Consider the following 72,089-nt stretch of genomic DNA (forward strand, 5'->3'; position numbering starts at 1 on the left):
GCTGCAGCAGATCGCCGGGGGACCCCTACACAGAACTGGATTAACAGGTCAGCTGCAGCAGATCACCGGGGACCCCTACACAGAACTGGATTAACAGGTCAGCTGCAGCAGATCGCCGGGGACCCCTACACAGAACTGGATTAACAGGTCAGCTGCAGCAGATCGCCGGGGACCCCTACACAGAACTGGATTAACAGGTCAGCTGCAGCAGATCACCGGGGACCCCTACACAGAACTGGATTAACAGGTCAGCTGCAGCAGATCGCCGGGGGACCCCTACACAGAACTGGATTAACAGGTCAGCTGCAGCAGATCGCCGGGGGACCCCTACACAGAACTGGATTAACAGGTCAGCTGCAGCAGATCGCCGGGGACCCCTACACAGAACTGGATTAACAGGTCAGCTGCAGCAGATCGCCGGGGGACCCCTACACAGAACTGGATTAACAGGTCAGCTGCAGCAGATCGCCGGGGGACCCCTACACAGAACTGGATTAACAGGTCAGCTGCAGCAGATCGCCGGGGGACCCCTACACAGAACTGGATTAACAGGTCAGCTGCAGCAGATCGCCGGGGGACCCCTGCACAGAACTGGATCAACATCACACGTTTAGAACATTTGAGGGCAAGGTGAACTTTGGACAATATGTTGCGTACACCTCAGTTGTATGAGATTACAGAACAGGAGAGAGAAGACATATCAGGTGTTGGTGATAACAATGTACATGTTACTCCGGTTGGTGTTACTGTGAGAGGTCCACAAGGTATTGCCACTGGGGTGGGGCGGGGGGCTCAGTTGGCCAGTATGGTGGAACATAGTGCTAGAGCCAGTCCTCTTAGATACCCAGCAGTTGATACCAGAGTGCCAAGTGTTAGCAGTAGCCAACCAGAGCATGTTAGCAGTAGCCAATCAGGCAACGATAACAGTGAAGAGTCCCAGAAAGCCTAGTAGGGGGTGTAAATGAAAACCGAACCCAATTGCAAGCCCTAGCAGAGTTAGTCAAACAACTGGGCAGTGAAATAGGAAATCAATTGCCGCTAGTCTAGCAGGGGCTGGTGCAAGCACTCCCCCTCCCCAACCAATAGTAGAAATACCTGATTGGTCAAAGGTCTACCTAATTCTGAAGTCAGACGTCAGAGAACCACCCCACTTCCGGGGTGATCGCACAGACCGGTGCACAGTGACTGAATGGCAAGAACTTATGCAAGCTTTACTTGAAAAAGAAGGGATGCAGTATATCAGAACAGGGGAAAGAGATACAGGATAGACCTTTGGGGTGGGCTAAAGACATAGTCAGAATTGGACTCCGTGGAAACCCTCTCGTTAACATACGCAGAGACCCTGAAGCCATATACAATATCTTGAGGCAGCACTTTGGAGAAGCACAATTGCAGATAGGATACTTCTATGAAACCTTTCCAAGACAGTCGGAGAGCTGCTTGGATTATTGGGTTAGACTGAACTAAGCAATTGACCTTGCCAATGAATGCTTGCAAAGACAGGGAAAAAGAGTGGCTGATCATGATGTTTGTTAAGCACTGCCTTGATCCAGCACTGCATGCCGCTCTTAGGTGCATGCCTATTGAAAATTGGACCGTTGGGAGATTTGCAGGCAATGATTGACAGCCATCACAGAGACAAACAGTCAGCCAGACACAGGGCGCAAATTACTGCCAAGGTAGAAGTTGTATAGACACCCGATGCTTGGTGTATGACTCAACCAGAAGCAGTCGGTCATGATAATTCAGCCACGCCCACTAACATTGATCAGGCTCCATTGAACAAAGTGATTTCTCTCCTGGAAAAGCTCCTGTCAACCCAGGAACAGAATCAAAGGAGAACTTCGGCCAGAACGCCACAAACTAAATACAGCTGCTGGTCCCTGTAGAATTTGTAAGGCCTCAGACCATTCAACTCAGTCGCACTGCTTTAAGGAGGACTTATGCTTCAAGTGTCACAGGACAGGCCACAGAGGCTTTGAATGTCCAGCAAGAAAACAAGTTGGAGAGGCAACTGCCGAGGCTCCCCCTGGGCCCGCTAAACTAACATGCTCACACCAAGAGGGGGGCAGTGTGGGCGAACATGTTACACCCCTGCAGAACATCACAGATATAAGGACTGGAAACACAATGAAAACCGAGGCGATTTATCCGAAAATAGAGAGTATTGACAGTCTTTTCTATGATCCAGTAATGGTGCGAGAAATTGTAGAACTTCAAGCTCTGATAGATAGTGGGTCTATGACCTGCACGTTGAGTGAGTCAGCTGAAGACACACTTCTGAGATGTAATGTAATGAGTCTAGAAAGCCAACTCTAGTAGTTATTGTAGGCTGCGGGGGCAACCAGGCACAGCCTAAGTATGAATAAGACTTGAACATTGATCTTTTAGATTGCAAGATGGCAGTGTCTGTTTTAGTTGTACCTGGACAGACAGACGATATGATAGTTGGATCGAACGCCATAAAACACATAATGCAACGGGTTCAGAAAACAAAGTGGTATTGGGACAGCCTCTCCAAACCTGCCAAAGGAGATTCACATGGACTTTTACTCAGCATGCTAGCCAACATGAACCGCTGGCACGGTGACAAAATACCAGACAAAGTGGGAAGTGTAATGCTCAAGCAGAATGTGACTCTCATGCCTCAACAAGAACATTTGGTCTGGGGAAAACTGAAAGGAAAGGTGCCGCTATCAGTTGGTAGTACTGTCGTCATATAGAGGCCACTACAGCACGATCTGCACCAAGAAGTGTACTAGTAGGACGCACTGTATGTCCTTTGAGGGGTGAAAGTGGGTCCCCATGAAAGTGATCTACATGTTGGACCACCCTATTCTTCTCCAAGTTGGCTGATGTTCACCCATGCCTAGCCCTAGAAGACCTAGAGCTCTATTCCAGCCATGCTGAGAACTCCAGTAAGGTCCAGTCTGCTCTACAGAATCTCACCCCAAGCTGGGAAAGAATGTTCAGTTGGTGGAAAAAGGACAACGGTGTATCTACAAAAGTTGGAAGAGTTGGGCTTAACAGAAGATGACATGGAGTCCTGTGAAGTGTCTGATATGTGGAAAGGAAAACTAGTGGACCTTATTGCTCAGTATGAAGGCATCTTCTCCAGGGACCGACTTGACTGTAGAGAAGCGAAGACCGTCATCCACCGTATCCGACTCAAAGATGAAAAGCCTTTCAGGCTGCCGTACAGGAGGGTCTCTCCATCCGACTACCAGAAACTGAGGCAGACGTTGGAGGTAATGGAGGAGTGGGGAATCATCCGAAAGTCCAGTAGTGAGTGGGCCTCCCCCTTGTCCTGGTTTGGAAGTGATTTCAGATGGTTGAACCAGAGGACAGAGAAAGATGCATACCCATTGCCCCATCAAGCCGATGCTCTCGCTGATTTTGGAGGGAACTGCTTCTTCAGTACTATGGATTTGACTTTGGGATTCTACAACATCCCCATACATGAAGCTGACCGCAATTACACAGCGTGCACAACACCCACAGGTTCATTTGAGTACAACAGAATGGCTCAGGGGTTATGTAACAGCCCAGCAGCATTTGCCAGAATGATGACCTCGATCTTCGGCGACCAGAACTACTTGTCCCTCCTGTGCTACTTGGATGATCCCCTGGTTTTCGGGAAGAGTGAGCAGGAAGCCCTGGACCGTCTTGAAATGGTGTTTTCCCGCCTTAAGGAACGCAACCTGAAGCTAGCTCAAAAAAAAGGTTACCTCCTCAGAAAATCTGTCAAGGTTTTAGGCCATTTTCCATCAGGTCAGCTGCTGTGATGTCGTTGATTGCAGACACTTTTCCTGGGTCGGTTGCAATGCCCTCTGCCGTGACGATATGGCCTAAAAACTTGACAGATTTTTTTTTTTTGAGCTAGCTCCAGGTTCTGCCTGTTTATTGCAATCCACCCCATGAGTGCACAACAAATCAGTAGGCTAGTTATTGGTTTTGTAACACCATTGCTTAAAAACCTAAGCCCTCCAGTTTTGTTCTAGTCTTCAGAGGATTGTTATAATTGAGTTTCTCATAATTACTGAGGAGCTAATGCATCTTAAATGGCCTCTAAATCAAGGGTAAATATTATTTTGGACACCTTCCACCTATACTGATTGTGTGCTTTGGGCTTGCAGGAGCTCCCTTATTACTATGTATAAGAGATTGGTATCTGTGTGTGTGTGTGTATGTGTTGTGTATGTGTTTGTTTTACCGTGTATGTGTTTATTAGTGTTTTTGTTTCAGTGCACATGTCTACTGTTGATGTGTGTTGTTGGCAAGAGCGAAACCGACAGAGAAAACCAGACAGCTACTTGCAAGAGAATAAAGGATGAATAAAACAAGAGACAAAGAAGGAGGAGAAATGACATATCCCGTGAGATCGCTCTCCCTCTCTCTCTCCCTCCCTCCCAATTTGTCTCTCCCTCCTTCGCTTTCTACTGTACATTGAATCCCTCCCTCCCTCCCGCTTTCCCTTTCTCACTCTCCCTAGCTCCTTCTCTACTGTACTGAATCCCTCCTTCACTCCCATCCCAAGTCTGTCCAGGACTACCGCTCCAATTCGGGAGTATGCCGATGGGGTGCCCAGGGGAACAACCAGGCCTGCTGGTCTGCTTTTATTCTCCATAATACAACCGGGCCTACTGGCCTACTCTGCCTACTCAGAAGCCATGAGCGTGCTTGGAAACATAGGCTTTTCACCTGGCATACAGGTTGACACTCCTCTCCTTTTCTCCCAACACATGAATGAATTGGAGGCTGATTTGCCCCGAGAAGAAACAGTGAGGAGACAGCAAGTTTGTGTTGCAAATGGCACCCTATTCCCTATGTAGTGCACTACATTTGACCAGGGCCCATAGGACTTGGTCAAAAGTAGTGTATGCCATAGGGAATAGGGTGCCATTTGTGACAAAGTTCCGAGTATATCTCCAGTTCCCAGTATATCTCCAGGGGCGACTCCCTGTATGCTCTCCCACATGAAAGATACAAACTCTGTATGTGTACGTGCACATGAACAACTACATATACCACATTGCAGGTGTACCATAGCCACAACCCATAGCCAGTTGCAATAAGCTAACAGAGAGCTTTACCTAGATCCACAGATGCCAAACAGTCTTCCTCCCCTTGGCCAGATAAACAATATTTTTTTGTCGTTTTTATCTCTTGCTAATCCCCTACTTATTGAAAGAAGTCAGAGTAGGATTACCCCATGTAACAGGAAGTGAGTTGGACTAGAACAGCTGAGCCCATTTTAGCAGGTCCTCTTCTCCTCACTCCTCCTCCCCCTTTCCTCTCCTACTATGTGAAACGCAACTGCCCGTATCCGATGCCCAGGGTCTGGGAGTGACGAGAGCGATGAGAGTATCAAGAGCGACGAGAGCGATAACAGCCTGTGTTAACTGCGTACAATGTTGGGCGATGAAACAACGGAATCCACTAATTTTCAATTGAAGAAAAGTGATGAGAAGCGGGCAGGAGACCATTGGACAATGCGAGCATGGGCAAGGGATCGTGAAAAGGGTGTGAGCTGAACTTTATGCAAATACTCCAATACCTCAGCATGATTGACCATTCTAAGTTCACTATAGCTTCCAACCCCTACTTGGCTATTGATACCTACCTGTCGGCTTGATAGCAACAACATGATGAGCCACTCTGGACGAAGCATGGCTAGGCAATGCAAGAGCCACGAAAGCGAATAGAGCGATGAGAGCGCTAAGAGTGACGAGCGACGGGAGCATGATGCTGTCTTCGTGGCCTTCTCTCTTTGCGCGCTGTCATGTCTTCTTATTCATTTGGATTCGAAGCCCCCTCTCTCTCCTGCCTGTTGTGAAATTGCTCTCTGGAGACAAGGGTCTCCGAGATTAAATCAGGTGTTGTTCTATTTTTCCTGTCAAAGCTGCTTTAGATTGTAGAATTCGCCTGGCGGAGGGATTGCATTGACTCAAGCAGAGATCTCTGTTGATGTGCCAGGTTTGACAAATAGCCTTTGGTCAAGAAGAAACAGCCGTGTATTATACGAGTTTGTTTCAAACAGTCAAAAGTTTATTTTGTTACTTTCATTGTTTTGTTTGTCACCTATGCTCTCTGTCGCCCACACCTCTGTTTTTTGAGAATAACAATTGTATGTTCGTGTGTTTGTGTTATTATTATTGTTATTATTATTACTACTGCTACACGCTATTGGTGTATGCTGAGCCCAACTGATAGCCATGCACCACGGTCAAGCATCTTGTGTATGTGTGGGGTGAGTGAAGGGGTGTGAGTGTGTGGTGGGTTTTGTGTGTGTGTGTGTGTGTGTGTGCGCGCGGCCAAGACATGCACAGAAAACATTACACAAACACACACACATACACACCACTATTCCAGTCACAACAAGCTGTCAGAGCCCTTACGTCTCTTTTAATTAGATCTTAATTGCCTGATTAACTCTGTCCATCGATGAGAGAGGGGAGACAGAGAGGGAGAGCAAAAACAGCTGAGGCATCGAGAGAGCGAGGAGGAGCGATGGAGGATGTATAGAGACATACGTAGAGAGACGATTCAACTTCAAAGAGGGGGTCAGTTCCAAAAGGAGTGAGAAGTCTCGGGCCATAATGAAGCATAACGTGGTTAAAGATATGACCGCTGTTTCCATGATGGATACCCTGGAATTCCATCCATGTTAACCTCTGACCCCTAGCCTCAGGATGCCATTTTGGTTGTACAGTACATGATGGAACACATCATTACTCAGTTGTTTTTGCTCTGGCCTCAATTGTAGTATTCCACACACACACACGCAAACACACACACACACTAAAACCCTCCACACACACACACCCCTCCACTCACCCCACACATACACAAGATGTTTGACCCTGTTGCTTAACTGTCAGTTGGGCTCAACGTACACCAATAGTGTGTAGTAGTAGTAATACTAATACAATTGGTTGGTGGGTGCTTATATTTGTCCTGTTAGTTATTTAGCGAATTCCAACTCCCCTTGACACAGCCTCAGAGAGTGGGGTTACACCCAGGGTCAGCCATTATCAACGGCGACCCTGGAGCAATTAGGGTTAAGTGTCACGAGTGGCGCTCGGCGGTCGTCGTCACCGGCCTATTAGCTGCCACTGATTGTCTTTCCTCTCCCTCCTTGTATGTATGTTGATTGGTAGCACCTGTTTATATATGATTAGTTTGTCTTTATTAGACAGCCGGCCCGCCTGGTTGTTGTGCGGGATTATTTCAGTGTAACCTTCGGCTCTGTTGTAGAGGTACGTGTTAGTGCCTGGTCGTGACTTTTCCGTTGTACATTTTCATTCCCTGTGTTTGGGGCCGTTACTATTGTGAGCACCCTGTGGTGCGTTGGTGCTATTAAAGACGCACAGCATTGCACTCACTGTCTCCTGCGTTTGACTCCACACACCTACGACACCCGAAGCATTACATTAAGTGCCTTGCTCAAGGGTACATCAACTGATTTGTCAGCCTTGTCAGCTCTGGGATTCAAACTAGCAACCTTTGTTGTTACTGGCCCAATGCTCTAACCGCTAGCTACATTCCACCCTATTCATGCAGTTCCCTGTGTGAATGTGAATGTGAGCCAACAGATCCAGCTGTGCCATCCAGCCATGAGAGACCAAGTAATCCCCACATTTTCAATGAAAGATGTCTTCTTTTGAAGGCCTAATTGATAGATGCTACTAAGTGCAGGCCTAGAGCATAGGTCTCTGTTTTCTTAGTGTTTTGTCAGTACAGGTAAAATGTATTTTCTTATTTAAAATGTATTAAGTTCTGTCCTTGAGATGTTCTTGTCTGCTAATATTGTATATTAGGTCAGGTTTTATGTTTAATGTGGATCTGAATAAAATAACAAGTAACAAACAAATCTTATCATTTTCTTTCCATTGTATCTATGGGGTGCTATCCTAGTGTACATGCTGCATGCGCAGTGGGAGGATGGGAGTGAAGTATTCATGTGGGAACTCCCTCTTTGCTAGCAGAGATGATACAGTAATGTACCTCCCTTTACCTCCTCCACACACACACACACACACACACACACACACACACACACACACACACACACACACACACACACACACACACACACACACACACACACACACACACACACACACACACACAAACCTCTCTAACACCCAGCCCTAGATAGATACTTTCAACATCACCCACCCCACAACGTGGGTGGTACCACAGATACAACTGAAAAGGAGAGTGCTGTAAGACTACCGAACAGGTTGTTTTTATTGAATTGTGTGTGTGTGCGTGTTTGAGAGAGAGTGCGAGAGACTACAGTTTATTTGTAAGATGATGTCATGCAGACAATAAAATGCATTTAAAAAATCAAACATACATTTGCAACAATAACATAGCGATCTATGAGAGTGTCAAACTGGGATTGCCAGGATTATTTGTGAAGCATTTATACCATTATTTCAGTACTCAAAGAAAGCCGACAGATTCCATCCAAGAAATGCAGCTGGGATGAGAAGAAGATTAAGGGAGGGTTTTCTTGGCTTCTTTTGTGGTTTTGATTTGTATTGACCAATATTGGATGCTTTCTTAGCTGGAATGCCTTTCCTCACCTCTTTTCTTCCTCTCTTTCCTCCCTCCCTCGCTCCCTCTATCTGTGTATTTGTGTGTGTGTGTGTGTGCGTGTGCGAGCGAGCCAGTGGAGCGCACTATAGAGACCTCCTGTCTGTCACAATTGCACATGTTTCCCATTAATGTGACAAACACACTTGACATCCCATCTCCCCACACGCAACACCAAATGGATTATGGGAAGTTGATATCCCGCCGTCGCCGAGCAGCGCATACATGATACAGTCCCATCTGGAGTCCCAGAGGAGCGGCAGCGGCTGCCACCGCCACAAACCAAGATGGCTGAAATGCTTGACTGGCACCTGATTCCATCCCGAGTGAAGGGCAGCGTCAAAGGGGGCAGGAATGCGTTGTGACACTCTTTATTAGGCCGACCAGACGTTTCGGTGCGTGACATGTGCTGCTTGTTGACATGAGACAATGTCTTGGGAATGTGGTGGATATGTGGTGTCAGAAAGTTCTGAGCTCCACCTAGTACTGTACTGTATGTTGCTCTGAGTGTGTGTGTGTGTGCGTGCACGCTCGTGCGTGCGTTGTCACTGCTCTACTATTACTGATGTCAGTGATGGCTCTTTGTTGCCCGTGAAGGTGAGGTTCACTGCTGTAGCTGTGGACGGTAGTTAGCTGTTGATGGTAGTGGTGGGAATGTCTCAGAAGCATTCAGTTGCTGCCATCTACTGGTTGAAATGGCGACCTGCATATTTCTGCTCTAGTTGCTGCTCTTCTGAGTCAGTAATGTGTCAGTCACATCCTGTGACCACCTCACTTATTGGTACTGTGAGTAGCTTGTAGCATTGAATGGCAAAAGATGATGCAGTTTACATGTAAAGGATATTTGATTTAGTTTCTTGAACATAGATGTACTTAAACGCCAAACTGTTTCTAATCTACTGAACACAGACAGTGGGTGGTTGGAAGGTATCATTTCTTAGGGATTTAAAATTGAGCTCTATCATGTCAATACAACATAAGGCCCTAAAGCCAATCTTCTGAGTGTAGGCCTATATGGCTGCATTTACACAGGCAGCCCAATTCTGATCGTTTGCCATTATTGGTCTTATGACAAATTAGAGCATTTGGCAATAATTGGGCAAAATATCAGAATTTGGCTGTGAACAACTGCACTTGATACACTGATACAATCAGATCATAAAGCCTTCCTAATGAGCAAGGCCTGTGTGTGTATACGTAGCGCGATTCCATCACAGCGTGCCCTAAAAAAAATTACTTTTGATATCTCTGATTATTCCAGCAATTGTCACAGAGAAACTTCATTGAGAGGAAGGATGTTTGACAGTCTTTTTACATTTACATTTTTTGAAAATGGTGAAGAATGATACAGATCAGAACATAATGGTGTCATTATACTCCTTATAGTGTGCTTTAAGATATTGAGTATGTCTAGATTCTGAATAAAAATAAATAAAAAATCACATTAATTTATTCAACATAAAAATGATTCATATGAATATCTCCAAAGTACCCTTTTTGACTGGCTGATTCAAAATGGCTACTGTGGGATCCTTCCGTTTCTTGTTGTTTTCCCATGTATGAAATACCACATTCATTTAATTACAGCATCATTTCCTGCTTTCATGCTCAGTCTCTCTTCTTCTGTGCTGTCTAAATTGATGGATCAATAAGCGTGGTTACTTTGCTTCCAACAACACCTCCTGATGTTTTCACCCGTTCCATTCTGCACATTGTAGATTGGACCCCCTCTCTGGTTGGCTGTGATTGGAATCAAAAAGGCAAATTATGTCCCCTAATTAGTTTCCGTGGGAAGGGTTCTAACGTATTTAAATTGATTGCCGGTAATAGTATTTTGTGAGACCACATAGCCTTCGACTGTTAACGGAGGATTTAACCAAATCAAATCATTTGCTTCTCTCCTCCTCTCACACACTGTCCGTGTCCAAATACCCATACTTGCATCCTAAATAATGTGCTGTTTGAGTATTTGAGAAAAAAAAATGGTTTAAAATAGTATGTGACATTTCGAAAAATCAAGAATATTTTAAATGCCTAGATCTCTTCAAGTAAATAACAAAACAACTTGAAAGATGGCAAAAAGCGAATCTTCTGCGGTGGTGTTCAAATGTAAGTCGTTTTTGTTTTCCTTAAAATGATCACAACTTGTTTGTTACATCATTGAAAAGAGATCTGCTGCCTGCCATGCCTTTAGCTAGCTACAGTACGTGCTATAGTAGGACTAGAAGTAATAACTGTTCGAACAGTTACGTTAGCTACAGGGTTACTTGCTTGCTGTTGAGTGACAACTTCATCTTTAATCAAATCAAATGTTATTGGTCAAATGCACATGGTTAGCAGATGTTATTGCAATTGTAGCAAAATGCTAATGCTTCTAGATCCCACAGTGGAGCAGTATCTAACATGTAATATCTAACAATTCCACAACAAAACCTAAAATCTAACAAATTCCACAACAGAACCTAATACACACAAAAGGGATGTGATAAGAATATTTAAGTATAAAATATATGGATGAGCAGTGACAGAGCGGCGAAGATGCAATAGATAGTAAAGAATAGATATTGAAGGATACAGTATACATTATATACATACAGTTGAAGTCGGAAGTTTACAAACACCTTAGCCAAATACACTTAAACTCAGTTTTTCACAATTCCTGACATTTAATCTTTTAATCTCAGTTAGGATCACCACTTTATTTTAAGAATGTGAAATGTCAGAATAATAGTAGAGAATGATTTATTTCAGCTTTTGTTTCTTTCATCAGTGGCTCAGAAGTTTACATACAATTCAATTAGTATTTGGAAGTATTGCCTTTAAATTGTTTAACTTGGATCAAACGTTTTGTGTAGCCTTCCACAAGCGTCCCACAATAAGTTGGGTGAATTTTGGCCCATCCCTCCTGACAGAGCTGGTGTAACTAAGTCAGGTTTGTAGGCCTCCTTGCTCATACACGCTTATTCAGTTCTGCCAACATATTTTTTTATGGCGGTTTTGGAGCAGTGTCTTCTTCCTTGCTGAGAGGCCTTTCAGGTTATGTCAATACAGGACTAGTTTTACTGTGGATATAGATACTTTTGTACCCATTTCCTCCAGCATCTTCACAAGGTCCTTTGCTGTTGTTCTGGGATTGATTTTCACTTTTCACACCAAAGTACGCTCATCTCTAGGAGACAGAATGCGTCTACTTCCTGAGTGGTATGACGTCTGCGTGGTCCCATGGTGTTTATACTTGAGTACTATTGCTTGTTTGTACACTTCAGGTGTTTGAAAATTGCTCCCAATTATGAACCAGACTTGTGGAGGTCTACATTTGTTTTTGAGGTCTTGGCTAATTTCTTTTGACTTTACCATGATGTCAAGCAAAGAGGCATTGAGTTTGAAGGTAGGCCTTGAAATACATCCACAGGTACACCTTCAATTGTCTCAAATTATGTCAATTAGCCTATCAGAAGCTTCTAAAGCCATGACGTCATTTTCTGGAATTTCCCAAGCTGTTTAAAGGCACAGTCAACTTAGTGTATGTAAACTTCTGACCCACTTGAATTGTGATACAGTGAAATAATCTCTGTAAACAATTGTTGGAAAAATGACGTGTCTTGCACAAAGTAGATGTCCTAACCGACTTGCCAAAACTATAGTTTAACAAGAAACTTGTGGAGTTGTTGAAAAACTAGTTTAAATAACTCCAACCTCAGTGTATGTAAACTTCTGACTTCAACTGTATGTGATGAGTAATGCGAGATACGGTGTGTAAACATTCTTAAAGTGGCATTATTAATTTAGCTTCTTATGACTGCAGGGGCAGTATTAGCTTGGATGAAAGGTGCCCAGAGTATTGGATAGAAAACACTCTGAAGTTTCTAAAACTGTTTGAATGATGTCTGTGAGTATAACAGAACTCATATGGCAGGTAAAAACCCGAGAAGAAATCCAAACAGGATGTGGAAAATCTGAGGTTAGTCGATTTTCAACCAAGCCCCTATTGAATACACAGTGGGATATGGATAAAGTTGCACTTCCTAGGGCTCCCACTAGATGTCAATCGTCTTTAGAAACTTGAATGAGGCTTCTACTGTGTTGTGGAGCCGGATGGGAGCTCTTTGAGTCAGTGGTCTGGCAGAGAGCCAGGTCCTGGTCACGCGCATTTCACATGATTAGCGACCTGCGTTCCATGGCTTCTCTACAGACAGGAATTCTCCTGTTGGAACTTTATTGAAGATTTATGATGACAACATCCTAAAGATTGATTCTATAGTTTGACAAGTTTCTTCGACCTGTAATAACTTTTTGAAGTTTTCATCCGACGTTCGGATGGACCTGCACGAGCGTTTGGATTTGTGTACTAAACGCGCTAACAAAAGTAGCTACTTGGCCATAAATGATGGACATTATCGAACAAATCAAGCATTTATTGTGGAACTAGAATTCCTTGGAGTACATTCTGATGAAGATCGTCAAAGGTAAAGGAATATTTATAATGTGATTTCGGTTGACTCAACAGTGAACATAACGCACCAATGTATACTGAGATTAAAAATATAAATGTGAAGTCCTATGAGTGTCATCTGATGAAGATCATCAAAGGTTAGTGATTAATTTTATCTCTATTTGTGCTTTTTGTGACTCCTCTCTTTGGCTGGAAAAATGGCTGAATTATTCTGTGAGTTGGTGGTGACCTAACATAATCGTTTGTGGTGCTTTTGCTGTAAAGCCTATTTGAAATCGGACACTGTGGTGGGATTAACAGCAAGATTACCTTTAAAACGGAATGAAATACATGTATGTTTGAGGAATTTTAATTATGAGATTTCTGTTTTGAATTTGGCGCCCTGCACTTTCACTGGCTGTTGCCATATCGATCCCGTTAAAGGGACTGCGGGCCTAAGACGTTTTAAAGTGACTAGTGTTCCATTTATTAAAGTGGCCAAGGATATCAAGTCTGTAGGTAGGCAACCACCTCTCTGTGCTAGTGGTGGCTGTTCAACAATCTGTCTGCCTTGAAATAGAAGCTGCTTTTCAATCTCTCTGTTCCAGCTTTGATGCACCTGTACTGACCTCACTTTCTTGATGGAAGCAGGGTGAACAAGTAGTGGCTTGGGTGGTTATTATCCTTGATTATCTTTTTTGCCTTGTTGGTGTCCTGGAGGGTGTTGTAGGTGTCCTGGAGGGAAGGTAGTTTGCCCCCTGTGATGCGCTATGCAGACCCTCTAGAGAGCCTTGCGGTTGTGGGTGGTGCAGTTGCCGTACCAGGCGAGGAAACAGCCCAATAGGATGCTCTCAATTGTGCACATGTAAAAGTTAGTGAGGGTTTTTGGTGACAAGACACATTTTTTCAGCCTTCTTCACCACACTGTCTGTGTGCGTGGACCATGTCAGACTGGGATAGGGATTGATTGAATATGTCCGTAAATACACCAACCAGCTGGTCTGCGCATGCTCCGAGGGCGCAGCTAGGGAAGCCATCTGGGTTGGCAGCCTTGCGAGGGTTAACATGTTTAAACGTTTTACTCACGTCGGCCATGGAGAAGGAGAGCCCACGGTCTTTGGTAGCGGGCCGCGTCGGTGGCACTATTGTCCTCAAAGCGCGTAAAGAATTTGTTTAATTTGTCTGGAAGCAAGAAGGGGCTGGTTTTCTTTTTGTAATCGATGAATGTCTGTAGACCCTGCCACATACGTCTCGTGTTTGAGCCGTTGATTTGCAACTCTACTTTGTCTCTATACTGACACTTTGCTTGTTTGATTGCCTTAACTACACTGTTTGTACTCGGCCATATTTCCAGCCACCTCGGCATGTTTAAATGCAGTAGTACGTGTTAAGTTTTGCGCGGATGCTGCCATCAATCCACAGTTTCTGGTTAGGGAAGGTTTTAATAGTCACGATGGGTACAACATTTATTTAATTTTTTTATTTTACTAGGCAAGTCAGTTAAGAACAAATTCTTATTTTCAATGACAGCCTAGGAACAGTGGGTTAACTGCCTGTTCAGGGGCAGAATGACAGATTTGTACCTTGTCAGCTCGGGGATTTGAACTTGCAACCTTTCGGTTACTCGTCCAACGCTCTAACCACTAGGCTACCCTAACATCTCCTATACACTTCCTTATAAACTCGCTCACCGAATCAACGTATACGTCAATGTTATCTGTGGCTACCCGGAACATATCCCAGTCCACTTGATCGAAGCAATCTTGAAGCGTGGAATCCGATTGGTTAGAACAGTGTTGGCTAGACCATAAGCACGGGAGCTTCCTGTTATAGTTTCTGCCTATAGCAGAGGAGCAACAAGATGGTCATGGTAAGATTTGCCAAAAGTATTCATCACCCTTCATGTTTTTCCTATTTTGTTGCATTAGAACCTGTCATTTAAATAGATTTTTATTTGGATTTCATGTAATGGACCTACACAAAATAGTCCCAATTGGTTAACCTGTTGAGTGTAGAGGGCAGTATTTTGATGTTTGGATGAAAAACATGCCCAAATGAAACGGTCTATTTCTCAGGCCCAGAATCTAGAATATGCATATAATTGTCCGATTAGGACAGAAAACACAATAAAGTTTCCAAAACTGTCAAAATATTGTCTGCGAGTATAACAGAACTGATATTGCAGGCGAAAACCTGAGGAAAATCCAACCCAGAAGTGCTGTTTTTTTCTGAAAGCTCTCTGTTCCATTGCCTGCCTTCGCTCCATTTTCGCTCCATTTTCCTATGGCTTCCACATGGTGTGAACAGTCTTTAGACAGTTTCAGGCTTTTATTTTGAAAAATGAGTGAGAAAGATCACATTGCGTCATTGGATGGCTATGTGCCAGCAGTGTTTTGCATGGGCAACAGCTTGGAGCAGACATTTTCTCTCTCTATCCTATTGAAGAAGCTACAGGTCGGTTGAAATATTGTAAATATAATATTGAAAAAGTAATATATATTGTAAAAACAACCTGAGGATTGATTATAAAAAAACGTTTGACATGTTTCTACGAACTTTACGGATACTATTTGGAATTTTCGTCTGCCCGGTCATGACCACTCGAGCCTGTGGATTTCTGAACATGACGCGCCAACCAAATAGAGGTATTTTGGATATAAAATAATCTTTAATCAAAAAGGAACATTTATTGTGTAACTGGGAGTCTCGTGAGTGCAAACATCCGAAGATCTGAGAGAGATGTCCTTACATAAACGCCTGGTATGCTTTCGGCGAAAAGCTTTTTTGAAATCCGACACGCCAGGTCGATTAACAAGCTAAGATGTATTTTGCTATATTGCACTTGTGATTTCATGAAAATGTAATATTTTTAGTAATTTAATTAGAATTTGGGGCTCTGCAATTCAGCGGATGTTGACGAAAATGATCCCGCTAACTGGATGGGTGCATCAAGAAGTTTCTTGTAACTACCCATCCCGGATCCGGGAGAATTGTCATCAACTGACACTAAGTAGAATAACGCAACGGACAAAAAAATCTTACTAGAAAATATTAATATTCATGAAATCACAAGTGAAATATATTCAAACAGCCTTTTGTTAATCACCCTGTCATCTCAGATTTTGAAAATATGCTTTACAGCCAAAGCAAGACAAACATTTGTGTAAGTTTATCGATTGCCTAGCATAGCATTATGCCTAGCTAGCATCAGGCAATCTAGTCACGACAAACAGAAAAGCAATCAAATTAAATAATTTACCTTTGAGCTTCGGATGTTTTCACTCATTAGACCTCCAGTTAGAGAGCAAATGTTCCTTTTTTCCATATATATATATTTTTTGTAGACAAAAATAGCTCCGTTAGTTCACGTTTGGCTGAGAAAAACGACCGTAAATTGTGATCACGACAACGCGGAAATATATTCCAAATTATTTCCATAATATCGACAGAAACATGGCAAACGTAGTTTATAATCAATCCTCAAGGTGTTTTTCAAATATCTATTCGATAATATATCAACCGGGACAGAGCTTTTTACATTAAGACCGGGTGGAAAAATGTGCGAGAAATAGACAGAGCCATCAGGTGGACACTGACGCAATGTTGTCGCTCAGGCTAATTTTTCAAAATAAAAGCCTGAAACTATGTCTTGTGATACTAGACACATTAAGGAAGCCATAGAAAAAGTTCTCGTTGATATCCCATTCACTGCTCAATAGGGAAGCATAGGAAGGGACTCTTATTTAGAAACCGCTGCGTTCCTGATTGGAGTTCTCATTCTTTTGCCTGCAATATCAGTTCTGTTATACTCACAGACAATATCTTTACAGTTTTGGAAGCTTAATAGTGTTTTCTATCCTAAGCTGTCAATTATATGCATATTCTATTTTCTGGTCCTGAAAAATAGCCTGTTTACTTTGGGAACGTTATTTAATTTTTTTTTAAATACCCCTAGATTCAACAAGTTAAATCACTATCTGGTGTAACAATTTGTAGCCAAGAGAACTGGTGATCACCAAATGATGGGAGAGGTGCTCATGATGAAATTGCCATTCACAAAGAAACATACAGTATGTAAAGTTCAGGGAATACTTGCACAGCCTGTGGGAGGAGTGTTGTCATGATCAAACTGCCATCCACCTTGAGTCATCTTCTGCTTCAAATCCAGCATAATGTCCAATCCATCAAGAGATACAGTTCACGGGATACGGTTCTGATACAATAACACACACAGACAAATTCATTCTGTTACGTGCCATCTTAAGGAAGAATCCCAGGCACTAAACGGTATTGTACCAAACTGTACCAGCATAACATCAACATTAGCGTAGACTAATTGAACATGCATACATGTGCACAGGCACAGAGATTACATTTAGAACAATATCTAGCCTAATAGAAAGAGAACAATAACAAGTTTGCAGGCACCAGGCTAATTAGCTAGACAACTCCAGTCATGTGCTAACATTTGCTGGTAAACCTAGCTTTAGGTGACTGGTTGTAACCAGGTGTTGTAACTGGTTCAGTAAAACTGGAAAATAATGAAATTGTTTAGAGCAACAAAACTAGAACCAAGAACGAAAGTGATCTATACGGTTCCAGAACAGAATCATTTTTTTTAAAAGCATGGGAACCAGATAATAACTTTATTTTACATTCCGGGCATTTTTATTCCAGTCCCACAAAAAAAATGCAACAAAGAGCCAATGCAAAGCCCTCAGTCACTCAAACGTTTTCCAGTGTCAGTCAGTCTAGTGTTATTTGACGGGTCAAATAGGGTTATTTAACCTGTGTGTTTTTGATTCGCAACGACCCGAACAGACTTCCATAGTTTGTGTGTCTATCTGCCCCTTCCCCTCCCTCCGAAGCATGCATAGTCTACTGTAGCTAATGACATTACAGGCGTAATTCAGAAATTAGGGAGAGAGATTTTTAATCAGAGAATGGATAAACTTTTTCAATGCTAGTTAAGGATACTATTAGTTATCACGCTTCACATTGGATGTATTAACTACAAAAGGTAAGATGTGTTTTCATTTTAATTCTGGTGCCGCTCTGCACACACAAGCTTGTTAGCTAGCTAAGATAGCTCTGGTCTAGTTCTCAAGAACTCTAGGTGGCATTATGTGTAATGTAATGGAAATGTGAGTCATGATCAAGGGTTAGCTCTTGTCCAACATTAGTTAAGGCAACTCTCTAAAGTTCAAAGACATTCAGAGAAACGCTCCTCCGTAGGTATAATTCCATGGGCCTAATTCAGATAATGCATGTCATAACAAGTTGCCCAGCACTCTCCTCACACGTAAAATGTCAGTTCCATGTCGCACCCTACACTACACTTGTCTGTCCAATGCATGCACATAGCTTTCCCACTCAATTGCAAGCTGCTCTATCCATTGGTGAAGTAATGTAATGTTGATTACACAGGTTTAAAAAGGAGCAGAAAGGAAAGATATAAACCATTATTTTTGGGTGATTGAACCGATTCTGAACATTAATTTGCTGGTCGGAACAGTGGAATAAAACGATTAAAAATAATTTGTGTTCCAGCCCTTGGTTGTAACATTGTAGCTTGCTGTTCAGTAAACATACAGTGCATTCAGAAATGATTTAGTCCTCTTGGCTTTTTCCACATTCTGTTACGTTACAGCCGTATGCTAAAATGGATTACATTTTTTTCTCCCTAATCTACACACAATACCCCATAATGACAAAGCAAAAACACATTTTTTAAATCATTTTTTGCAAATGTATTTAAAACAGTTACTTAAGTATTCAGACACTTTACTCAGTACTTTGTTGAAGCACCTTTGACAGTGATTACAGCCTCGCGTTTTCTTGGGTATGACGGTACAAGCTCTACAGACCTGTATTTGGGGAGTTTCTCCAATTCTTCTCTGCAGATCCTCTCGAGCTCTATCAGGTTGAATGGAAGCATCGCTGCACAGCTATTTTCAGGTCTCTCCAGATAGAGAGTCCGGGCTCTGGCTGGGCCACTCAAGGACATTCAGATACACCTGTGCTGTCTTGGCTGTGTGTTTAGGGTTGTTGTTCTGTTGGAAGGCGAACGTTTGCCCCAGTCCTGAGCACTTTGGAGCAGTTTTTCATCAAGTATCTCTCTGTACTTTGCTCCATTCACCTTTCCCTCGATCCTGACTAGTCTCCCAATCCCTGCCACTGAAACATCCCCACAGCATGATGCTGCCACCATGTTTCACTGTCACGTCCAGACTTGGCCAAAGAGTTCGACCTTGGATTCATCAGACCAGCAAATCTCAGGGTCTAAGAGTCCTTTAGGTGCCTTTGGCAAAGTCATGTGCCTTTTACTGAGGAGTGGCTTCCGCCTGACCACTCTACTGTACTATAAAGGCCTGATTAGTGGAGTGCTGCAGAGATGGTTGTCCTTCTGGAAGGTTCTCCCATCTCCACAGAGAAACTCAAGAGCTCTGTCAGAGGGACCATCAGGTTCTTGGTCACCTCACTGAACAAGGCCCTTCTCCCCCGATTGCTCACCTTGGCCGAGCGGTCAGCTCTAGGAAGAGTCTTGGTGGTTCCAAAATTCTTCCATTTAAGAATGATAGAGGTCACTGTGTTCTTGGGGACTATCAATGCTGCAGACATTTTTTGGTACCCTTCCCCAGATCTGTGCCTCGACACAATCCTGTCTCGGAGCTCTACAGACAATTCTTTCCACCTCATGGCTTGGTTTTTGCTCTGGCATGCACTGTCAACTGTGGGACCTTTATGTAGACGGCTGTGTGCCTTTCCAAATCATGTCCAATCAATTTAATTTACCACAGGTGGACTCCAATCAAGTTGTAGAAACATCCCAAGGATGATCAATGGAAACAGGATGCACCTGAGCTCAATTTCGAGTCTCATAGCAAAGGGTCTGAATATCTATGTAAATAAGGTATTTATGTATTTTTTATACATTTGCTAAAATTTCTTAAACCTGTTTTCACTTTGTCATTCTGAGGTATTGTGTGTAGATTGATGAACAAAAAAAGGAATTGAATAAATTTTAGAATAAGGCTGTAACACAACAAAATGTGGAAAAAGTCAAAGGGTCTAAATACTTTCCGAATGCCCTGTATCTACGACTAAAAAGAGAAGAGATTTTACTAATAATAATAATTTCCCCCTACTGTAATATAGTAGTATGTTAAAACCTGTTAGGGATGATGCGAATTTTCGCAGCTTTTTGTAAAAAATCGCGCAACATTTCAAAGTCCTGCTACTCATGCCAGGATGTGTGTATGTGTGTATAGAAAACACTCTGAAGTCTCCAAAACTGGTTAAATCGTGTCTGTGGCTATAACAGAACGTGTTTAGGAGTAAAAATCCCTGGGAAAACTGTTCACCAAAAACACAAAAAAAATATGTGCTAACAACAAAATCACACAACTTATCAATGGAAATCAAATGTATCAACCCATGGAGGTCTGGATTCCTGTATGACCTCCCTACAACGCCTGGGCATGCTCCTGATGAGGTGGCGGATGGTCTCCTGAGGGATCTCCTCCCAGACCTGGACTAAAGCATCCACCAACTCCTGGACAGTCTGTGGTGCAACGTGGCGTTGGTGGATGGAGCGAGACATGATGTCCCAGATGTGCTCAATTGGATTCGGGTCTGGTGAACAGGTGGGCCAGTCCATAGCATCAATGCTTTCCTCTTGCAGGAACTACTGACACACTCCTGCCACATGAGGTCGAGCATTGTCTTGCATTAGGAGGAACCCAGGGCCAACCGCACCAGCATATGGTCTCACAAGGGGTCTGAGGATCTCATCTCGGTACCTAATGGCAGTCAGGCTACCTCTGGCGAGCACATGGAGGGATGTGCGGCCCCCCAAAGAAATGCCACCCCACACCATGACTGACCCACCGCCAAACCGGTCATGCTGGAGGATGTTGCAGGCAGCAGAACGTTCTCCACGGTGTCTCCAGACTCTGTCACATGTGCTCAGTGTGAACCTGCTTTCATCTGTGAAGAGCAGAGGGCACCAGTGGCGAATTTGCCAATCTTGGTGTTCTCTGGCAAATGCCAAACATCCTGCATGGTGTTGGGCTGTAAGCACAACCCCCACCTGTGGACGTCGGGCCCTCATACCACCCTCATGGAGTCTGTTTCTGACCGTTTGAGCAGACACATGCACATTTGTGGCCTGCTGGAGGTCATTTTGCAGGGCTCTGTCAGTGCTCCTCCTGCTCCTCCTTGCACAAAGGCGGAGGTAGCGGTCCTGCTGCTGGGTTGTTGCCCTCCTACGGCCTCCTCCACGTCTCCTGATGTACTGGCCTGTCTCCTGGTAGCGCCTCCATGCTCTGGACACTACGCTGACAGACACAGCAAACCTTCTTGCCACAGCTCGCATTGATGTGCCATCCTGGATGAGCTGCACTACCTGATTCACTTGTGTGGGTTGTTGACTCCGTCTCATGCTACCACTAGAGTGAAAGCACCGCCAGCATTCAAAAGTGACCAAAACATTAGCCAGGAAGCATAGGAACTGAGAAGTGGTCTGTGGTCCCACCTGCAGAACTAGTCCTTTATTGGGGGTGTCTTGCTAAATGCCTATAATTTCCACCTGTTGTCTATTCCATTTGCACAACAGCATTTGAAATTTATTGTCAATCAGTGTTGCTTCCTAAGTGGACAGTTTGATTTCACAGAAGTGTGATTGTCTTGGCGTTACATTGTGTTGTTTAAGTGTTCCCTTTATTTTTTTGAGCAGTGTATATTTCCATCAACCATTTTCATTTGTTTGGCTTCTTTTTGAAGGCCTAGCGGTCAACTTGAGGGTTCAACTAATGCATTCTGGGAAATTTAGTTTTTACCCCATATTTTAAGAACATTAAGTGATTAATGAAATATAACAACTTAGAATATTCACACACGGTTTGTTTTCTTTGATCATTCACATTTTATAAGTTTGTCCTGATAATCAATTGTTTCAACAATATTTTATATTGATGTATATAACAACATGTTTGTATGCATGTACAAGATGTAGGATTGTATAGACTACACCTATTACGGAATAGAATAATTAGAATTTAATTGAATTTCACTTTTCAATTCTATTTCCTTTCTTTCAAATTCTAATTGCAATTTTGTATCCTGTTCACTACTTCAATTCAAATTCAAGAATTGAATTGGAATTTGAGGCATTCTCATTTAAATTATGAATTGAGCCTAAACCTGCAACCTACTACTGCTCTTTGTGGGGCTGATGTGGGCTGGCGTGAAAGAAGGATGAATTTGATCCTATCTATACACTGATCTAAGGTCAGTTTGTCATTTCTAATGCTTAGCCATTGGCTCTCCCTAAAGCCCATCTGATGCAAATCTGTACCTAAAGACAACTTCTATCAAGATCTGGGGTGTATTCATTAGGGACCAAATGGAAGAAAATGAACTGAAATGTTTTTAAACGTGTGGTCCTAAAGAACACAACCCTGCCCACTGTTCAATGCTCACCTCAGCATGGTAGGCATAGGAGTCCTCAGTGTCCAGGCCTCCAGGGGCCAAGGACTTGATGTACTCGAAGGCCTAGTCCATGAGACCGCCCATGCAGTCCATATTGCCGATCTTGCCGGAGCTGTCAACCAGCTGCTGCTCACTGAGGGACACCAGCTTATTGGTCTTCCTGTAGTGCTGGCCTTCCAGAGAGCCAGTCTGAGGGAGGGATGGAAGGAGGGAGGTAGGGGGGAGAAAAACTGCACTTAAACGTCCACACCAGTAGATATCTACTTTTTCGAGCTGAGAGACGATGGCCAGAGCTTACCCATGATACTACACAAAGATCTAAGTCAATAAGTCATTGTTTTAGTCAAAGTATGATGTTTTGGGACTTGAAGTGACAAACTGCCCACTTTGTGCAAATCTGTGTGAATGTGGTATATTTTCCTTTGATCTGACAGCCTATGTTTCGTTTCAGGAATGGGTTTATTTGAATGTTACCACTCACCAGCATGGCATTGCTTATTAATCAGAAACGGATGCAAAGTTATTCCTATTTGTGACTGAGATGAGCCAAAGAGCCTTGTGTCCACTTGGCTGCCTGAGCCGTGGCCTAAATTAAAAAAGGAAGTGCAAACATGTTTTCGGACGTATAGTTTTCTGGGGGAAAAAGTATCATTATCCATTGGATAATTTTGTAAATTCTCACTTATTTTTGATGTAGTCTGTGTATATATACATATGTGTAAATGTGTGTGTTTGTGTGTGTGTATAAAATCGTTTTTCCCCCCTCATCCATCTACACACAATACGCCACAATGACAAAGCAAAAACAGGTTTTTAGAAATGTTTGAAAATGTGTAAAATAAAACATGTTTAAACTGTAATATATTACATTTACAAAGCAAAAAAACAGTTTTTGTAGATTTTCTTTTGCTTTACATTGTTAAAAAGTTGTTACGGCTAGACATTCCGCTAGCGGAACCCCTCGACAACATCCGGCGAAATGGCAGAGCGACAAATTCAAATTAAAGTACTATAAATATTAAACTTTCATGAAATCACACATGCAATACACCAAATTAAAGCTACACTTGTTGTTAATCCAGCCAACGTCTCAGATTTCAAAAAGGCTTTACGGCAAAAGCAAATGCGATTATCTGAGGATAGCACCCCACCAAACAAACACTTGACATTCATATTTCAACCCGCCAGGTGCGACAAAACACAGAAATAACTATATAATTCAGGCCTTACCTTTGAAGAGCTTCTTTTGTTGGCACTCCAATATGTCCCTTAAACATCAGAAACGGTCCTTTTGTTTGATAAATTCTGTTGTTATATCTCCAAAATGTACATTTATTTGGCGCGTTTGATCCAGAAAAACACCGGTTCCAACTTGCCCAACATGACTACAAAATATCTAATAAGTTACCTGTAAACTTGTTCCAAATGTTTCAAACAACTGTCCTAATACAACTTTAGGTATTTTTTTTACGTAAATAATCAATCAAATTTAAGACTGGATAAACTGTGTTCAATAAATAAATATGTGACTATAGCAGATAAAAACTAAGTGGAGCGAGGTTTCAGGTCGCACTCCCCTAACAAACACTACACTAGACTCGACTCTTGTTCTGAACAGCCCTACTTCTTCATTTCTCAAAGGAAAAACATCAACCAATTTCTAAAGACTGTTGACATCCAGTGGAAGCAATAGGAACTGCAAGCAAGTGCCACAGAAATCTAGAACCACATAGAAACCCCATTGAAAAGAGTGACCTCAATTCTTTTCCTGAATGGGTTTTTGCCTGCCATATCAGTTCTGTTTTACTCACAGATATTAATCAAACAGTTTTCGAAACTAGAGTGTTTAGACACGGTCTAAATCTACCAATTATATGCATATCCTAGCTTCTGGGCCTGAGTAGCAGGCAGTTTACTTTATGCACGCTTTTCATCCGGACATGAAAATACTGCCGCCTATCCCGATTTTAAAAGCACCTTTGGCAGCGATTACAGCCTCAAGTCTTCGTTGTTACGATGCTACACGCTTGGCACACCTGTATTTGGGGAGTTTCTCCCATTCTTCTCTGCAGTTCCTCTCAAGCTCTGTCAGGTTGGATGCACAGCTATTTTCAAACTACAAAGGGAAGCACAACCGCGAGCTGCCCAGCGACACGAGCCTACCAGACGAGCTAAATCAAACAGATCCACAGATGATGCAATCTCTATTCCACTCCACAATGCCTTTTCCCACCTGGACAAAATGAACACTTATGTTAGAATGCTATTCATTGACTACATCTCTACAGCTCAGCGTTCAACACCATAGTACCCTAAAAGCTCATCACTAAGCTAAGGATCCTGGGACTAAACACCTCCCTCTGCAACTGGATCCTGGACTTCCTGACGGGCCGCCCCCAGGTGGTGAGGGTAGGTAGCAACACATCTGCGACGCTGATCCTCAACACTGGGTCTCCCCCGGGGTGCATGCTCAGTCCCCTCCTGTACTCTATGTTCACCCACGACTGCATGGCCGGGCACGACTCCAACACCATCATTAAGTTTGCAGACGACACAACAGTGGTAGGCCTGATCACCGACAACGACGAGACAGCCTATAGGGAGGAGGTCAGAGACCTGGCCGGGTGGTGCCAGAATAACAACCTATCCCTCAACGTAACCAAGACTAAGGAGATGATTGTGGACAACAGGAAAAGGAGGACCGAGCATGCCCCCATTCTCATTGACGGGGCTGTGGTGGAGCAGGTTGAGAGCTTCAAGTTCCTTGGTGTCCACATCAACAATAAACTAGAATGGTCCAAACACAATAAGACAGTCGTGAAGAGGGCACGACAAAACCTAATCCCCCTCAGGAAACTAAAAAGATTTGGTATGGGTCCTGTATGGCAAATGCTCAGCCTCTGACCGCAAGGCACTACAAAGGGTAGTGCGTACGGCCGCTCAGCAAGGAAGAAGCCACTGCTCCAAAACTGCCATAAAAAAACAGGCTACGGTTTGCAACTGCATATGGGGAAAGAGATCGTACTTTTTGGAGAAATGTCCTCTGGTCTGATGAAACAAAAATAGAACTGTTTGGCCATAATGGAGGAAAAAGGGGAGGCTTGCAAGCCGAAGAACACCATCCCAACCGTAAAGCACGGAGGTGGCAGCATCATGTTCTGGGGGTGCTTTGCTGCATGAGGAACTGGTGCACTTCACAAAATAGAGTGCATCATGAAGCAGGAAATTTATGTGGATATATTGAAGCAACATCTCAAGACCTCAGTCAGGAAGTTAAAGCTTGGTCGCAAATGCAAATGGGTCTTCCAAATGGACAATGACCCCCAGCATACTTCCAAAGTTGTGGAAAAAAGGACAAAGTCAAGGTATTGGAGTGGCCATCACAAAGCTCTGACCTCAATCCTATAGAAAATGTGTGTGCAGAACTGAGAAAGCGTGTTTGAGCAAGGAGGCCTACTAACCTGACTCAGTTACACCAGCTCTGTCAGGAGGAATGGGCCAAAAATCACCCAACTTATTGTGGGAAGCCTGTGGAAGGCTACCTGAAACGTTTGACCCAAGTTAAACAATTGAAAGGCAATGCTACAAAATACTAATTGACTGTATGTAAACTTCCGACTTCAACTGTATGTATTGCTGATATTCATTTTTAGTTTTTGTTTCGATACATATTTGACCAAATTGGGATACTGGACTGTGGGATTTCTGCGAGGGGTTAGGGTGCTAACTTCATGATCTGGTAACTCTTCCGAGAGGTCGCCAGTAGAATAAGGGAGTATGGGCTAATTTTGAAAATGGTTTTAGCAGTAACATTGTATTGCTATGCTTTTTGACATTTTTTCGTAGAGATGAACCTTTTCTTGATAACGTTATGTAATAATTTGTCATATTGTCAATGCTTGTCTGGATTTCCTGAAACATAAATTAATTGAACTAAACTGTTGTTCTGATCTGTGCTTTTTTTTGAAGTTGTCATGGAAAGTGACGTCAGAGCGTGTCTTAATGCATGGTAGGAATAATTTGACCACAAACAGGATGTGTGAACCTCAAAACCCTCCCTAACCGGCAGAAGAAAGAGAGACAAAGGCGTGCAATGTGACAGTGACTTAACACTTCTATCTGAGTCTGAGCCATAAACTGGGGTGCGGGCAGCAGGAGTGCTGAGAACTGCTCAGGTGAGAGACTATTGTATGTGGGAGAAATGGATGTATCTATTTGGATATTGGAATCGGGACATTAGCTAGGGCCATTGGGAAGATGAACTGTAAACAATATCTGAAAAAGACACGCTAGAATGATAAGTGCCGGGAAAAGGACAGGGGGGTCTACACATTGTTAACAATTTAGACTAAGGATGCATTGAGATACTGGTCTTTCATTACCAGGCCACTCGTGACAGGAAAACAGGGACAAAGTGGGGCTGTAATGAGAATTGCCGACAATAAAAAGGTTTTGTTTATAAATGTATGTGCTAACAGGGATGATGTGTGCTGAATTTAGAAGCTGGAATTGAGGACTGTCATTCTAAATTTGGGTTGGATAATTGATAAAAATGTTGTAGATATGATTTGGATACAGCAAGAGAGAGTTACTACAGAACGTTGAGGGGTGGGGGCTGGATGATAGCTTTGGTCAACCATTAAAAAAAATGTTGTTCTCTTTTGTTTTATCATGTCATCAGAATTATAATGTTCATTGCATCAACGGGTGATGTGAAGTTAAACGTTTACTTTTTTCTCTTTTCTTTTCAAATCGATATGTTTTTAGGTTTCGTGGAACATAAGAGTGATCATTTTTTACAGAGGAGGGACTGATGTATATTGACTAATTGATTTGAGAATGTTTTAGTATGTGCAAATGTATATGTAGCAGGAGGCGAGGCGAGGGCTGTTAAGTGGGGTGGAACGTGACTGCAGTGGAGATCTGTGGGGGCTCATAAATTAAGTTGTGGTGATAGAGGAGTATCATTCCCAGAAACTAGGTATATTGTTACAGGAGATAGCTCATAGGAGACGGAGGATAGCTGACTGTGCACAATACAGGGATTAGTATTAGTTTAATTGAACATTACACATACCCAGATCATGGTGAGAATAGACGAAATAGTGGTGGAATTTCAGACACTATGGTAAACCTTCAAGAACCCGGTGACTCAGAGTATTGTTAGGTTGGATATTCTTCCAACTCATTAATCTCTCTCAATTTCTAACAGCCGGCGAACACTTGACAGATTACATACAGTAGTTATTCTCACGGCAGTCGCTGTAGGGACCGTAATTGAAATATGCTATAGTCATGGGCCATGTTAGTAGTAGCAGGGGTTACTTTAGTAGCATTGTTGTGATATCAGTTAATGAGGACTTGTGCCACATGATTGGTAACTGGGAGACTGATGGGAGTACAGGGGAGGCTTTTATTCAAATGTCACAAATGAATGATCTTGCCATAACAGGGGAGTCTAGGTTGTCAGAAAATGACTCATGTGTATATCCTCAAGCGAAAGCAGAGAACCAAGGGCACGGGCTGAATTCTGGGGATTGAGTGTACATCAAGATGCAGGGGTTTGGACAGCGTTGGTTTGGTTCACACACAGTACTCCTTACAGCACCTGCAGCGGTAAACATCGTCATGTCTCTCCTCGGTGGGTGCAAAGTTCTCACGTGAAGTGAGGTCCAGCTGCATAATGGGTGAGCTTGAAGACACGATGACAGAGGAAGTGGAGAGAAAGAGAGACTAGATTCCACTGTAAGACATGCCGATGGGTTGGGTCTGGGAGCTATTTTATACATCATAGTTGGATTGGGGTTAGCTGGTTTATTGGTTAATGAATCATATGAAAGAGGATGTTGGGGTAATTGTACTCTAAACAACATGTTGAAGGCATTGATTTGAAAGCATATACAGTGATGAGCACAGTGCTGAGTTACCTCAAGAGGATGTAGGGTTGTGGCAATGGAGGAGATGGGGAACGAAGTGAAAATGACATGACTTCGGAACACTTCTCGGAACCTGGGGCCAAAAGGGGAAGACTGGGCAAAGGCATGAGGAGGCTTTTTAGGGCTTTCATTGTAGCTGGGACCCTTTGGATTGCAAACAGAGGAAGATCTTCAAAGTTAAGTGATTTATTTTATCGCTATTTCTGACGCCTCTGCTTGGTTGGATTAACAAGTTAAGCTTTTAAACAATGTAAGACACTTGTATTTTCATGAATGTTTAATATTACGAATTTTGTATTTTGAATTTCGCGCTCTGCAATTTCACAGGATGAAAGCCCAAAGAGGTAGTACGTTAAAGTATTTTGACTTCAAATATATGTAGCTTGGCATAGTTTTAGGGCAGCCCACAATTTTTGGAAAACAGCCGAATACAACCTTTTTAACATTTACAGACTGGAGATCTAAGATACACCACCCAAACACACACTCATTGTTTCGCTCTCACCACATGATAAAGGTAAAAGAGTAGAACAGGCTGAACAATTACTCTACATCTAAGTAGAGCAGAGTCTATACTGTAGTTAACTCACTCACCCTTCCATCACTCTCCCTCCCTTACCGTGCTGAAAGCCCAGCAGGCGCCACAATCCTTCTGATCCTTGATGGAGGTGACATAGCCCTTGTCCCTCCAGTCCATGGTGGTGGGCAGATCATTATCCCCAAGCATGGGTAAGAAGGGAGAGCCGCCACGGGGCTTGGAGGCATTGAAGGAGCCCAGGCAGCGCTGGGAGATGATGCGTCTGTACTCCTCATTTTCCTGTGATGGCACAACAATAGACATGCACTGAGTGTAGAAAACAGTAGGTAATACCTACTCTTTCCATTAAATAGACTGTCCAGGTGAATCCAGGTGAATGCTGTGATCCCTTATTGATGTCACTTGTTTAATCCACTTCAGTGTAAATGAAGGGGAGGAGACAGATTGAAGAAGGATTTTTTAGCCTTAAGACAATTGAGACATGGATTGTGTATGTGTGCCATTCAGGGGGTGAATGGGCAAGACAAAAAATGTAAGTGCCTTTGAACGGGGTATGGTAGTAGGTGCCAGGCACACCGGTTTGTGTCTTGAACTACAACACTAGTGGGTTTTCCCACAGTCAACAGTTTCTCCTGTGTATCAAGAATGGTCCACCACCCAAAAGACATCCAGCCACCTTGACACAACTGTGGACAACTTGTGAGTCAATATGGGCCAGCAGGGAGTGAAGAGGCGACTCTCACAGTGAAGAGGCAACTCCGGGATGCTGGCCTTCTAGGCAGAGTTGCAAAGAAAAAGCCATATCTCAGGCTGGCCAATAAAAATAAAAGATTAAGATGGGCAGAAGAACACAGACACTGGACAGAGGAACTCTGTCAAGAAGGCTAGCATCTGGTGTTTTGCAGGTACTATTTAATGAGGCTGCCAGGACTCGTGAGGCGTCTGTTTCTCAAACTAGACACTTGTCCTCTTGCTCAGTTGTGCACCGGGGCCTCCCACTCCTCTTTAGATTCTGGTTAGGGCCAGTGTGCGCTGTTCTGTGAAGGGAGTAGTACACAGCATTGTATGAGATCTTCCGTTTCTTCATTTCTCAGAACAAGAATAGACTGAGTTTCAGAAGAAAGTTCTTTATTTCTGGTATTTTGAGCCTGTAATCAAACCCACAATGCTGATGCTCCAGATACTCAACTATTCTAAAGTTCAGTTTTATTGCTTCTCTAATCAGAACAATGGTTTTCAGCTGGTTAGCTGTGCTAACATAATTGCAAAAGGGTTTTCTAATGGTCAATTAGCTAATCCAAGTTTATAATTTTAAAAAGGCTAACACAACGTGCCATTGGAACACAGGAGTGATGTTTGCTGATAATGAGCCTCTGTATGCTTACGTAGATATTCCATTAAAAATCAACCGTTTACAGCTACAATAGTCATTTACCACATTAACAATATCTACAATGTATTTATGTTATTTTAATGGACCAAAAATTTGCTTTTCTTTCAAAAACAAGGATATTTCTAAGTGACCCCAAACTTTTGAACGCTAGTGTAATTGTGTGCTGTAGCATTAAGATTTCCCTTCTAGAAGTAAGGGGCCTAACCGGAACCATTATTCCTCCTCCACCACCAAACTTTACAGTTAGCACTATGCATTCGGACAGGTAGGGTTCTCCTGACATCCGCCAAACCCATTTTCGTCCATCGGACTGCCAAATGGGTGATGGTGAAGCGTGAATCATTACTTCTGAGAATACGTTTCCACTGCTCCAGTCCAATGGAAGTGAGCTTTACACCACTCCAGCAGACAATTGTAATTTCGCATGGTGAACTTAGGCTTGTGTGTGGCTGCATGTCCATGGAAAACAATTTCATGAAGCTCCCGAAGAACTGTTTTTGTGCTGACGTTGCTTCCAGAGGCAGTTTGGAACTTGGTAGAGTGTGTTGCAACTGAGAAAATAAGATGTTTTCGCGCTTCATCACTCGGTGGTCCCGTTCTGTGAGCTTGTGTGGCCTATCACTTTGCAGCTGAGCCGTTGTTGCTCCTAGATCTTTCTACTTCACATTAACAGCATTACAGTTGACCAGGGCAGCTCTAGCAGGACAGAAATTTGATGAACTGACTTGTTGAAAAGGTGATATCCTATGACGGTGCCACGTTGAAAGTCACTGAGCTCTACAGTAAGGCCATTCTACTGCCAATGTTTGTTTATTCGTGGATTTGGCTATTTCAGCCACACCCATTCCTGACAGGCATGTAAAATTGAGCACACAGCCATGCAATCTCCATAGACAAACATTGATGATGTGGCTGGTGACACTTTGATTCTTGAAAGTCCAATATTTCAAAAACTTGATTGCTGACATGCAAATCCTTTTAGGACTGTATCAACAGTGGACTAATGGAAGACATACCAGAATATTGTTTTTGAGTGGATTTTCCCTTTATTTTCTTTTTTTAGGATTTGGATAATGTGATGAATCATAATTAATCAAAGCAAATTCTGCAATTAACTTAATTAAAGGTTTGAATTGTTCGATAGACCTAATTGTTATTTATAATCAATGGAAATAATTATTTCAGAAAGACTAAATGTATTTCCTTTGTTTTGGGGGGAATCTATCATTCTGTTGGTCCAAAGTCATAAAGACACTAATAGAAGCACGTGAGCATTCTACCAATTTTTTACTAAATTAATACAACAGGTTAAATTGATACGATTACCGGAAAGGGGCTCTGGGTTTGTTTATTTTAGACTGTGTCGATTTCCACTTAATGAAACACGCTATTATCTGATTCGTCTTGAGTAGGATTCTTGCTTCCAGGACTGATGGAAGTTCAATAGAGTATGTACAGTTGAAGTTGGAAGTTTTCATAATTCCTGACATTTAATCAGAGTAAAATTCCCTGTCTTAGTTCAGTTAGGATCACCAATTAATTTTAAGAATGTGAAATGTCAGAATAATAGTAGAGAGAATGATTTATTTCAGCTTTTATTTCTTTCATCACATTCCCAGTGGGTCAGAAGTTTACATGCACTCAATTAGTATTTGGTAGCATTGCGTTTAACTTGGGTGAATTTTGGCCCATTCCTCCTGACAGAGCTGGTGTAACTGAGTTAGGTTTGTAGGCCTCCTTGCTCACACACGCTTTATCAGTTCTGCCCACACATTTTCTATAGGATTGAGGTCAGAGCTTTGTGATGGCCACTCCAATACCTTGACTTTGTTGTCCTTAAGCCATTATGCCACAACTTTGTAAGTACGCTTGGGGTCATTGTCCATTTGGAAGACCCATTTGCGACCAAGCTTTAACTGATGTCTTGAGATGTTGCTTCAATATATCCACATCATTTTCCCTCTTCATGATGCCATCTATTTTTCTTTTCATGATGCCATCTATATAGACAGGTCTATTTTTCTATTTCTTGAATCAAGTTATGGGTACAATTTTATTTGATTAGTTATTTAAAAATGTATACCAATTTTAACCAGTGGTGTTTTTACACATTAGTGAATTATGTCAAAATGAGTGAATCACCTGTTTTTGGGGGGTTTTGGATTGATGTATTGAGTGATGTATTAAAGAGTGTATTGTTGCATTGTTTGTTCTGTTTTATTTTGATAAATCTCACCAGATTGGGTCTGCTGGATGATCTGGATAATTTCCTGATTCTATGACTCTGCAATGAGGTTGACAGTGTGATAAGCGGATTTGAAAATGTGTTTCATCAGAGTGTGATGTCATTTTTTTATTTGACATGTGCTTCAGAAATTTGCACTAAGCATATTGGTAGTAGTAATCATTTGCCATACAGTAGATCATTTGTTTGGCTTTCTTGAATGCTTTTCTGGATTTCCTGAATCAGAGATGCATGGAACTGAATTGCTGTTCTGATCTGTCCTTTTTCAAAGTTATGGTGGAGATGGTATCTAGATGCATAGAAGGGAATTCGACCAAACAGGGTGTCGATCTCAAAACCCCCTCTAACCGGCTGAAGAAATGGCATTCACTACGGCCCTGTCCTGCACCACTTCTATCGAGAGACCTGAGTCCGAGCCAGAAACCGGTGTACAGCTTCCAGTTGAAGTCATCAACTGCCTTTTCTCTCGGGAGTGCCAAAGAAGTACATGTGGAGTGAGCATGGAGAGAGATCTGTTCCAAAACGTCTCTTATTGCTGGTATACTGGTTGGCAAATGGACAAGACATACAGTGCCTTGCAAAAGTATTCATCCCCCTTGGCATTTTTCCTATCTTGTTGCATTACAACCTGTAATTTAAATGGACTTTTATTTCGATTTCATATAATGGACATACACAATTGTCCAAATTGGTGAAGTGAAATGAAAAAATAACAAAAAACAAAGTTATAACAGAAAAGTGGTGCGTGCATATGTATTCAACCCCTTTGCTACGAAGCTCCTAAATAAGATCTGGTGCAACCAATTACCTTCAGAAGTCACATAATTAGTTAAATAAAGTCCACCTGTGTTCAATCTACGTGTCACATGATCTGTCACATGATCTCAGTACATATACACCTGTTCTGAAAGGCCCCAGAGTCTGCAACACCACTAAGCATGGGGCACCACCAAAGCAAGCGGCACCGTGAAGACCAAGGAGCTCTCCAAACAGGTCAGGGACAAAGTTGTGGATAAGTACAGATCAGGGTTGGGTTATAAAAAAAATATCTGAAACTTTGAACATCTCACGGAGCACCATTTAAATCCATTATTAAAAAATGTAAAGAATATGGCACCAAAACAAACCTGCCAAGACAGGGCCGCCCACCAAAACTCATAGACAAGGCAAGAAGGGCATTAATCAGAGAGGCAACAAAGAGACCAAAGATAACCCTGAAGGAGCTGCAAAGCTTCACAGCGGAGATTGGAGTATCTGTCCATGGGCAAAGGGGGTGAATACATATATGGAGTATCTGTTCATAGCAAAGAGGGTGAATACATATGCACGCACCACTTTTCTGTTTTTGAAAATTATTTTTTGACTATTTTGTGTATGAGATAAAAATACAAATCAATTTAAGTTACAGGTTGTAATGCAACAAAATAGGAAAAATGCCAAGGGGATGAATACTTTTGCAAAGCACTGTAGTCATTTGCATTTGTGTAAAGGTTAGGTTACTCGGTCCACCACTCAAGGGTGGGGGTCGACCAGCCTCCTTATTGCAATAATTAATCAATATTTAATAAAGACGATTATTTGAAGAAATGACCATGTCTCTCTCAGTACTGAATTTCCATGACGGTTTCCATATAGCCAGAGAGGAAGAGGCGAACGAGAGACCCAACTCGGCCAAAAATCTGCCTTCTCCAGCAGGTGGTGGTGTTAGTTTCTTTTGCTCACCAATCGAGGAGTTTCAAATTTAGCCCCTCAAAAATGGAATGGTTTATTTGCCCTTATACGGTGTATTTGATAGAATAGAAGTTCCGTCATGCTTAAGTTGTTACAAGTATACTGATTGACTCCTTTATTAATTCTCTGAATTGATTTGTCTGGGCCGTGACTGTTATGTTTGTACAACTTTGTAGGCTATGTTTTGAAACCAACAAGTGGCCTTTGCTGTGGTGACAGAGAGAGAGAGACCTGTGCTTCTAGGCATTTCCCTACCTGTGCTCTGATAGAGAGAGAGACCTGTGCTTCTAGGCATTTCCCTACCTGTGCTCTGATAGAGAGAGAGACCTGTGCTTCTAGGCATTTCCCTACCTGTGCTCTGATAGAGAGAGAGACCTGTGCTTCTAGGCATTTCCCTACCTCTGCTCTGATAGAGATACCTGTACTTCTAGGCATTTCCCTACCTGTGCTCTGATAGAGAGAGAGACCTGTACTTCTAGGCATTTCCCTACCTGTGCTCTGATAGAGGGAGAGTCCTGTACTTCTAGGCATTTCCCTACCTGTGCTCTGATAGAGAGAGAGACCTGTACTTCTAGGCATTTCCCTACCTGTGCTCTGATAGAGAGAGAGACCTGTACTTCTAGGCATTTCCCTACCTGTGCTCTGATAGAGAGAGAGACCTGTGCTTCTAGGCATTTCCCTACCTGTGCTCTGATAGAGGGAGAGTCCTGTACTTCTAGGCATTTCCCTACCTGTGCTCTGATAGAGAGAGAGACCTGTACTTCTAGGCATTTCCCTACCTGTGCTCTGATAGAGAGAGACCTGTACTTCTAGGCATTTCCCTACCTGTGCTCTGATAGAGAGAGAGACCTGTACTTCTAGGCATTTCCCTACCTGTGCTCTGATAGAGAGAGAGACCTGTACTTCTAGGCATTTCCCTACCTGTGCTCTGATAGAGAGAGAGACCTGTGCTTCCAGGCATTTCCCTACCTGTGCTCTGATAGAGAGAGAGACCTGTGCTTCCAGGCATTTCCCTACCTCTGCTCTGATAGAGAGAGAGTTGCAGGCTTATGTCTATCACTCCAGTGTTGCACTGCATCATTTACTTTTAAATTATCTAATATGCCCATTTGTTCTATTTTTTTCCCCCGTATAGAATTGTAGGTTACTGTTATGCTTAGGTCTAGATACGCTAGATAGGCTTTGTGACATTTGGGACACGTTTACCTGAATGCTGGCCTATAGCGAGCAGGCGAGGATGCATCTGCACTTTGAAGAATAGACAGACAGTAGCCCACTTAAACCACAAAATGGAAAACCAACTGAAATCTTTCCGGGAACATCAATATTGGCATGTTTAATAAACAACAAAACTATTTTCATTAAACTGATCAGAGCTCTGATTTATGCTCTTTCTATAATAATAATACAAATTAAGCGCTGGGTGCCTCTAAATATACGCCTACCATAACAAAATATGCTGGCTGTGAGTAGCTTCATGAATGTTTTATTTGTATGAAGTAGCTCTTAGGAATTTAAAGGTTGGCGACCCCTGCTCTATATCATCTTTAACAGGACAATGAGAAAGAAGAGGTTCAGATTGACAGATAATAAACATGAAGAAAAGAGGAGAGAGTCACACACTCCATCATTGTCAATGATAAGAGGCTGAAATGAACTAGGCTGACATGAAATAGGCTAGAGATGCATCTCTTACCAAACTTCAGTTCCCAGGTATGGAACTCCCGGTCCTCCAATGAAAGGCTAGCGGCGCTCACCACTGCCAGAGCAGCAGCCACAACTACCAAAAACTTAATTCTGAGGAGAAAGACAGCAGAGATTTACTGAGAATTAGGAGACAGATATCATACAGGAGGCTAGGCACCAGATGTTTCTCTTTATCTCACCACTGTATACAGTCTTTCTTTTCTCTGTTTCTCTCTCTTTCGTCCTCTCTCTGTCTTTCTCTCTCGCTCTGTCTCTCTCTCGATGTTTATCTTGCAATCAATTTTTTCATCCCATCTCAGCCACAGGAAGTGTGTGTGTGTAGGATGTCTTGAATCCACTGGCTGGTGACGGACGCCTGTCACACTGTCCTCTGCTTAACTTTGGGATCGGTGTCACTTCCAAGGGAATGTTGAGCTAACGTAGGCTAATGCGATTAGCATGAGGTTGTAAGTAACAAGAACATTTCCCAGGACATACACATCTGACATTGGTAGAGAGCTTAAATTCTTGTTAATCTAAATGCACTGACCAATTTTCAGTAGCTATTACAGTGAAAGAATACCATGCTATTGTTTGAGGAGTGCACATTTTTGAACATGGAAAGTTATTAAAGTTATTAATAAACAAATTAGGCACATTTGTGCAGTCTTGATAACAATTTTAACAGAAATGCAATGGTTCATTGGATCAGTCTAAAACTTGGACATACACTGATGCCATCTATTGGACAAAATCTAAATTGCACCTGGGCTGAAATAATACATTATGGCCTTTCTTGCATTTCAAAGATGATGGTACAAAATAAATACAAAAGAACGGTTGGATTTTTCTTTGTATTATCTTTTACCAGATCTATTGTTTTATATTATACTATATTCCTTTCACATTTCCATAAACCTCCAAATGTTTCCTTTCAAATGATACGAAGAATATGCATATCCTTGCTTCAGGGCCTGAGCTACAGGCAGTTAGATTTAGCTATGTCGTTTTGGGCGAAAATTGAAAAAAGGGGCTACCTCCCTTAATGTGCCAATCCCGTTAGCTTGATAGATTTGACCACATCCGGTGAAATTGCAGAGCGCCAAATTCAACCTACAGAAATATAAATATTCAACATTCACAGAAATAAAAGTGTAATACATCAAAATAAAGCTCAACTTCTTGTTAATCCAGCCGCTGTATCAGATTTCAAAAGGCTTTATGGCGAAAGCACACTATGCGATTATCTGAGGACAGTGCCCGCTTACAAAAACATGAAAATAATTTTTCATGTTTTTCAACCAGGCAGATGTGACACAAAAGTCAGAAATAACGATATAATAAATGCCTTACCTTTGAAGATCTTCATCTTTTTCCAATCCCAAATGTCTCAGTGACACAATGAATGGTCGTTTTGTTCGATAAATTCCTTCTTTATATCCCCAAAATGTCAATCTATTTGGCTCGTTTGATTCAGAAATACACCGGTTCCAACTCGCCCAACATGACTACAAAGTATCTAATAAGTTACCTGTAAGCTTAGTCCAAACATTTCAAACAACGTTTTTAATCCAACCTCAGGTACCCTAAAATAAATAATCAATACAATAATCAATCAAATTTAAGACGATGATAAACAGTTTCCAATACCAAAGAAAAACACGGAGCGCACTTGTTCACGTTCACCAAAAGACTAGAGACCTGAGTGACACATGAAATTAATACGACTACTTCGTCATTTCTCAAAATAATTAACATCGAACCATTTCTAAAGAGTGTTGACATCTAGTGGAAGCCATAGGAACTGCAATATGGACCCTAATAAATCAGGTTTCCCAAAGAAAAGCATTGGAAAACACAATGACCTCAAAAAATAATTCCCTGGATGGATTGTGCTCGGGGTTTTGCCTGTCAAATCAGTTCTGTTATACTCACAGACATTATTTTAACAGTTTTAGAAACTTTAGAGTGTTTACTATCCAATGCTACCATGCATATGCACATCCTAGCTTCTGGGCCTGAGTAACAGGCAGTTTACTTTTCATCTGGACGTGAACATTTTTTGTTTTTGTCTATGTTTGGTTTAAACCTACGGTCAATTAAGATAAAAACTGCATACATATTGTATGTCAATTAATTTCTAATAAATTAAAAAAAAAAAAAAAGCTATATTGATGCAACATGATCACATTGCAGTAATAACAAAGGTGGAATAACATGGAAACAATAATGACTCAACCACTTGAGTGCAGATGTAAGCCTACATCTACCGTCGTGCGGTTTTGTCTGTTTGATTTTGTGTTTGTTTGTTTCCATACTCTTAGTAGTCACACAAAATTGGGTGCTTTTCATTTTCTGCTCAGAGTTTCTGTCAACGTCTTTTTCAGCTATTTGCAAGACATGACTAACCCATTATATATAAAAAGGTTTTCGTTGCCCTGTTTCTCATCTATCAGTGGGTGGTGTGACGGGTATATGTGGTGCTCTCCACTACCACATCTTCCTGTAATGTCTACTGGATTGATTCTGTGGTGCCCAGTCCAGATGTCCTGTGGTAATAGTAATGGTAATTCATCTTACCTTCTCTTCAAGTAACCACAGGTGTTAGGGGAAGCTGGGAGGGCACAAGAGGAACACACACATGTGACGTCACAGCTGTTTGAGTGTCAACTGCATGCACATCTTGAGGTTCGGGTCATCTCACTGCAAACACATTGGAACAAAAAGCCTGTTGATTACAGAATAGACTTCTCAGAAACATTTACCAATAACAGAGCAACTTCTATATCTTTTTATTCAAGGCTCCGTACATTTTTGTATTTTTAGCCAAAACATACATTTATTACCATCAGTATCAAATAGCAACACCTTAGCTAAGATAGTTGTTGATGGGTTACTCACCAAGACAAGAGAACCCTCTCCTGCACCATCGACCTGCTATCGTTTTAATCTTGTGTGAGTTCAAGCCACAGGTAGGTCTATTGAGGGACAAACCCGACTTCTGTAGATTAACTATTTTTGCCTGCTGTAATGAAAAAGATAGCTTACTCTTTTCAACAACAGTGCAGCACATCCTGTCTACCCACAAACGTCCTGTTAGAAGTTCAGGTTGGAGAGTTTCCCTCTCAATGTTTTTCTTCTACCTCCTTTTACCTGTCTCTTAACTGTAGTGTAATTTTTCGAGTTGATCTTATTTGCTGTTGAAATACTAATTATGTTAGTGACATAAGTAATATGTTACCAAAAGTGACATATCTAATATGTCAGCTTCAGTGAAACCTAATATGTCAGCATTAGTGACATATCTACGATGATTAAATGTCACTATTTTTGACAACTTTTCCAATGGTGAATTTCTGCATGGCCATTTTAGGTCAATGGTCGTCATGAGGGGAGTGGACGTGGGTGTGCTTGCAAGTCACAAGTCTTACCTGTCAAAACAAAAGCCCCAGACAAAATATAGTAAAAATGTAAATGAAACGTAAGCCAAACACTGTGATCAGAATGGCAATGTACGTACTCATTAAAACATTTATTTATTTATTTCCAGTCTGATCTATTTTGGTAGGAAGGTAAGGTACAGTGCATTTGGAAAGTATTCAGACCCCTTAACTTTTTCCACATTTTGTTACTGTATGTCACAGCCTAATTCAAAAATGTATACAATAAATGTCAATCTACCCACATTAACCCATAATGACAAAGCGAAAACAGGTTGAGAAATTTGTGCATATTTATAACAAATAAAAAACGTATTTACATAAGCATTCAAACCCTTTGCTATGGGACTTGAAATTGAGTTCAGGTGCATCCTGTTTGCATTGATCATCCGTGAGATGTTTCTACAACTTGATTGGAGTCCACCTATGGTAAATTCAATTGATTGGACATGATTTGGAAAGGAACACACCTGTATATAAGGTCCCACAGCTGACAGTGCATGTCAGAGCGAAAACCAAGCCATTAGGTCAAACTAATTGTCTGTAGAGCTCAGAGAAAGATTGTGTCGAGGCACCGATCTGGGGAAGGGTACCAAAACATTTCTGCAGCATTGAAGGTCCCTAAGAACACTGTGGCCGCCATCATTCTTAAACGGAAGAAGTTTTGAACCACCAAGACTCTTCCTTGAGCTTGCTGCTGAGCCAAACTGAGCAATCGGGGGAGATGGACCTTGGTCAGAAGTGACCAAGAATCCGATGTTGACTCTGAAAGAGCTCTAGAGTTCCTCTGTGGAGATGGGAGAACCTTCCAGAAAGACAACCATCTCTGCAGCACTAAAACAATCAGGCTTTTATGGTAGTGGCCAGACGGAAGCCACTCCTCAGTAAAAGGCACATGACAGCCCTCTTGGAGTTTTCCAAAAGGAACCTAAAGACACTCAGACCATTATCTGGTCTGATGAAACCAAGATTGAACTTTTTGGCCTGAATGCCAAACACCATGTCTGGAGGAAACATCCCTACGGTGAAGCCAACATCATTCCGTGGGGATATTTTTATTTTCAGTGGCAGGGACTGGGAGACAAGTCAGGGTCGAGGGAAAGATGACCGTAACAAAGTACAGAGAGATCTTTGATGAAATCCTGCTCCAGAGCACTCAGGACCTCAGACTGGAGTGACAGTTGACATTCCAAAAGGACAATGACCCTAAGCACACAGCCAAGACTACGCAGGAGTGGCTTCGGAACAAGTCTCTGAATGTCCTTGAGTGGCCCAGCCAGGGACCAGACTTGAACCCGATCTAACATCTCTGGAGAGACCTGAAAATTGCTGTGCAGTGATGTTCCCCGTTGCGAACCTAACAGATCTTGAGAGGATCTGTAGAGAAGAATGGGAGAAACTCCCCAAATACTGGTGTGCCAAGATTGTACCGCCATACCCAAGAAGACGCAATGTTGTAATTGCTGCCAGAGTTGCCTCAACAAAGTACTGAGTAAAGGGTCTGACTACTTATGTAAAAGTTTTTTTTTTTTCAGGTTTTTTAAATATTTTTGATCAATTTGCAAAAAAAAAGTAAAACATGTTCTTGCTTTGTCATTATGGGGTATTGTGTGTCGATTGATGAGTGGAAAAAACTATTGAATCCATTTTAAGATAAGGCTGTAACGTAACAAAATGTGGAAAAAGTCAAGGGGTCTGAATACTTTCCGAATACACTGTATATGTATGTGTGTTTTATTGTGTTTTGTCTATATTTATTTTCAAATGTATACTGTAGTTATCAAAATAACCCCAGGGCTTGTGGTGGAGGTGTACTGTCACCTAAGCCACATAAAGTGACTTTCTGAATGAGATAGTGAGAGACAGACGGGCCACCACAGTCTTACAGTAAAGCCGCCACACACACACACACACACACACACACACACACACACACACACACACACACACACACAGTGGTGAAAAAAGTACCCAGTTGTCAAACTTAGGAAAAAGTAAAGATACCTTAATAGAAAATGACTCAAGTCAAAGTCACCCAGTAAAATACCACCTCAGTTAACGTCTAAAGAATTTATTTTTAAATATACTTAAGTATCAAAAGTAAATGCTGAATTATACTTAAGTATCCAAAGTAAAAGTTTAAATCATTGCAAATTCCTTATATTAAGCAAAGCAGACGGCACCATTTTCTTGTTTTTTAACATTTACAGATAGCCAGGGGCCTCCAACGTAGTTTACAAACCATGCATTTGTGTTTAGTGAGTCCGCCAGATCAGAGGCAGTAGGGGTGACCACGTGTTCTCTTGATAAGTGCGTGAATTGGACCTTTTCCTGTCCTGCTAAACATAAAAAATGTAGTACTTTTGGGTGTCCTGATAAATGTATGGAGTAAAAAGTACATTATTTTCTATAGGAATGTAGTGAAGTAAAAGATGTCAGAAATATAGAAGTAGTACTTAAATATTTTACACCACTGCAAACACTCACGCATGCACGCATGCACGCACAAGGCAAGCAGGCAAGCACACAAACACGTTCACAGCAGTCTGCTACTAAACCACTGAACACCTGTGCTATGTGAGTTGTGTGGGTGCATAAAGATATCAACCTATGCTGCATTTACAGCTGAAGTCAGGTGACAAGCCTGCAGGGGTACGAGGTAATTGAGGTAGCTATGTACATATAAGCAGGGATAAAGTGACCAGACAAAGGAAAGATAATAGACTGAGCTGTAGCAGCGTATGTGGAGCAGTAGCAGCAACTTGTGAGTGTGTGTGTATGAGTGTGCCTCTGACACCGCCTGGTATAGAAGTCGTGGATGGCAGGGAGCACGGCTCCAGCGCCATGTAGTCGGGTACCGTGCAGTTGCCAGTTAAGGTGATGAAGCCAGTTAAGCAGCTCTCAATAGTGCAACTGTAGAACTTTTTGAGGATCTGAGGGCCCATGCCAAATCTTTTCAGCCTCCTGAGGGGGAAGAGGTATTGTTGTGCCCTCTTTACAACTGTGGGTGTGTGTGAACCATGTTAGTTCCTGATGTGGACACTAAGGAACTTGAAGCTCTAGACCTGCTCCACTACAGCCTTATCGATATGGATAGGGCGTGCTCGTTCCTCTATTTCCTGTAGTCTACAATCAGCTCCTTTGTCTTGCTGACGTTGAGGGAGAGGTTGTCGTCCTGCCAGGTCACTGATCTCCTACCTATAGGCTACTTCATTGTCGTCGTTGATCAGTCCTACCACCGTAGTGTCATCAGCAAACTTGATGATGGTGTCGGAGTCGTGCAAACCCACGCAGACGTGGGTGAATAGGGAATATAGGAGGAAACTAAGCACACACCCCTGAGGGGCATCTGTGTTGATGGTCAGCGTGGCAGATGTGTTGTTGCCTACTGTCACCGCCTGGGGGGCGACACGTCAAGAAGTACAGGATCCACTTGCGGAGGGAGGTGTTCAGTCCCAGGGTTGTTAGCTTAGCGATGAGCTTAGAGGGCACTATGGTGTTAAACGCTGAGCTGTAGTCAATGAACAACATTCTCATACAGGTGTTCCTTTTTTTTCCCAGGTAGGACAGTGTGGAGTGCAATTGAAATTGTGTCATCTGTGGATCTGTTCAGGCGGTATGCGAATGCAGATGATGGTGTTGATGAGACATGATCAGCCTTTCAAAACAGAGCATGACAACAAATGAGTGCATGCTGCAGCACAGGAGACATTTGGATTTTAATATTTGACTAGGTAAGTCAATAAGAACAGATTCTTATTTACAACGACAGCCTACCCCAGCCAATCCTGGACAACGCTGGGTCAATTTTGTGCTGCCCTATGGGGACTCCCAATCACGGCCAAATGTGATGTAGCCTGGATTCAAACCAGGGACTGCAGTGACAACTCTTGCATTGAGATGCTGTGCCTTAGACCACAACTGAAGTATTCATAAATGAATTTGAGAAAAAAAAAACAGTTATTCATTTTTGAACACAGCAGCCGTTGATCATCAGGTAGGCCTATATGCACTTGTAAAAAAATATATATTTGGGAAACTATCATCTTCAAATGTATTCTATTTTATTCCATGATATTGTTGTTACAAGAATAGATTTGTGTTGACTGTGATTTGGGCATGGGAATATAACAGTATCTGCTAGACTAAGTTAACAAACTATGCATGTAATGCTCACCGCATGATTCCCTTAATAAGTGAATTCGAAGGCACTGTAGAATGACTATAGCCTAATATGTCATTTTTTTATACAACGTTAATGGCAGGCTACAGCTGTAACCTCATATAAACATCTTGGGATTTTAAATTGCATATTCAACAACTTACAAAAAAAGAAAGCTGAATTTGGGAATTCATTTTAGGAATAAGGCCGCTTTTTTTTTTAAGCCAGAAGGAAATTAGTATCAGCTATATTTATGGGGGGCAAGGTAGCCTAGTGGTTAGAGTGTTGGACTTGTAACCGAAAGGTTGTAAGATCAAATCCCTGAGCTTACAACAAGGCATTTTCTTTCTTAACTGACCTGCCTAGTTAAATAAAGGTAAAAGCATAAATGAATGCTTATGGTGATATTTTATATATGAATGCTTCCGCTCAGTGTTTGAGATAAATTGACACCCTTTACCAAGGGAGAATTTATTTTAAACTATTATAATCAGGTCCATTCAATTTCTTTCTCAATCTTAAACTAACAAGGGGTAGGCCTATGCTTTTAGCCATTTTTTAACAAAAGCTACAATACCCTCACATATCCCCTCAATTCGAGCCCTGGTTTTAACTTAACACACCAAGCCCTTCATGGACACTGAGATATTTAAGGCGTGCATAGTCACTGAAGGGTTTGGCTGACAAAATCTATGGATAGTAGACTTTAATTTAGTCTGTCAAACATTTACATTTACATTTAAGTCATTTAGCAGACGCTCTTATCCAGAGCGACTTACAAATTGGTGCATTCACCTTATGACATCCAGTGGAACAGCCACTTTACAATAGTGCATCTAAATCTTTTAAGGGGGGTGAAAAGGATTACTTTATCCTATCCTAGGTATTCCTTAAAGAGGTGAGGTTTCAGGTGTCTCCGGAAGGTGGTGATTGACTCCGCTGTCCTGGCGTCGTGAGGGAGTGTGTTCCACCATTGGGGAGCCAGAGCAGCGAACAGTTTTGACTGGGCTGAGCGGGAACTGTACTTCCTCAGTGGTAGGGAGGTGAGCAGGCCAGAGGTGGATGAACGCAGTGCCCTTGTTTGGGTGTAGGGCCTGATCAGAGCCTGGAGGTACTGAGGTGCGTTCCCCTCACAGCTCCGTAGGCAAGCACCATGGTCTTGTAGCGGATGCGAGCTTCAACTGGACGCCAGTGGAGAGAGCGGAGGAGCGGGGTGACGTGAGAGAACTTGGGAAGGTTGAACACCAGACGGGCTGAGGCGTTCTGGATGAGTTGTAGGGGTTTAATGGCACAGGCAGGGAGCCCAGCCAACAGCGAGTTGCAGTAATCCAGACGGGAGATGACAAGTGCCTGGATTAGGACCTGCGCCGCTTCCTGTGTGAGGCAGGGTCGTACTCTGCGGATGTTGTAGAGCATGAACCTACAGGAACGGGCCACCGCCTTGATGTTAGTTGAGAACGACAGGGTGTTGTCCAGGATCACGCCAAGGTTCTTCTGGGAGGAGGACACAATGGAGTTGTCAACCGTGATGGCGAGATCATGGAACGGGCAGTCCTTCCCCGGGAGGAAGAGCAGCTCCGTCTTGCCGAGGTTCAGCTTGAGGTGGTGATCCGTCATCCACACTGATATGTCTACCAGACATGCAGAGATGCGATTCGCCACCTGGTCATCAGAAGGGGGAAAGGAGAAGATTAATTGTGTATCGTCTGCATAGCAATGATAGGAGAGACCATGTGAGGTTATGACAGAGCCAATGACTTGGTGTATAGCGAGAATAGGAGAGGGCCTTGGGGACACCAGTGGTGAGAGCGCGTGGTGAGAGACAGATTCTCGCCACGCCACCTGGTAAGAGCGACCTGTCAGGTAGGCAATCCAGCGTGGGCCGCGCCGGAGATGCCCAACTCGGAGAGGGTGAAGAGGAGGATCTGATGGTTCAGTATCGAAGGCAGCCGATAGGTCTAGAAGGATGAGAGCAGAGGAGAGAGAGTTAGCTTTAGCGGTGCGGAGCGCCTCCGTGATACAGAGAAGAGCAGTCTCAGTTGAATGACTAGTCTTGAAACCTGACTGATTTGGATCAAGAAGGTCATTCTGAGAGATAGCGGGAGAGCTGGCCAAGGACGGCACGTTCAAGAGTTTTGGAGAGAAAAGAAAGAAGGGATACTGGTCTGTAGTTGTTGACATCGGAGGGATCGAGTGTAGGTTTTTTCAGAAGGGGTGCAACTCTCGCTCTCTGAAGACGGAAGGGACGTAGCCAGCGGTCAGGGATGAGTTGATGAGCGAGGTGAGGTAAGGGAGAAGGTCTCCGGAAATGGTCTGGAGAAGAGAGGAGGGGATAGGGTCGAGCGGGCAGGTTGTTGGGTGGCCGGCCGTCACAAGACGCGAGATTTCATCTGGAGAGAGGGGAGAAAGAGGTCAGCACAGGGTAGGGCAGTGTGAGCAAGGGTGTCGTTTGACTTAGCAAACGAGGATCGGATACGTCGACCTTCTTTTCAAAATGGTTGACGAAGTCATCTGCAGAGAGGGAGGAGGGGGAGGGGGAGGAGGATTCAGGAGGGAGGAGAAGGTGGCAAAGAGCTTCCTAGGGTTAGAGGCAGATGCTTGGAATTTAGAGTGGTAGAAAGTGGCTTTAGCAGCAGAGACAGAGGAGGAAAATGTAGAGAGGAGGGAGCGAAAGGATGCCAGGTCCGCAGGGAGGCGAGTTTTCCTCCATTTCCGCTCGGCTGCCCGGAGCCCTGTTCTGTGAGCTCGCAATGAGTCGTCGAGGTAGACCTACCTTTTATTTCTTGAATAGGAAGAAATAGTCTCCAACACAAAGCCCTCTTGTTGTTAGTAGCCTAAAGACAAATTAAAATGAACACTGTTTAAGCACCCATACACTGTCCATCTCCGCGGCTGCCTCTTCATAGTAATGTAGTGATAATAATACTCTTACATGGCTTATTGTGAGGTCAAAAACTCTGATAAATAGCTCCATTATGGACAAAGAAACATATTGTTTTCATTCAAATCAATTACAGCAGTAGCTTACCTCCGGTCCTCATCTTCATGCTCTCCCTCTCAAACTGAACAGGGCATCAGTAGGCCTAGTTTGGAAGAAGCCTTTGACTCGCCTCCTGTGCCGCCGTACAAACATGGCCATTTGTTAGGCAGCACAAAGGGGTTTACATCAGCAAGAGTAGGGCAGGCCACGGCTCATGATTGGTGTAGCCTATCTATTGCAATGTGTAATGCAGTGTAGCATAGTTTTACATGCACCATCCCAGCATGGCAAAAGCTTGGGAAGGAAGTACATTTTCTAAGAAATATAATTTTGCCCTGTGCTTCTCCGAGCATGCTCTTCGTATAGCCGTGACCAATACCCTATACCTATAGTATAAACTGGGTGTTTCAAGCCCTGAATACTGATTGGCTGACAGCCATGGAATATCAGACTCTTTAACACGGGTATGACAAAATATTTATTTTTACTGCTCTAATTGCATTGGCAATCAGTTAATGATGGCAATAAGGCACTTTTTTTTATTTTTTATGTTGGTACATGGCCAATAGCTAAGATTGAGGAGAGGCCACTGGATTTTAGCAATCTGACGTTAGCATTGCTAGCTATTTTTGACTAACTTGGTGAGCTAATGACAACATTGCCATTTATCTAAAGTAAATTTGACGACATGATAATGCTGGCAGAGTTGTTTCCTACTAAATATTTGACTACTTTCGCAATGTCATCGTATTTCCAGGCACTATAGTGTAATTTAGACTAAACAGAAGTTAGCCTTCGTCCGGGATGACTGGGTTTTTCACCACTATAGCGCCGCCGGTAGAGGGCGGCTTGAGAGCGTTCATAACAATTTCACGACGCGACCGAGTGACAGAGGTGCAACCTATGAATAGATTGTTTGATTGAGACCACACTAGGCACACTTGATTTTGAGCGCCCAGCAGAGAATCAGGGATGAGGATGCATCATTGGATACATATTGATATATAATAGCCAACTAATTCTCAAACCCTGAGAAAAATGACATTTAATCAGTTACAAATTACATGACCCTCCCCTAGACAAGAAAAATATATATACTAAACTCTCCCGCCGGCTGAAATGTAAAAAGCATTACCCTCCCCCATTTTCCTACAGGTAACAATTGTGTACATTTTGACCGCTCCCTTACTTTCACCTTCATCACGATTATTTATAATTTACTTCCCATTCTGCTTTTAAATTGAGACCGGTTTGATAATATTTTATTATTATTAAGTTGTGATATTGGTTATAATATTGTTCAATGTGATTTTATGGCAAAGTCATTTTCCTTCACAGGAAGTCAGGTGATTTTACTTTATTGGTTAAATTAATTTCAACATTTCTAGAATGTTATAGTGGCCAACTTTCCTTCTTGTCCTTGTCATAGTATACCAGGTTATTTTTATCTTGAATTGCATCCAGGTGACATTTCTTGAACAGCAACAAATTGCTGTGCATTTGCTGGCCCAAAGTATGTCAGTCACATTATATCACAGTACTTTAGACTTAGGGTTGGGGCGTAACTGATTGCATGTAATCAGTCTCTTTGTTAAAATCCGCTGGTGCGCGATCTCTAATGTTAAAGAAGTCGAGCTGCCAGAAATGAAGCCCTTTTGTGTGGAAAACTCATTCTGATTGGCTGGGCCTGTTTTCCCAGTGGGTCGGCCTTGCTCCCAAGTGGGTGGGTGGGCCTATGCCCGCCCAGGCCCAACCATGGCTGCGCCCTTGCCCAGTCATATGAAATCCACAGATTAGGGCCTAATGAATTTATTTTAATTGATTGATTTCCTTATATGAACTGTAACTCAGCAAAATCTTTGAAATTGTTGCATGTTACGTTTATATTTTTGTTCAGTAAGTATACACTGGCGTTCAAAAGTTTGGGGTCACTTAGAAATGTTGTTTTTTGAAAGAAAAGCACATTTTTTTGTCCATTTTAAATAACGTCAAATTGATCAGAAAATACCAGTCTCAACAGTGAAGTGGCGGCTCCGGGATTCTGGCCTTCTAGGCAGAGTTCCTCTGTCCAGTGTCTGTTTTCTTTTGCCCATCTCAATATTTTATTTTTATTGGCCAGTCTGAGATATGGCTTTTTCTTTGCAACTCTGCCTACAAGGCCAGCATCCCGGAGTTGCCTCTTCAACTGTTGACGTTGAGACTGGTGTTTTGCGGGTACTATTTAATGGAGCTGCCAGTTGAGGACTTGTAAGGCGTCTGTTTCTCAAACTAGACACTTTAATGTACTTGTCCTCTTGCTCAGTTGTGCACCGGGGCCTCCCACTCCTATTTATATTCTGGTTAGAGACAGTTTGCTCTGTTCTGTGAAAGGAGTAGTACACAGCCTCGTACGAGATCTTCAGTTTCTTGGCAGTTTCTCGCATGGAATAGCCTTCATTTCTCAGAACAAGAATAGACTGAAGCGTTTCAGAAGAAAGTTCTTTGTTTCTGGCCATTTTGAGCCTGTAATTAAACCTACAAATACTGATGCTCCAGATACTCAACTAATCTAAAGAAGGCCAGTTGTATTGCTTCTTTAATCAGGACAACAGTTTTCAGCTGTGCTAACATAATTGCAAAAGAGTTTTCTAATGATCAATTAGCCTTTTAAAATGATAAACTTGGATTAGCTAACACAACGTGCCATTGGAACACAGGAGTGATGGTTGCTGATAATGAGCCTCTGTACGCCTACGTAGATATTCCAGAAAAACAGTTTCCAGCTACAATAGTCATTTACAAAATTAACAATGTCTACACTGTATTTCTGATCAATTTGATGTTATTTAATCGACAAAAACAAGTAAATGTCTAAGTGGCCCCAAACTTTTGAACGGTAGTGTATGTTGATAAAGGAATATACGTGGTGGCCATTCTAAACTCAAATTCCTCTCCATTTATTTAATATAATATATGCCATTTAGCAAAAGCTTTTATTCGAAGCGACTTACACTCATGGGTGCATACATGTTTTACGAATTGGTGGTCCAGGGATTTAAGCAACAATTTTTCTTGTCTCGCTTAGGGCAGCATATAGGCCTGGACCGGGCCATTCTCTACCAACTGAGCTGCAGAGAACCAGTTCCTGTATTGACATAAAAGTACATGACCTATTGTCATGCACAAGTACACTGAACAAAAAACAAACACAACATGTGAAGTGTTGATCCTTTGAAATAAAAGATTCTGTAAATGTTACATACGCACACCAAGCTTGTTTCTTTAAAATGTTGTGCACATACTGTATCTCTCTTAGTGAGCATTTCTCCTTTGCCAAGGTAATCCATCCACCTCACAGGCATTGTATATCAATAAGCTAATCAAACAGCATGATAATAACACAGGTGCACCTTGTGCTGGGGACTATAAAAGGCCACACTAAATTGTGGAGTTTTGTCACACAATGCCAACACAACACAATGCCACAGATGTCTCAAGTATGCAATTGGCATGCTGACTGCAGGAATGTCCACCAGAGCTGTTGGCAGAAAATTGAATGCTAATTTCTCTATCATTAGGCCAGTCTATCATAAGGCCAGCACACATAATGCCAAATTCTCTGAAATTACTTATGTCCAACTGACCTCACAACCCCATACCACATGTATGGCGTCATGTGGGAGATTAGTTTGCTGAGTGCCCCATGCTGGCGGTGGAGTTATGGTATAGGCAGGTGTAAGCTACGGACAACAAACACAATTGCATTTTATCTATGGCAATTTGAATGCACAGAAATACCATGACGAGATCCTGAGGCCCATTGTCATGCTATTTGGCGGCAGGTAGCCTTGTGGTTAGAGCGTTGGACATGTAAACGAAAGGTTGCAAGATCGAATCCCCGAGCTGACAAGTAAAAACTCTGTTGTTCTGCCCCTGAAAAGGGCAGTTAACCCACTGTTCCTAGGCTGTAAATAAAGGTAAAAATATATAAAATCCTCTGCCATCACATGTTTCAGCATGATAATGCATGGCCCCATGTTGCAAGGATCTGTGCACAATTCCTGGAAGCTGAAAATGTCCCAGTTCTTCCATGGCCTGAATGCTCAACATTCATGTCACCCATTGAGCATGTTTGAGTTGCTCTGGATCGATGTCTATGACAGCATGTTCCAGTTCCCGCTAATATCCGGAAACTTCACACAGCCTTTGAAGAGGAGTGGGACAACATGCCACAATTAACAGCCTTATCAACTTTATACGAAGGATATCGTTGCGCTGCATGAGGCAAATACATGGTCACACCAGATACTGACTGGTTTTCTGATCCACTCCCCTACTTGTTTTTTTTTAGGTATCTGTGACCAACAGATGCATATCTATATTCCCAGTCATGTGAAATCCATAGATTAAGGACTAATGAATGTATTTCACTTGACTGATTTTCTTATGTGAACTGTAACTCAGTAAAATCTTTGAAATTGTTGCATGTTGCATTTATATATATTTTGTTCAGTATACTTTACTCGCACTGGCAGATGGCATTTTGTTTATCTGGAGTGATAATGAGAACTCTCCACCAGAAGGCAGCACTGTTCTGCAAGGTAGTGGTTTGCATTGACACCTCTGCCTCAACACATGCAAAACAATTGTTTTTGGAAAAACTACAAGGGAAGTGAAGTGAGAAGTTCACTACCAGGCTAATGTAATATAATTCCCATGCAATGACCAATTAAAATGAGAACATACACTGAGTATACCAAACATTAGGAACACCCTCAATTCTTCGAGGCATGCTGGCCCATGTTCACGCCAATACTTCCCACAATTGTTTCAAGTTGACTGGATGTCTTATGGTTGGTGGACCATTCTTGATACACATGTGAAACTGTTTAGCGTGAAAAATCCAAATAAAATCAAAGTTTATTTGTCACGTGCGCCAAATACAACAGGTGTTGTATTACAGTGAAATGCTTACTTACAGGCTCTAACCAATAGTGCAAAAAAAGGTGTGTGTGTGTGTGTGTGTGTGTGTGTGTGTGTGTGTGTGTGTGTGTGTGTGTGTGTGTGTGTGTGTGTGTGTGTGTGTGTGTGTGTGTGTGTGTGTGTGTGTGTGTGTGTGTGTGTGTGTGTGTGTGTGTGTGTGTGTGTGGTGTGTGTGTAAATAAATAAATAAAACAACAGTAAAAAGACATTTGAAAATAAGTGTAGCACGGCTATATACAGGAACCGGTTAGTCAGGCTTATTGAGGTAGTATGTACAGTGGGGCAAAAAAGTATTTAGTCAGCCACCAATTGTGCAAGTTCTCCCACTTAAAAAGATGAGAGGCCTGTAATTTTCATCATAGGTACACTTCAACTATGATAGACAAAATGAGAAAAAAATCCAGAAAATCACATTGTAGGATTTTTTATTTATTTTATTTGCAAATTATGGTGGAAAATAAGTATTTGGTCAATAACAAAAGTTTATCTCAATACTTTGTTATATACTCTTTGTTGGCAATGACAGAGGTGAAACGTTTTCTGTAAGTCTTCACAAGGTTTTCACACACTGTTGCTGGTATTTTGGCCTATTCCTCCATGCAGATCTCCTCTAGAGCAGTGATGTTTGGGGCTGTTGCTGGGCAACACGGACTTTCAACTCCCTCCAAAGATTTTCTATGGGGTTGAGATCTGGAGACTGGCTAGGCCCCTCCAGGACCATGAAATGCTTCTTACGAAGCCACTCCTTCGTTGCCCGGGCGGTGTGTTTGGGATCATTGTCATGCTGAAAGACCCAGCCACGTTTCATCTTCAATGCCCTTGCTGATGGAAGGAGGTTTTCACTCAAAATCTCACGATACATGGCCCCATTCATTCTTTCCTTTACACGGATCAGTCGTCCTGGTCCCTTTGCAGAAAAACAGCCCCAAAGCATGATGTTTCCACCCCCATGCTTCACAGATGGTATGGTGTTCTTTGGATGCAACTCATCATTCGTTGTCCTCCAAACACGACGGGTTGCGTTTTTACCAAAGAGTTATATTTTGGTTTCATCTGACCATATGACATTCTCCCAATCTTCTTCTGGATCATCCAAATGCTCTAGCAAACTTCAGACGGGCCTGGACATGTACTGTCCAGGCTTAAGCAGGTGGACACGTCTGGCACTGCAGGATTTGAGTCCCTGGCGGCGTAGTGTGTTACTGATGGTAGGCTTTGTTACTTTAGTCCCAGCTCTCTGCAGGTCATTCACTAGGTCCCCCCGTGTGGTTCTGTGATTTTTGCTCACTGTTCTTGTGATCATTTTGACCACATGGGGTGAGATCTTGCGTGGAGCCCCAGATTGAGGGAGATTATCAGTGGTCTTTTATGTCTTCCATTTCCTAATAATTGCTCCCACAGTTGATTTCTTCAAAACAAGCTGCTTACCTATTGCACATTCAGTCTTCCCAGCCTGGTGCAGGTCTACAATTTTGTTTCTGGTGTCCTTTGACAGGTCTTTGGTCTTGGCCATAGTGGAGTTTGGAGTGTGACTGTTTGAGGTTGTGGACAGGTGTATTTTATACTGATAACAAGTTCAAACAGGTGCCATTAATACAGGTAATGAGTGGAGGACAAGGGAGGCTCTTAAAGAATAAGTTACAGGTCTGTGAGAGCCAGAAATCTTGCTTCTTTGTAGGTGACCAAAAACTTATTTTAAACCATAATTTGCAAATTAATTAATTAAAAATCCTACAATGTGATTTTCTGGAATTTTTTTTTCATTTTGTCTGTCATAGTTGAAGTGTACCTGTGATGAAAATTACAGGCGTCTCTCATCTTTTTAAGTGGGAGAACTTGTACAATTGGTGGCTGACTAAATACTTTTTTTGCCCCACTGTACATGTAGGTATGGTTAAAACCCAGCAGCGTTGCAGTTCTTGACACAAACCGGTGTGCCTGGTATTTCAATGTTTTGTTTAGCCCATTCTCCTTCTGGCACACATACCCAATCCATGCATCAATTGTCTCAAGACTTAAAAATCATTCTTTAACTCTCTAGAATCTAAGCCCTGTCTAAGCCGGAGGAGGGAGAAGGGTTCTAAAGCAAACATTTTGGTATTGTTTTAAGATGGTCATTCTTAAAACAAAGATGATTTAACTGTTTGATTTAGTATTTTAAGAACCCTGTCAAAAAATATATCAAAAAACTTAATGGATGAAACATTGAATTTGGCAATACTGGCATAAACCAATAGAAACGTATTGAATAACAGATTCCCTATATGGAACAATTAAAACATTATCTGAAGGAAGTTGGTTCTGAAGTGTCTGTCCTATATCTGGGAGATATAAAGACAGATCGAGAAACTATTTGTATTTCTTTCAAAATACATTTCCTCAAAAAGTAATTCCAACTTGATTACTTTACGTGTTTTTCCAAGCCTCTGGGCTAAGCTTGTGTCCCAAATGGCACCCTATTCACTACTTTTGACTGGGGCCCATAGCGCTCTTGGCAAAGGTAGTGCACTGCATAGGTAATAGGATGCAATTTGGGACTCAGCCAGTGACATACTTGGCTGCTCCCGAGTGGCTCAAACATAATGTCCATCAAAATGAACATGTACGATGCTTGGCATACTGACACAATTTGATTATCATCTGGATCAATAGTGCAGCAACACTTGTGCATAACTGGGAGTGTTGGAGTCATCTCGGATTACACATAATTGGAATTCAAAGCTCGTTTCCACTTCATAGGTGTCAAAGTGTCAAATGGAAGTAGAACAGAATGTCTTCGGAGGTGTTTGGATTATTTGAAAAATAACTTACATTTTTGGAATTTAATTCTGTTTAAATTTACGCCCCACAAAACTATGTTGTTTACATTGATAACTCAATCACGGTCATTTCAAGTGTAACATATCTTCAGGCTTCCACTAGCTTTCCCCAGCAGGCAAAATGTGACATGTAATATAACAATTACATAATTCCCTGTTTGAAAAGACATCATATGACCAGATTACAACCAGGCGAAGGTGGGGGGGGTTTCATGACAACATAAACAAGTCATTGGAAAGATGTGTCATTTGGTCAGAGAACCATTTTTTAACATTTTAAAACCAGTTTATAACCTGACCCTGGCGTCACAAAAGACTTCATGATGACATCATTGTAACCAGTTTATAACCTGACCCTGGCGTCACAAAAGACTTCATGATGACATCATTGTAACCAGTTTATATCCTGACCCTGACGTCACAAAAGACTTCATGATGACATCATTGTAACCAGTTTATAACCTGACCCTGGCGTCACAAAAGACTTCATGATGACATCATTGTAACCAGTTTGCCACTGGGTTATGCTGACAGGTCCATATAGTTTTTAAAAATCACTCTAATTCTGTACAGATATTGAAAAAAAGTCTGAATTTACCATAAAAATATTTATTGACAATAATGTTATTTCTTGACACAAGCAAGAGAATGCACGCCCTGAATAACACTTCTAAGGTCCACATTTTTAAAACGGCTACAAGTCACATGTATAACGAAAGGAACATCAATGGAACACATTCAAATTATTAAAAGCAAATGTGGTGTCTGATCAATACTTGATCAACAGCTTATAAAATGCTTATTATTAACTATGCTGATCATTGACATACATTGTAGTGTTTCCTTTCCTCAAACTAAAAAGGTTAGTTCATAGATCAACAAATACTGTCAAACACCTTTTTTATAGCCTCTCGCAATCATTCTTCAAGAACTTCTCAACCAGCTTTTACTAAACCACAACCAGAGTATTTCCAGAGCACTGGCCAAATGAAGATTTCATTTCAGAAATGCATATTTAAAACACAAATAAATAGAAAAAAAGAAAGAAAATAAACATTATGATTACAGTCACAATCCAAAACCATTCACAGCCAGTCCAATCATCGCATGTCCATTTGACGAAATGCAGATAACTGCCCGGATAATATAGATGACGAGTGCAGTGTCAACACAGAGAAGAGAACCTGCAGTAGGGAGGGGTGTAGTGAAAGATTGAGCGACCGGTTTAAGCATTTCAATGTTAGTCTACACCTGTTGTTTACGAAGCATGTGATAAATACCACTTCATCTCATCCGTCTTTGTTTGCACTTCCCCCTGTGTCCAAAGGAAGTTTCTTATGAGCCTGTCCCTCTCTGTCTCTCTATCCAAACCAGGACACTGTTGTTAGCACATTGCTAGTGTCCTCCAATGGTCTCTATGCTGCTACACCACCACAGATGAGCCCTGAGCAGGGATAGGAGAGGAGAGGGATAGGCCAGTCATCACAGAACACAGAACAGTGGTCTCCAAGGCTGTACATCTTCTCTCTCTGCTCTCCATAAGCCCAGCCTCTGAGTCTTTATCTCCACGGTACACACATGCCGACCTGGAGCCTCTCGGCTGCGCTGGCACTGTGGGGGGGGGGGGCGGCGGCGAGGGCAAATGAGGGGGGACGAGGGCGGTGGTGGGTGAGTGATAAAGGGGGATGAGGGAACGGCGAGGAGGGGGCGCTTCAATGGTACAGGTCCAGACGTCCTAATTGGATCCGGTAATGGCTGGTCGATGGCAAAGGAGGAGGGTTGTTAAAACCAGTACAGGTCCTTCCCTTTCTTGTGATGCTGGAGGCCTGGGGATGTAGACAAAAAAAGAAAGAAGATACAATGGAGGAAAACAATGAGAACGAGGCACAATGGTTGTCATGGCTGCTCCTGCTCTTTAATCCAAACAGCTTCAAAGAAAATGTAAAGGCTATTGATGATGTGTTTTCTCTGACACTAATTTTCTGTTTGTGCCATACAACAGCAGCAAAGAAACATACAGTAGGACAGCTCACAAATGTGACCTAAAAGTGACAAATGTAGCTGGAAGAAATAAACTGCTGAGGTGGCTTGTAGGACCAGGTTAATGTAGAGGTGTAGTGTACCGAGACTGAAGACTAACATCCACTCACACCTTAATCGCCAAATTAGGCTCTGGTTAGAGAGTGAGGTGGACAAAACAGTTTATTATTGGCACTAAACCGTCCCAGCACAGAGGGCAAAACACACTGATAGAGAACTGGTAAAAGTATTTTTTTTTTTGTCAATAACGCATACTGGTGGATTCTCTGATGGCTGCCACACCAAATAAATGTTTGGTGTGCTCGGCAGCCATCGTTATATGGTCAGGTGACAGTTCGTCTGGTGGGAAACTGACATTTAATAGTATTACATGATTGATCAGCTTACATTGTAGAATTTGGAACAATAGCACAATGACAACTGAAATGACTAAGCTGTGTTGACAGATGATATTGAAAAGTCCAATTCATTGGGGTTGCGGGTACACATTCATCTGTATTAAAATGCTTTCTGTGGGCTCAAAAAGCAGCTTTCCAATGTTAATGTCAGTGGTCAAAAGCCTGTCGAGCGTTTGAGGTTCATGGTGTTAACCGATATTGCAAATTTATGGGACTGTGGGCACACAGGTGGCTGTGGCTGCAGCAGAGAGGACTGCTATTGAAAAGTTGCAGGTGGCTGTTGTTGTGGTTGTGCTTGTTGTGGTTGCGGTAGGCTCCGCTGAAGTAGAGAAGCGACTCCATACCTGCGTCCATGTTGAGGGCCATCTCCCCGGGGGGCAGCAGGCCCGGCCAGGGCGCGGTGGGGTCCAGCTTGGTGACGTCATAGGGGTGGTGCACGGGGAGGGAGCCCAGGTGGTGGGGCCGCACGGTGGGCATAAGCAAGGGGCTGTAGGGGTGGTGGGGCTCCAGGCCACCAGGAGTGTAGAGTTCGTGGAGGGGCCTGGAGGGCCCGTAGGCCTGGCTCGGGGTGTAGCCCCACCCCTCTGATGGGTGGAGGTGCGAGTGGGGGTGACTATGAGGATGGGCGTGAGGGTGCGGAATGCCCGGGCGGAGTCCGGAAGCGTAGGGGTCCATGGAATAAGTGGGCATTCCGGGTTCGCAGTGGGAGCGACTTTGGGGGGAGGAGTAGTTGCTGTCCCAGAAGGAGGGGGGGAAGCTTCGGCGACTACTGGGTGAAGGGGTATCTGAGAGAGAGAGGGGGGGTAGGCATATGTCACGGACAGTTGTATGGCATAATTTACAGACACATATGGAATAGCCCGTGAGAGATGGATGCAAGTCATGAAAACAACATTAGGTCATATGGTTTTTACACATATGTACATACAGCACACAGTCCTAACAACAGTAGTCTCCTGCAGGCCAGAGAGAGAGAGAGAAACAAATAGACAGACGAATAGACAGACCGAGTCTGACACCAAGACTGCTAACAAAATGGCGACATGGACAGAGTTGACCTTGTATTTTTATACTGACTCTACACACACACTGACGCTCCAACACACACACACACACACACTCACTTAATTTGCTCACACACATAACATGCACACATATTGATACTGACTCTACACACACGCACACACATTCACATACAATCATCATATACTGTATATCCTGATGCCCAGTCATCTTACCCCTATACATATCAACCTATATCACTCCAGTATCCCTGTAAATTGGTATTGGAACAGACCCTGTATATACAGTAGCTTACTTACTTCTCATGTTCTTATTTCTTATTTGTATTTGTTGTGCGTTTTTTCTTCTACCTTGTTATTTTTAGGTTTAGAGCTGGCAAGAAAGGCATTTCACTGTACTTGTTTATGCACGGGACATTAAAACTTGAAGCAGAGAGAGAGATACAGACACTCACTGACACAGAGAGGAAGAGAACCCTGGCCCTGTGTCCTGCCTCCCCCAGCCCCCTTACTTACCCCCTCCTCTGGACCTGTACACGAACCCCTCCCCCAACACTCCCCCAACACCCCCCCCCACCTGTTGTTTTTTTCTGCACCACTCCGTTTGCCCGAAGCAGAATGTCAGTGGGACAGTTTTAGGCTTTTAGACTGTTACTTTTTATATTTAGAATTACTCTGGAAAAAAAAGACACCGTCGTGCGGCAGTGCACGCAGCAGCCCCAATCAAACCAGTTGTGTGATAAATCAGCAGCGGCCATTGTGGGGCCGCCCGGAGCCATTTGAAGGCGATATGCCGGCCCGCGGGGTTCAAGGCTTACGGCCGCGTATAAACATAGTATCTGTTGTCAGGCAGGAAGACGTCCAACGAGAGAGGGAGAGGGAGGATCTAAGTCCTACATGGAAATCGGGAGGACAGGCAGAGCACAGCTCGAGTTTGGGTGACTACTTTGGCGAATGTAATAGTGGTACCATTGATCGAGAGAAAGTTGAAACCATTTGTAAAAAAATAAATTTAAAAAACTGTAGAATACAATTAATGTGAAGACATTGGTTGACGCTGTCTGCACCTGTTGGTGATTGTCGAGAAAACATCCACTGATTGTTAATAACCCATTCATCTGAGTGATGTCAATCTCTTCACCTGGTTCTCTCTATAATATAAGTTTAATTTATGACATACTGCCTACCATTGGGTCATTCCTTGGCCCAAATCCTGAACTTTGTTGATCTTACCTGTATCTGCATTAATATTCTTCTGAAAAATCATCAAACTACACTTAACTGCCCAAAACACACTTAACTGAGAGCATGAAGCATGTCACACATGAAGCATGTCTAATAATATCCCTGACCCTTGACCCTCAAGCCTTCCTAACCTCTGACCCCATTAGGGCAGAGGACAACAGGCACCACTAAACAAGCACGCTTCTGTCCATTTCTTTGCCGTTTTGGTTTGCCATTTTATATCTACACACACACACACACACACACACACACACGCTACCTGTGCCCAGGTCCGATGTCCTCCTCTTGCCCTCTCCCTCCATGTAGGAGCTGAGTGCCCTGGAGAAGTGTTCGTCTACCACACTGCTGATGTCCCCTTGGTAGTATGTGAAGAGGACACAACGAGACGTCAGGTACTCAGCCTCGGGCACTTCCTGTTTCTCCTTATGGCACTCCTCTGGTCGAGTGGCACGGGGATATGAGGATGAGGAAGAGGCGGAGGAAGAAGAGCCAGGGCCCGCCGATACCCCCTCCGGACACCTTGTCATCTCCGCGCTCTCCATCATGAAGTCTCTGCAGCGAGGAGAGGGGCTCCTCAGACCAATGGGTGCCTGAAGGGGGAGGAAGGGGGGCAGGGTGGGGTCAATGGACAGTTGTTAGGAGGGAGAGATCTGGAAGACCAAGTCTATTGTGACATAAGACGTGTGTGTGTGTGTGTGTGTGTGTGTGTGTGTGTGTGTGTGTGTGTGTATTGACTAATAGTCTTGTGGTCATGACACTGTTTTCTCCACAACTATTCAAATGAAATCAGTATGTGCCATACATACAACAGACAACATACATCCACTGCTTATGGGTCTGATAAACTACCAACATTAGACAAAACAAATGTGAGATCCATAGCATTGATCATGGGAAATTTAGAAACAGAGAAGTGCAGGTTTTGGAAACATTTTTTGGAGACATTTGGTTTCTTACAGACCTCGTTGATAATCTGCCCATAGATCCAACATTTAGTGTAGGTAAAACAATCAAATAGGTTACTTTTTTTATGCAAATAAACTTATTCTCGGAAAACAAAGTTTCTCTCGCGCGTTTAATTAGTTCATTCGAAAACATTTGACAGCGCCTCCTTACCTGGAAGCTGTTGATGAACGCGGGGGCGGCTGGAGCGTACGGTGCGTAATGTCCATAGGCTGGGTACATAACATCCAAACAACTCATGGTAATGACACGGTGTCCTCTCAGGCCAGGGAAGGGAAGTGTCGCACTGTCATATGGAAACCAACGTTGTAAGAGAGCGACAACATTCCGCTACCAGCAGCAGCAAGGCAACTAGAGAAGGCGCTCGGTCAGTGGCAATGCGCAGCAGGCAGCACGAGGCTCGAAATCACTCCAGAGAGCGCTCTCTGCTACGCTGCGCAACAGCAGCTGCGCTCTCAGATTGTGGTGAGAGAGGTTTATACAACAAAACACACTCAAGAGTGTCCTGTAGCTTGTCCAATAGCTTCCCGCTAAAATAAATGCTCTGATTTGTAATATTACATAAGCCTAAACTGTAGTAAAGAGCATGAAAATATATTACGATGTATTTCTATTAAGATAAGAACTGTAGGCTATTAAGAAATGTAGCCAATGATAATTTGTGAGTAATCGGTTCATGATTGTAAAATACATCTATTATTATCGAATTACCTATTGTCCATGCACGTTTTCTATTGTCCATGCACGTTTTCCAATGTCCATAAAGTAATCTGTCTAATTTATTTGGCATGATCCTTAACTTCTTTGACCCCAAAATAAACTTTTCCAAGGGTTACACAGAGGGTCATAGGCCAATAGGCCCACCGCAGAAGTAGATTCAGTTATGGTCGTAGAGGCAATAGAGTAATTTAACAAGCAAGTGACTTCATTAAAGAGAAGGCGCTCGGTCAGTGGATATAGGAAATGTGTATTCTATTCCCATTGAAAGTGTCAAGTCGGCCATCCTTTAAAACATCCATGGGGTAGCCAAGTAAAGTCTGCGGACATTGGAGCTGTTTGGTGGAATTCTCAGAATGACACTAAGGTGTCAACTGTAGGGTGCACACACTGGCCATACCAACACCAGGAGAAAAGAAATACACAATTCCATGACAAATTATCACCCATCAGTTACACAAACAAGGAGCTTTCCTCGCGAAGTATGTCATCTGATGTCATAGTACGATTTTATAATAACAAAAGAAAAATATGAATCAATTTACCCTACATGAAATATTTTACTTTGATTAGGTTAGATGTCCTATCAGAAATGTGACCCATTAAACCCATAACAGTCCAAGCCCTCTCTAAGCCCGAGAATATATATTTTTAAGCTATATGGAATTGTTTTAAGAAGTTCATACCAAGGATAATTTATCTATTTGATTTTGAATTTTAAGACCCCTTGAAGTATCTAAGAAATATATACAAAAGTTAGTTGATGAATTTACTTATTTATAATACTTATTTTCCACCATAATTTTCAAATAAATAAATTAAAAATCCTACAATGTGATTTCGTGGATTTTTTCTCTCTCATTTTGTCTGTCATAGTTGAAGTGTACCTATGATGAAAATTACAGGCCTCTCTCATCTTTTTAAGTGGGCGAACTTGCACAATTGGTGGCTGACTAAATACTTTTTTTGCCCCACTGTACATAAGTATTCACACCCTTTACTCAGTACTTTGTTGAAGCACATTTGGCAGCAATTACAGCCTCGAGTCTTCTTTGGCTATGATGCTACAAGCTTGGCACACCTGTATTTGGGGAGTTACTCCCATTCTTCTCTGCAGATTCTGTCAAGCTCTGTCAGGTTGGATGGGAAGCATCGCTGCTCAGCTATTTTCAGGTCTGTCCAGAGATGCTTGATTGAGTTCAAGTCCGGGCTCTGGCTTGGCCACTCAAGGATATTCAGAGACTTGTCCTGAAGCCACTCCTGCGTTGTTTTGGCTGTCTGTTTAGGGTTGTTGTCCTGTTGGAAGTTGAACCTTCGCCTCAGTCTGAGATCCTGAGTGCTCTGGAGCAGGTTTTTATCAATGATCTCTCAGTACTTTGCTCTGTTCATCTTTCTTCAATCCGGAATAGTTCCCCAGATCCTGCAGCTGAAAAACCTCCACACAGCATGATGCTGCTACCGACCATGCTTCACCGTAGGGATGGTATTGAGCAGTGCCTGGTTTCCTCCAGACGTGACGCTTGGCATTCAGGCCAAAGAGTTCAATCTTGGTTTCATCAGACCAGATAATCCTGTTTCTCATGGTCTGAGAGTCCTTTAGGTGCCTTTTGGCAAATTCAAAGTGGGCCACTCTACCATAAAGGCTTGATTAGTGGAGTGCTGCAGAGATGTTTGTCCTTCTGGAAGGTCCTCCCATCTCCACAGAGGAACTCTGGAGCTCTGTCAGAGTGACCATCTGATTTTCCGTTTGGTCGGGCTGCCAGCTCTAGGAAGAGGGAACTTCTTCTATTTAAGAATGACGGAGGCCACAGTGTTATTGGCGAACTTCAATGCTCTACAGACAATTCCTTCGACCTCATGGCTTGGTTTTTGCTCTGACATGCACTGTCAACTGTGGGACCTGATATTGAAGGTGTGTGCCTTTCCAAATCATGTCCAATCAATTGAATTTACCACAGGTGGACCCCAGTCAAGTTTTAGAAACATCTCAAGGATGATCAATGGAAACAGGATGCAGCTGAGCTCAATTTCGTGTATCATAGCAAAGGGTCTGAATACTTATTTAAATGAGGTATTTCTGTTTTGTTCATTTTAATACATTTGCAAAAATGTGGAACATTTTCTGAAATGCTGTTTTCACTTCGTCGGTATTGTGTGTAGATTGACGAGGAAAATAGTTTATTGAATCCATTTTTTAATAAGGCTGTAACATAACAAAATGTGGAAAAAGTGAAGGTGCCTGAATACTTTAGAAATGCACTGTATATATACTTTTGTATAGAATATTTTCAAACCATACTGGAGGACCTTCAGACGAGTGTTGTGACGCCTGTGGGCGTCCTAGAGCAAAACACCTTTCAACAGAGTGGTCATATTAGTGAGCAGCCCAAACCATTCAGGCGCTACAGACGATTTTGTGAGAAGACTGATTTTCAGGATGTCTCACTGTCTCTTTCACCTTTCACCACAGATATGGAAGTGCGAAAGTGCGACACTGTGCGAGACATTGGCGGATGCGGCGGAGTAAGCCATATGCAATGCAAAAACACACATCTCTCTAGCTTAAATCGACACATTCTTATGGGGATTTGTTTATAATGCTAATTCAATTTCCATGGAGGCGCGGACTTTGACTCTGGGGGCGGGGTTTAATAGTTTAAAGGAGCAAGGTGGCGCTTTCATTTTTAAAGGAGCTAATTAGATTTCCATGGAGGCGCGGACTTTGACTCTGGGGGTTTAATAGTTTAAAGGAGCAAGGTGGCGCTTTCATTTTTAAAGGAGCTAATTAGATTTCCATGGAGGCGCGGACTTTGACTCTGGGGGGTTTTAATAGTTTAAAGGAGCAAGGTGGCGCTTTCATTTTTAAAGGAGCCTGGTTTGGTCGGCATTCCAGTCTTTTTGACAGACACTCGGGACTGCCTGGGAGAATTGTGTTGAATATTTGCAGAATTCCTTCGACGAGTGTCAGATGAGTTGGAATGCCTCTGATGTCTGTTAGCAGATGAGGCCGGTGGGAAGTTTGGGTGAAGTCGTGTTGCTGCTTAGGTGGGTGGGTGGATGTTGATGTCTAGAATCCCTGTGATACAATGTCTACAGAAGGTAGAAACATTGCAGAGGACATTTTGGATATCATGTTGCTGTGTTTATGTGTTGCGTATCAACTAATGCTTTTACTTTTGCAGTTTAAGCTCTGATTCAGCACTGCTGTGGCATTATTTAATTTATTTTGTATTTTTCTTTCTTACAATGCGCTTTTGATGTTGTCGTCTGCCTAAATATTTAACATACAGGACGGAGCTGGGCAGAGCCGGCGGCTGGGGTGCTGGAGCCAGAGTCGTGTGTGATGCAATGTTGGTGCACTCCAACTTACAGCGTGATAAACAGCTGCTGCTGATGAAATGGAGACTTCTAGTATTAATGACCATGACTTTCTATCTCCCTCTTCCCTCTCTTCCCCAGCAACACATAAACCTCATCGTTGTCTTACCTTACTCTGCCTTTCCTCCGAAACAATCATCTACAGTCATTTGTCACTATTTGGCAACTGTGTGTGTGTGTGTGTGTGTGTGTGTGTGTGTGTGTGTGTGTGTGTGTGGTTAGCAATGCAACAGTTGTCATATACTGACCACACTAGGAAAGGGAGGAGGGCGAGTGACGCAACCCCTTGACTGGAGCAGAGAATAGAGGTGGGGCACAAGCAGGTTAAAATAGGTTAATGTCTTTATACATCATTATGAGCATTAGTGTCCATTATTTGTGCATAATGATTGCTCATTTAGGCAATGGATTTATAAATAATTAATTGTATTGATTTATACTTTATTTATTTGAATGGTTTATTGTGTATTAAAGCACAATAATGTGTATGTGTTAGCGTGTGTGTGTCCGTGGCGTGCGCTAGCTGAAAATAAACAAGTTACATCACTGTTGCATATGACCCCGGACATCCAAACCCATCCTATTTCTACACAGGCGAAAGGAGAACTGCTCCGACACCTCTGATTGGCTGACCTGTTGAAAGAAGTAATGGCACCAGCTTTATTTAGACCTCCAATATGATCGTGACACCAGGAATACTTTATAATCCATGCTATCAATCACCGTTGAACAAATTCTAAAAAAACAATTAAGTAACATCCAAGAACATGTCGCAGTGGCCAGCAAAGCATGACTTGCACACAACACACAGGCTATATACAGTACTGCATGTTTGGACAGAGCACAGATAGATACCATGGTTAAAGCAGACTACCATGGTTTTACTTTACTTCAATTGCGAACGCAGCGTTCATTCTGGTTTAACCCGGCTATGTAAGATTAAACCATAACCCCTGAAACAACAATGCCTTTTTTAAGGTCTCTGTCTGGCATGGACCCAAGGGGGTCACTCTGCCTCTCACAGAATTCCACACTTGTTTATCCTATTGGCCTGCTTTAGCTTTAGCTACACAAATCCCCCTGCTCCATGCAGCATGTGTTAGAGAGACATAGACATAACAGCCGCTCTCTTGTCCTGGTCTTCCCAGTGGCTCACAGTCCCTCCAGCTGTCCTGAGCCATCCAAATAGGTCTGACAGTGAAACACACACACACACACACACACACACACACACACACACACACACACACACACGCACACACACACACAGTTGCAGACTCTTAGACAGTTCTGGCTGGTTCACAAACAAAGGTAGCCCAGACTGAATGCTGCACTCACCATTGTTTTACTTAAACCAGACTGTATCCATGACAATATACTGAATATAAGAAAACTGCATTATCAGGCTTGAGTTATTAGTTCTATTGTTACGATAACCAATAACTAGCCTACGGATATTGTTGCGCTCACTTTGATTAGAGGTCCTAGGCTTAGTTACATGGTCTGTAACCTGAATGAATGTGTGCATCTATGTGAGAAATCAGCGTTTGAGAGGACCGTGTTGGATGCACATGTGCCCATGGAGACAGTAACCTTACCTTAGGTCCAGGGCCAGTTGACTCCTTTGGGTCAGAGAGCTCAAGCCGATTATGTTCAGATGGTGGCAGAAACAAACACATACAAAAAAGGAAAACTACAAACAGGCAAAACCCAGCAGCCTCAGAGCTCTGGCAGCTGGGACACTCACTGATGATCACCTTAATTTGCAGAACATGTCCTGATCTAAGCTTGGCAGAACAACACTTGGACCTGGGTGCTGGCAGCTGCCCCCTGGGGGGAATAGAGTGTGGTAGTGAGCTAAAGTGTGCAGTGTGAACTACCTAACCTATTCCATAACACTATAGTGGCTGTTATAGGGTTGATCTAATTTACATAAGTGTTCACACCACTTAGTCAATACTATGTCAAAGGAGGGGGGCGATTACAGCCTTGAGTCAGTTGTCTTGGGTATGTCTGTATCAGCTTTCCACATCTGGATATGGGGATTTTCTCACATTATTTCTTGTAGGTTTTTGTCAAGTTCTGTTGAGTTCGATGGGGAGCAGCGGTGATCAGCAATCTTTAAGTTTTTCCACAGATTTGAATGGGATTTCAAGTCGGGGTGTTGCATGGCCACTCAAGGACTACATTCTTGTTCTGAAGCCATTCCCGCATTGCTCTGGCTTGTGTGCTTGAGGTCATTGTCTTGTTGGAACGTACATCTTTGCCCCCAAAGGTCATTTACACTCTGAAGCAGGTTCTCATCAAGGATTTGCCTATGCTTGGCTCCATTTATTATTCTCTCTATTATTACCGCTATGATGCTGTCATCACTATGCTACACGGTAGGGGTGGTGTTAGATGGGTGATGAGCTGTACCTGTTTTTTTCTCGACAATAAAGCTTTGCATTCAGGGGGAGGTTTTTTTTTCTCATCAGACCACAGAATATTTTGCCTTAAGATCTCAGAGTCTTTCACGAGACTTTTTGCACATTCCAAGGTGTGCTGTTATGTGCCTTTTTCTCAGAAGTGGCTTCTGCCTGGCCACTCTCCCATAATGCAGAGATTGGTAAAGTGCTGTAGAGACTGTTGTCCTTCTGGCAAGTTCTCCCATCTCAGCCAAGGAACTCTGTACTACTGAAAGAGCTGCTTCCTGTGCTTGGCCCTCCTATGCTGAACATAATAAATGTCTCTCTATCCCACCGGATGTGTACCAAACTCAGTAAAAGTGACAGGAATAAAGCCTCCCTTGAAAAAGCCAAACCTTGACCCAGAAAATATTTTTTAAACTATCGGCCTATATCGAATCTTCCATTCCTCTCAAAAAAAATGAAAAATCTGTTGCGCAGCAACTCACTGCCTTCCTGAAGACAAACAATGTATACGAAATGCTTCAGTCTGGTTTTAGACCCCATCATAGCACTGAGACTGCACTTGTGAAGTTGGTAATTTACCTTTTAATGGCGTCAGACCGAGGCGCTGAATCTGTCCTCATGCTCCTAGACCTTAGTGCTGCTTTTGATACCATCGATCACCAAATTCATTTGGAGAGATTGGAAACCCAAATTGGTCTACACGGACAAGTTCTGGCCTGGTTTAGATCTTATTTGTAAGAAAGATATCAGTTTGTCTCTGGATGGTTTGTCCTCTGACAAATCAACTGTACATTTCGGTGTTCCTCAAGGTTCCGTTTTAGGACCACTATTGTTTTCACTACATATTTTACCTCTTGGAGATAACATTATGTTTTCGAATGACAACTTTCACTGCTATGCGGATGACACACAGTTGTACATTTTGATGAAACATGGTGAAGGCCCAAAATTGCCCTCGCTGGAAGCCTGTGTTTCAGACATAAGGAAGTGGATGGCTGCAAATGTTCTACTTTTAAACTCAGACAAAAAAGAGATGCTTGTTCTAGGTCCCAAGAAACAAAGAGATCTTCTGTTGAATCTGACAATTAATCTTGATGGTTGTACAGTCGTCTCAAATAAAACTGTGAAGGAACTCAGCTTTACTCTGGACCCTGATCTCTCTTTTAACGAACATATTGTAATGGCTGTCTTCCTCCTTCCGACGACGAGTAGTAAGGATCTGAGGACCAATGCGCAGCGTGGTACGTGTTCATGCTCTTTATTAAAACAAGGGACCACTGAAACAAACAATAAACGACATGTGAAATAACCAACCGAAACAGTTCCGTGTGGAACACACAGACACAGAAAATAAACACCCACGAAACACAAGTGGGAAAGGCTACCTAAGTATGGTTCTCAATCAGAGACAACTAACAACAACTGCCTCTGATTGAGAACCATACCACGCCAAACGCAAAAACACAACATAGAAAACGGAAAATAGACAACCCACCCAACTCACGCCCTGACCATACTAAAACAAAGACATAACAAAGGAACTAAGGTCAGAACATGACACATATCAAGACTGTTTGAAGGACAGCTTTTTTCCATCTATGTGAAATTGCAAAATTCAGACATTTTCTGTCCAAAAATGATGCAGAAAAATGAATCCATGCTTTTGTCTCTTCTAGGTTAGACTACTGCAATGCTCTACTTTCCGGCTACCCAGATAAAGCACTAAATAAACTTCAGTTAGTGCTAAATACGGCTGCTAGAATCTTGACTAGAACCAACATTTTTTATCATGTTACTCCAGTGATAGCCTCTCTACACTGGCTTACTGTTAAGGCAAGGGCTGATTTCAAGGTTTTACTGCTAACCTACAAAGCATTACATGGGCTTGCTCCTACCTATATTTCTGATTTGGTCCTGCCATACATACCTACATGTATGCTACGGTCCCAAGACGCAGGCCTCCTAATTGTCCCTAGAATTTCAAATTAAACAGCTGGAGGCAGGGCTTTCTCCTATAGAGCTCAATTTTATTAGAATGGTCTGCCTACTCATGTGAGAGACGCACTCGGTCTCAACCTTTAAGTCTTTAATGAAGTCTCATCTCTTCAGTAGGTCCTATGATTGAGTGAAGTCTGGCCCAGGAGTGTGAAGGTGAACGGAAAGGCACTGGAGCAACGAACCGAACCGCCCTTGCTGTCTTTGCCTGGCCGGTTCCCCTCTCTCCACTGGGATTCTCTGCCTCTAACCCTATTACAGGGGCTGAGTCACTGGCTTACTGGTGCTCTTCCATGCTGTCCCTAGGAGGGGTGTGTCACCTTAGTGGGTTGAGTCACTGACGTGATCTTCCTGTCTGGGTTGGCGCCGCCCTTGGGTTGTGCCGTGGCGGAGATCTTTGTGGGCTATACTCGGCCTGGTCTCGGGATGGTAAGTTGGTGGTTGAAGATATCCCTCTAGTGGTGTGGGGGCTGTGCTTTGGCAAAGTGTGTGGGGTTATATCCTGCCTGTTTGGCTCTGTCCGGGGGTATCATCGGATGGGGCCACAGTGTCTCCTGACCCCTCCTGTCTCAGCCTCCAGTATTTATGCTGCAGTAGTTCATGTGTTGGGGTGCTAGGGTCAGTCTGTTATATCTGGAGTACTTCTCCTGTCTTATCTGGTGTCCTGTGTGAATTTAAGTATGCTCTCTCTAATTCTCTCTTTGTCTTTTTTTCTTTCTCTCTCTCGGAGGACCTGAGCCCTAGGACCATGCCTCAGGACTACATGGCATGATAACTCCTTGCTGTCCCCATTCCACCTGGCCGTGCTGCTTCTCCGGTTTCAACTGTTCTGCCTGCGGCTATGGAACCCTAACTTGTTCACAGGACGTGCTACCTGTCCCACACCTGCTGTTTTCAACTCTCTAGACACAGCAGGAGAGGTAGAGATACTCTCAATGATCGGCTATGAAAAGCCAACTGACATTTACTCCTGAGGTGCTGACCTGTTGCACCCTCGACAACTACTGTGATTAGTATTATTTGACCATGCTGGTCATTTATGAACATTTGAACATCTTGGCCATGTTCTGTTATAATCTCCACCCGGCACAGCCAGAAGAGGACTGGCCACCCCTCAAAACCTGGTTCCTCTCTAGGTTTCTTCCTCGGTTTTCGTAGGTCTTCCTAGGCCTTTCTAGGGAGTTTTTCCTAGCCACCGTGCTTCTACACCTGCATTGCTTGCTGTTTGGGGTTTTAGGCTTGGTTTCTGTACAGCACTTTGAGATATCAGCTGATGTAAGAAGGGCTATATAATTGTTTTATTTTTTTTGTTGATTTGATCTGTAGTTCTGTCAGAGTTTTAATTGGGTTGTTGGTCACCTCCCTGACCAAGGTTCTTCTTGCCTGGTTGCCCAGTTTGGTCGGACGGCCAGCTCTAGAAAGAGTCTGGGTAGTTACATATTTTTTCATTTCCCAATGATGGAGACCACTGTGCTCTTACAAACTTTCAACACTCTAGAAATAGTTTTGTACACTTCTCCGAATATATGCCTCTTCACAATTCTACCTCACATATATACGTACAGTTCCTTGGAAGGATGATCAAAGGAAATTGGATGCATCTGAGGTCAATTTGGAGTGTCATAAGAAAGGGGTGTGAATACTTACGGAAATGAGATATTTCTGTATTTCATTTTTAATAAATTTGCAAACATTTCTTAAATGTTTTTTCACTTTATCATTATGGGGTATTGTGTGTAGATGGTTAACAAAAAATGTATGTACAGTACCAGTCAAAAGTTTGTACACACCTACTCATTCAAGGTTTTTTTTTTTTTTACTATTTTCTACATTGTAGAATAATAACACATATGGAATCATATAGTAACCACAAGTGTTAAACAATTCAAAATATATTTTATATTTGAGATTCTTGAAAGTAGCCCACCCTTTACCTTGATAACGGCTTTGCACACTCTTGGCATTCTCTCAACCAGCAACATTAAGTAGTCACTTGGAATGCATTTCAATGAATATGTGTGCCTCGTTAAAAGTTCATTTGTGGAATCTATTTCCTTCTTAATGCGTTTGAGCCAAACAGTTGTGTTGTGGGAAGGTAGGGGTGGTATACAGAAGACAGTCCTATTTGGTAAAAGACCAAGTCCATATTATGCCAGGAACAGCTCAAATAAGCAAAGAGAAACGACAGTTCATGTTCCTTTAAGAAATGAAGGTCAGACAATATGGAACATTTCAAGAACTCTATGATGACACTGTCTATCATGAGGAACGCCACAGGAAAGGAAGACCCAGAGTTACCTCTGCTGCAGAGGAGAAGTTCATTAGAGTTAACTGCACCTCAGATTGCAGCCCAAATAAATGCTTCACAGAGTTCAAGTAACAGACACATCTCAACATCAACTGTTCAGAGGAGACTGCGTGATTCGGGCCTTCATGGTCAAATTGCTGCAAAGAAACCACTACTAAAGGACACCAATAAGAAGAAGAGACTTGCTTGGGCCAAGAAACAGAAGCAATTGACATTAGACCGGTGGTAATCTGTCCCTTGGTCTGATGAGTCCAAATTTGAGATTTTTGGTTCCAACCGCTGTGTCTTTGAGATGCAGAGTAGGTGAACGGATGATCTCCGCACGTGTGGTTCCCACCATGAAGCATGGAGGAGGAGGTGTAATGGTGTGTTGGTACTTTGCTGGTGACACGGTCTGTGATTTATTTAGAATTCAAGGCACACTGAACTAAGCATGGCAACCACAGCATTTAGCAGCGATACGCCATCCTATCTGGTTTGCGCTTAGTGTGACTATAATTTGTTTTTCAACAGGACAATGACCCAAAACACACCTCCAAGCTGTGTAAGGGCTATTTGACCAAGGAGAGTGATAGAGGGCTGCATCAGATGACTTGGCCTCAACAATCGCCCGGCCTCAACCCAATTGAGACGGTTTTCAGCCAACAAGTGCTCAGCATATGTGGGAACTCCTTCAAGACCATTGGAAAAGCCTTCCTCATGAAGCTGGTTGAGAGAATGCCAGGAGTGTAAAAAGCTGTCATCAAGGAAAAGTGTGGCTACTTTGAAAAATCTCAAATATGTTTGTTTAACACTTTTCTGGGTAATACATGATTCCATATGTGTTATTTCATAGTTGTGATGTCTTCACTATTATTCTAAAATGTAGAAAATAGTAAAAAATAAAGAAAAACCCTTGCATGAGTAGGTGTGTCCAAACTTTTGACTGGTACTGTATATTTAATTGATTTTGATTTCAGGCTGTAGCACAACCAAATTAGGATTGGCCAAGGGGTATGGATACTTTCTAAAGGCACTGTAGCTAACTAGGAACAGAACCCAGCTTCACAGGCTGCCCAATTCTGATCCTTTGTCACTAATTGGTATTTTAACCAATCAGATATTTTGCCCATATATTTAGCAAAATATCAGATTTGGGCAGCCAGTGTAAACACAGCCTATATTATTTTTACATTAAAAAAATATACAC

General features: G+C 42.6%; 2 protein-coding genes across 2 annotated transcripts; both read right to left on the reverse strand.

Moving 5' to 3' along the window:
• Positions 1-5,301: 5,301 nt before the first annotated feature.
• LOC118369127 (procathepsin L) lies at positions 5,302-36,170 on the reverse strand. Its single transcript, XM_052495677.1, is given in 4 exon segments — positions 5,302-5,340; positions 22,520-22,717; positions 29,084-29,281; positions 36,068-36,170. Coding segments are annotated over 3 exon segments (345 nt in total). The 5' UTR covers positions 29,192-29,281; positions 36,068-36,170.
• An 18,843-nt stretch (positions 36,171-55,013) lies between these two features.
• On the reverse strand, positions 55,014-60,663 carry LOC118369278 (transcription cofactor vestigial-like protein 2). Its single transcript, XM_035753740.2, has 4 exons — positions 60,242-60,663; positions 59,385-59,715; positions 57,203-57,643; positions 55,014-56,246 (listed from the first exon to the last, which is right to left on the reverse strand). Exons 1-4 carry the CDS (start codon positions 60,326-60,328, stop codon positions 56,203-56,205), a joined length of 903 nt encoding a protein of 300 aa, XP_035609633.1. The 5' UTR covers positions 60,329-60,663; the 3' UTR covers positions 55,014-56,202.
• Positions 60,664-72,089: the final 11,426 nt, after the last annotated feature.

The sequence above is a fragment of the Oncorhynchus keta genome, chromosome 35 (genome assembly GCF_023373465.1).
Source record: "Oncorhynchus keta strain PuntledgeMale-10-30-2019 chromosome 35, Oket_V2, whole genome shotgun sequence".
In the NCBI taxonomy this organism is placed as follows: domain Eukaryota; kingdom Metazoa; phylum Chordata; class Actinopteri; order Salmoniformes; family Salmonidae; genus Oncorhynchus; species Oncorhynchus keta.

Coding starts and splice junctions, on each gene's coding strand:
- LOC118369278 (XM_035753740.2), bottom strand. CDS start 60,328: ATGAGTTGTTTGGATGTTATGTACCCAGCCTATGGACATTACGCACCG. Junction 57,644..59,384: donor GACATCGGACCTGGGCACAG/GTAGCGTGTGTG, acceptor TCTCTCTCTCAG/ATACCCCTTCACCCAGTAGT. Junction 56,247..57,202: donor GGCCCTCAACATGGACGCAG/GTATGGAGTCGC, acceptor CTACATCCCCAG/GCCTCCAGCATCACAAGAAA.